The sequence below is a fragment of the Lipotes vexillifer genome, unplaced genomic scaffold (genome assembly GCF_000442215.2).
Source record: "Lipotes vexillifer unplaced genomic scaffold, Lipotes_vexillifer_v1.1 scaffold12, whole genome shotgun sequence".
NCBI classification, from domain to species: Eukaryota; Metazoa; Chordata; class Mammalia; order Artiodactyla; family Lipotidae; genus Lipotes; species Lipotes vexillifer.
This window is the reverse complement of record NW_006796716.1, coordinates 2104183-2159139: the sequence shown is the minus strand read 5'-3', so window position 1 is coordinate 2159139 and position 54957 is coordinate 2104183. Positions and strand designations below refer to the sequence as shown.

At 46.9% G+C, this 54957-nt stretch overlaps 3 protein-coding genes and 1 pseudogene across 4 annotated transcripts in view; 1 reads left to right on the top strand and 3 right to left on the bottom strand.

Annotated features, from left to right (window-relative positions):
* The window catches only part of BAZ1B (bromodomain adjacent to zinc finger domain 1B), a 71142-nt gene extending 64367 nt beyond the window's left edge, over window positions 1-6775 (bottom strand). The window contains exon 1 of the mRNA XM_007468887.1: window positions 6669-6775. Within this exon, the coding sequence (XP_007468949.1) occupies window positions 6669-6775 (107 nt within the window). The remainder of the gene's footprint in view (window positions 1-6668) is intronic.
* Window positions 6776-12859: 6084 nt separating this feature from the next.
* On the bottom strand, window positions 12860-32257 carry BCL7B (BAF chromatin remodeling complex subunit BCL7B). 2 transcript variants are annotated; one of them, XM_007468784.1, is made up of 6 exons: window positions 32019-32257; window positions 28672-28747; window positions 17201-17297; window positions 14854-15024; window positions 14185-14264; window positions 12860-13939 (listed from the first exon to the last, which is right to left on the bottom strand). In XM_007468784.1, the coding sequence occupies exons 1-6, from the start codon at window positions 32108-32110 to the stop codon at window positions 13847-13849; spliced, it is 609 nt and encodes a 202-aa protein (XP_007468846.1). In that variant the 5' UTR covers window positions 32111-32257; the 3' UTR covers window positions 12860-13846. The 2 variants fall into 2 exon arrangements, with proteins under 2 accessions (XP_007468846.1, XP_007468847.1); XM_007468785.1 differs by lacking the exon at window positions 14854-15024.
* Window positions 18760-19277, top strand: LOC103079651 (glycine cleavage system H protein, mitochondrial pseudogene; annotated as a pseudogene).
* Window positions 32258-46418: 14161 nt separating the features above from the next.
* TBL2 (transducin beta like 2) lies at window positions 46419-51201 on the bottom strand. The gene is made up of 7 exons (XM_007468783.1): window positions 51052-51201; window positions 49478-49608; window positions 49033-49217; window positions 48394-48545; window positions 47938-48064; window positions 47112-47264; window positions 46419-46881 (listed from the first exon to the last, which is right to left on the bottom strand). Exons 1-7 carry the CDS (start codon window positions 51179-51181, stop codon window positions 46419-46421), a joined length of 1341 nt encoding a protein of 446 aa, XP_007468845.1. The 5' UTR covers window positions 51182-51201.
* Between the last annotated feature and the right edge of the window lie 3756 nt (window positions 51202-54957).

Genomic DNA, 54957 nt, shown 5'->3' with positions numbered 1-54957 from the left:
TGGGGGGGGGGTGGGGGGCGAGGGAGTAGGAATAATGTGCCCAGTCCATTCTCCTTAGATCAAGACCCATATGGCCAATAACACACAAGACTGCTGTCACCTGGATGCCTCAGTAATCCCTCAAATCCAACTTCTTCTAAAACTAAACTCTTACTACTCCTCCACTCCCTCCCAAACTTGCTCTTTAACAGATACGCCCAATCTCACTGAATGGCCCTAGTGTCCAAGTCAGAAATCAGGGAATCATCCTAACCTCTTCAGTCCCTAACTGTAACCACTTACGTGTTTCTCAATTAAGTCCTTTCTCTCCAATAAAAGAAGCATTATCCAAATCCAGCTTTTGATCCTCATTTCTCATCCAGTCATAACATTTTAAAACACGTTAATTGGCCTGACTGGTAATCTTCTTCTCTGGTCCTTTGTGATTCTCACACTCACAACCTTTTTTCTCAGTCTTATTTTTAAACCCATTTCTTCTGATTTAAAAATCTCACTTGGCCTCAGGCCTCCTAAAATACAAATATGTTGTTGCAAAGGGAAAAATCCTCTGGCCCCCACAGTTCTGAAAATCACTCCACCAATCAAGATTTTATTGTTTTATTTTCTATGATTTTTATTATTTTAAGGGAAAAAAAGGAAGAAACTTTTTTTTCCACCTTTTTTCAAACAATATGTATTTAAATACCAAATACTGATTGATTGAGTGTGGTTTTTCAAATAATGACAGTCTCTTCTACCCTAATACAGATCTTTCGTACCCTCCTTTGAAAATCATCATCAGTATAGCATTCTCATTCTGGGTGACCTCATCCATGCCTGTAACTTCAACTACCATCTACATATGCTAATAACTTCTATCACCAGCTCAGTCTCCTCTCTCTGAACTCCAGGCCCTTATATATACTAGCAACATATACATCTCCATTTGGATATACTCAGCAATTCAATATAATAACCTCCGTAACTAAACACTTCACTTCCTATCCGTCCCCCACCACCCTTGACAGTCAAAACAAAAACTTGATCCTCTTCCATGAAACCCCACACCTCAGACTGGGACTCAAACCCAATCACATCTCAGATGGGGCTTGAACCCACAATCTCCCTGCTGAAACCACACACCTGGTCTCAGGACTAATGAAGCTCAGGTTCTTTATGCCTCAGTGCAGAAGGAATGCAGTGAGAGGCAAAGCCATAGGCAAGAAGTAGATTTATTAATGTAGGATGCTTGTGAAGGATGCAAGCAGTCAGGCAAGGGAGTTTTCCCCAAGACCTAAGTGGGAAAGCAGGTTTAGGGAGATACACACTCCACAGACAGAGTGTGGGCCCTCTCAGAAGGCAATAGGCCCTGGAATATGGGATGGTTAGTTTTTATGGGCTGGGTAATTTCATAGGCTAAGCAATAGGAAGATTACTCCAACTATTTTGGGGAAGAGGCAGGGATTTCCAAGAATTGGACCACTGCCCACTTTCTGGCCTTTTATGGTTGGCCTCAAACAGTCAGGGGGCCTGCAGGGCGTCATTTACAATATTCTAATGTATCGCAATGAGCGTATAATGAGGCTCAAGGTCTACTGGAAGTAGATTCTTCCGCCAACTTGGGCCTAACCACTTTATGTCCTCAGGGGCTGTCATTCTTTTAAGGTTGTGCCCTGCCCCCTTCCCTCCAGTCTCACAGGGTCCTCTATATCAGAGAAGAACACCACTAACCAAGTGATAACCAAAACATAACCCTTGATTCCTCCCCAATCAATCACCAAACCCTGTCAAATCTACTTAATTTCAGAAATCCATCAACTGTACTTCTCTCCACCTCAAGGGCTACTAAATTTATTTAGACCACCATTATCTACTGCCTAGATTAAATTATTTAAACACCATCTAGTTGCCACTAGTCTCAAGGCTGCAGATCCATTCTCAATGCTACAGCCACAGTGATCTTCCTAACCTAAAAGCCTGCTTCTTTCCTGTTCAAATTTTTCAACAGCCTCCACTAAATTTAAGGCAAACTCCAAACTCCTCAGCCTATCTCACAAGGACCTGTGATGCAGCCCTTTTCTGTATCTCTCAACACTGCATCTCCATTCCCACTTCTTCACTCCAGCCACATGAAACTTCTTTCAGGTTTTCAAAATCGGGAATTCCCTGGTGGTCCAGTGGTTAGGACTCAGCGCTCTCACTGCCAGGGGCCCGGGTTAGAGCCCTGGTCAGGGAACTAAGATCCCACAAGCTGCCGAGTGCAGCCAAAACAAACAAAAAAACAAAGACAGCTCACTGAGATATAACTGGCAAAATAAACTAAATTCTAACCATCCTTTGGACCTCAACTTAAAAGCAACCTTCCCCAGGAAACATTCCCTAAACCCTAAAATGTGGCAGACTGTACTCTTTTTTCCAAATACCCACCTCTCTTCCCTAAGAGGATTCTACACCTCCACCCACTGCCATGTGGCCTGCAATGCCTCCTGGGAAGCACATCCCCTCCCCACAAATGCTGGGCCCTGCCACATAACTTGCTTTGACCAATAGATGTGATAGACACCACTTCCAGGAAGAAGCTTAAAAAGCTGTCATGGTTTCCTCCTGATCTTTCTGCCACTAGAAAAGGTCGCTGCAGACAGGGACTGCTCCTTCAGCCTGAAACTTGGAATAAGAAAAATGTGCCTTTCCTTTTTTTTCACCTGTTTCCTTTTTTTCAAATGTGGCCCTAGAAAAATTTTAATTACATGTGGCTCATATCACATTTCTGTTGGATAGCACTATAAACCTAACGATTACGTCTAGGAATGAATGTCCTCTGACAGCACAATTTTTAACTGACTAGTCATTCAAATTAGATTAATTTCAAAAGTCTAAAACTGAAATTTCTACAACCACCCCTAACATTAGGTAGTTTTAAGTTTATGTAACTCTGTTCTGGTTATTACTTTGACTTATGCTAAGAGAAAAGTTAAAGAAAAAATAAAAATGAAAAGAGGGAAAAAAAAAAAAGCCCATGAGAAGGATATTCAGGGACTTCCCTGATGGCGCAGTGGTTAAGAATCCGCCTGCCAATGCAGGGGACATGGGACCGAGCCCTGGGCTGGGAAGATCCTACAGGCCATGGAGCAACTAAGCCCATGCGCCACAACTCCTGAGCCCGCGGCCTGCAACTACTGAAGCCCGCACACCTAGAGCCCGTGCTCCACAACAACAGAAGCCATTGTAATGAGAAGCCCATGCACCACAACGAAGACCAAACAGAGCCCCCCCAAAAATAATAATTAATTAATTTTTTAGAAAAAGAAGGATGTTGAGTCAGCTGGCTCTAAATCCTATTTCAGATTTTAGGTTACCAAAATAAGTCACTCACTCTCAAATAACCGCTCAAAGCAAATGCCAATTGTGGTTTTTATGTTCCAGCGACTGCTGCACTTATAATTGCAGACAAAATGTCAAAGCAATTCTCCAAAGGTTGTGTAAGCTATAAGTGATAAGTTCAAATCCTAGACTATCTCATTATGCATCTACTTTTTCAAGAGTTCAAGAGCTACTTCCTTACCACCATATGCTGTGCTTCTTTGTTCTCTTTAGCCTTGTAAGTATTGTTTCTTTCAATAAAGTACCTGATAGCCTGAAAGGAAGTGGCCCATAAAAGTATGGAGGTTAAATAAGCATAACTATAACGCTAAGACAAAGCACCAACTCAAGGTCTGCTTTTTACCCTATTTTCTCTCTTTGGACCAGTCTGTCATTAAGTTAAAAATAACTCTAATCTGATAATAACCTGTTACTTTAAAGAAATTAAATTATAAAAATCGACATAAGAGCTCAGTATTCCAACTGCCCAATAAAATCCTGTCTTGCAACTACAACTTAACCCCAGCTCTTAAAACACTCTAGGCAAATCAAGTTATTCTTGCCTAGAGCCAGAATAACTGTATATTCTAATACTCCCTCCTTATTACACCATCTAAAAGTTCTCATATTAATGCTACTAAGGTTATGAACTAGTTTCTAGGCTTTAGAAACTAGGATAAAGCAATACAAAAAACAAATTAATCTACAGCAGGCTACTTGTAGGTTCAGTTCCTCCTTAAAATCTATCTTGACTTAAACACAGTCAGTGTAGAATTCTATTGTCAAATAATCACATCAAGAAGTGATTCCAATAAAGTTAATTTTTCAAACCAAGATCTGCTGTCTTGCCAGCAGTAGTACTATCCTAGGAAGCAATGTACCATAGATTTAAAGCTACAGTACAATAAACATCAACATATAACCCAGTCATTAAATGTGTGCATCATTCACAACCACTGTAAATTTAATGAAGATGTACAATAATACCTTCAAAAACACAATGCTCACAGCTTTAAGTCAATAAAGCACCATACAAATTTGCCATAGAATATACATGCAACCAAAAGGTAGGTATTAGGAGAAAATTAAAGTATGAAGTCCTATTAAAACATAATTATAACTATAAATTAAGAACTGGAAATAACAATACTTCAAATGCAGCAGTTACCCAACCACATACTTGTTTCCCTCTATGAAATCACTAATAGCCTAATAAAGAAATATGCCAACCTGCCAACCACACAGTACAATTGTTTAAAATCCATCCTCAAAGTGCTTCCACTTGTAGAAATTACCAAGGGAGCAATTTTCCCCCAATATGTAACACAATTTAAGAACTCCTTTGTTAAAAGGGTTCTAAATACTGGTATGGGAAATTTTAAAGATGAAGAATTTTTATTAAATACGTAACAGTTAAAAAGTTCCACGTATTAGTTTTCAACTGTCATCATTAAAAGAAACTCCTCATATGTATCACTGTATTTCAGTGATTTCAGTAAATGATATGAAAAAGCCAGGGCTGCCAGTTCTAAATTAGCTATCTACAGCCATTTTTTACAGAGCTCAGTACCTAGTACAGACTTAGAATTTGTCTCCTCCCTATCGCAGTTTCTGATGCTCCATTAGAACCAGACCTGAAAAATCAACAACCAGTAATATTAGTGTGAATAACCATCAACTGCTCAAAAGATGACATCTGAAAGGGATATGGCAGATTCCCAAAAGTAATTTTTTACTTCACTGATGTTTTGGAATGTTATTAAAAAAAAAAAAAAATTGGGCACTTTTAGAATAAAGTATTTGGTAGAGCTAGAGCACTTCTCCAAAACAATCCAAAAGTCCTAACAGGACATGAAAAAGAACCAGATTACCACTCCGATCCCTCCCTTAAATGCACCTTATCATACCACCAACTGACACAAACAATGGACTAACATTATTAAAAGTGAAAGAATAGCATTCCATGTTCCTCTCTTGATTTACTTTCAGGGATGAGGTACGAGGAGTACTGAATTCTACTCCTGATTCTCATCATTTACGGTGTGACCTTTAGCAAGCCAGCCTCAACTGTGTGGGCCCACTTGGCATACCCAGGCAGGAGAACCCCACCATCTCCAAGATCCATTTCAGCTCTGAGATGCTCTAGCTGCATTTCTTCAAGAGCCCTCCTACAGCATGGACTCACTTGCCAAATCCCTTTGTATGTAAACACCTAACATCCACAAACTGCACTCAAACAAGAATGAGGTTATCCCATAAAGCATTACATTAAAGGGAGAATTAAAGAGAAATGAAATCAAATGATATAGCTCACACCGGCATTTCCGTCCACACTGAAGCAAGCAAACAGAAACTACTAAGAAATCAAGTCCTTGCAAAGGGAAAGGGGTGATAAAACTAAAGAATACATTACCCTTCACTCTTGAAGCTTTCTGTACACTAAAGAAAGCTTGATTCAGAAAACTTTTTTACACTTAAGCTTCAAAAAGGACGCATCTGGCATCCATAAAAAAAGTAAATAAGAGTCGTACAACTTTCAACTAAAAGACTAATAAGCTTGTGCAAGAAACCTTAAGCAATGATCAGAAGAAAGGGTGCTTCTCATCAGCCTCGTGTTTCTAAAATACAACACAAAAACTTTAAGCGTGTCTTTTTGAAACGTTGTTAAAAGACAAATACTGATCTTCTATACATCGTCAAAATTCCAAATCTGTGCACGCCCAGGGAAGGAAGGCATCCGCTCCTCCAAGGTAACTTTTTACTGCCTCTTCTCTAAGTCTGGACATTCATTCTTGGTTTTGTGCCTTACAATCCTGTCAGTTCATCCATCACCAGCCTAAAGTCCACTCGGGTGAAGCAAAACACAAATGTCCCCGCAGAGATCCGGGAAGACGCAGTCGCGACTTGTACAACCCAGATCACGAGGCCGCTCAAGTACAATTTCCAAAACTTAAGTGGAAGGCTTAATTTAAAAAGAAAAAAGCAGCAGCAAAGGAAACCCCGCTCAACCCTCAGTACTTAGGGCCTAAAGCCAACCCCCTGGGGCGGGGGGGGGGCGGGATAGAGGGTCGTTCATCTACAGCGAGGCCCGGTGACAAAGTGCGGGGCCGAGGAAAGGATGGAGGGCGCAGGGCTCCGGGGCGGCCTGAGCCGGGCCGGCCGGCCCGCCCGCCCAGCCCCCCGGAACGGCGGACCTGGGGCTCGGGCTCGGGGTGCTGGCCCGTCAACGCCGGGCGCGCTGACAGCTGCCACCGGCGCGGGGCTGCGCGGCCCACCCCGCCCCACCCCACCCCGCGGGCGGCCTGGCCGGCGCGACTGGAAAAGGATACTCCCGGGTGCGGAAGGCCTCCTGAGTGTGCGCGATGGTGAAGAGCGGCTCCTCGCCGGGAAGCGGCTTCACCAGCGGGAAGGGCTTGCGGCCCAGGAGCGGCGCCATCGCGGCGGCTGCAGCGACGGGGAAGGCAGCTGCTCCTCAGCGCGCCCGCGGCGTAACACTAGGCCCCGCGGCCCGGAGCGAGCGCCTGGCTCCCGGGGGTGGGGTGGGGGAGGGGAGGGGTGAGAGGGCGGCGCGAACTCGGCTCCTTCACTGCTGGCGCCGCCGCGCTAGGGCCATGGAAAGGGACGCAAGGGCACAGAATTCCCACGCACACTGCCGCGCCGCCCCGAAGCCTCCGGCCAACCTTCGCTACGGGTCCCCGCGTTCGGCAGTCACGACTCGTCCTCAGCTGCACCGGAGGAAATTATTGAAAAATGGCGGGAGATTCCCCTCCTCCCCCAGGTCTGGCCAGCGCACACACTAACATGCTCCCCTGTGGCGCCGGTGGCGAATGCTCCAATAGGCGGAGAGCTGGTCAGCACCCAGCGTTTATTGGCTCACAGGAGCTGCCGCTCTGCGACTGGGTCCCTCCCCCTTCCCGGGCCGCCTAGTTGGGTTGCAGCGCACTAGAGGGCAGTATGCAGAGGTGAAAGGTCACGTTATGTAAGCGCCAGTGACAGGAGCGGGCCTCCAGCGGCGGAGTTGAAAGTGGGGGACAGCGGGGGACCGAAAGGCCGTGAATTCAAAGAGGTCAGGCCAGAGAAGCCCTCTAACATATACAGACACTGCGCCATCTGTCACCGAAGGCGACACCGACATCCGGGCACCACTGTCCGTGTGGTGCGCCGGAGGGGGGAGGGGGAGCGCGCGGCCAGGGGCTTTGTCTTTTCACTTGGGCTCCGCCCCCTTCTTAAAGGCGCCGCTCTCGGCCACGCCCGGAGGTGCGCGGGTAGGGCGGATGGGAGGAGGGCTTGGCGGGAAGTAACCTCCAGACTTTACCTCAGCAAAGGTTCTACGAGGGGTAACTTGAGCCCCAGCCTTGCTCCCCCCCCAAAATTACCTGCTTCTAGACTAGAGTGTGGTTGAGATCTGGATATTAGTATAATGCTTGCTTCTAGGGGCTTGCTGGAAAGGATTCTTTGGAAAAATATATTCAACGACATGTCTATTAAAAATACATACCTTCATTCAAATAGTCTTTACTACAGCACCTACAATGTTCAGGGCCCTGCGTTGGGTGCCACAGGGGAAAATAATGAGACTTGAAAAAATGAGAGACAAATAATCACAGTTCTGTGTGATGAATGCCGTACAAAGTGCGCAGTAAGAAAACAGCGATAATTGTGCCTGAAGAGTGAGAACATTTGAGCTAGTTCTCCAAGCACACTACACCCCCAGAGTCCAAAATCTGCTTGGCTATCCAGTACAGTCAGAAACACACTTACTAATCATCCATCCCTGGTTAAATTGTGTCCCTTGGCTCAAAAATCTTCAGTGGGCTTCCCTGGTGGCGCAGTGGTTGAGAGTCCGCCTGCCGAGGCAGGGGACACAGGTTCGTGCCCTGGTCCGGGAAGATCCCACATGCCACGGAGCGGCTGGGCCCGTGAGCCATGGCCGCTGAGCCTCCGCGTCCGGAGCCTGTGCTCCGCAACGGGAGAGGCCACAAGAGTGAGAGGCCCGCGCACCGAAAAAAAAAAAAAATCTTCAGTGCCCAGAACATATCTTCCCAGCCTGGTCTTCGACAGGGCTAGACTGCTAGATGTCCCTGAATGGCAGCATGCCAATGCCAGACCTTTTTCTCCTTTTCTTCTCACCTTAAAGTGAGAAGAATACCCCCCCACCCCCGTAAAAGGTAAGTTCTAGGTGTCAACTGGAAAATAAAAAAAAAAAGCACAACCTAAAAGTTGAGAATTATGTTTTATTTGGCAGACAAAACCGAGGATTTAAGTCCAGGACACAACATCTCAGATAGCTCTGAGAGACTGCTTGGAAGAGGTAAGGGAGGAGCCAGGATACATAGGAGTTGTTGCAACAAAGACCAGGTAGTAGTCAGAACATCGAAAGATTACTGTTAAAGAAAACCAGATATCTCAAGTTAAGAAATTTATTGCTTTTCTATGTATGGGAAAATGCAAAAGTCAGGGCTCACTGAAATCATTCCTTTGATATACACCTCAGCTATCTGGGGCTTTCTCTTCCTGAGTTTGGGGGTCGGCGGGGGGCAGGGGGCACTGCTAGATGGCGGGCATCCTGTTTCTATCCTGAGTTCCCTCATGGCTCAGCTGTAAGGTGATGGCTTGTTGCCCGCAACATCCTTTGTTTACTGATATGGCAGGCAACATTTTTTTTTTCCATTGATATAGGTCAGACGCCATCTCTATGAAGCCCCTTCTGATCACCTAGCAGAGAAGGGAGCTCTTCCTTCAGTAGCAATTTCTTCTAAGAGGATTAGGAGAAACCTCAGAGGATGTGGCATCTGAGTTGATTGTGAAGAGGTAAGTAGCACACTCCATTAGGCAGAGGAAATGAGGGACGAACTTTCTAGGCAGAGGGAGCAGCAGAGCAGACTTGGTAAATTCAGGACAATGTGCCTAAAACATAGGGATTTTTCAGGTAGAAAGTATCAAGAGATGAGAGTGGCAGAGGAAGTCATCATCCTGGCCAAAGCGTGTGAGGGTTGAATTGAAGCGACCCTATAGAAGGGAACTGCAGTAGTTTGTGGCACTGGTGGCAAAGGCCTCAAATGTGTAGCAAGATCAGTGGAGACAGGTGGCCAGATTTGAGGCACAGACTAAGTGGCTAATGGGATGGACACTTGCAGAACTAGATATCTAATGGCAGACTACACACAGAATAAGAGCTCCAAAAACATCCAAAAAACAAATTTTGGAAACTTTTGATATTTAAAAAAATGTATCTAATTGCACATGAGAATGGTCACCGTAGTCATTTCAGTGCTTGGGGCTGCTATGGACTGGAATCCAGCCCTGGTGGTGATAAAGCAGAGATCTAAAATGGGAGACTCAGTGATGGGCTCAGTTTCAGCCATAAGAACCGGAGGTACCCTGGAGAGCCATCCAGAACACAGTAGGAAATCCTGCAGACCGAAGTGGAAGCTAGAAGTGGGGCTTTGTGAATACAGCCTATTAGCTGGAGTCCCAAGAAAAGGAGCTGAGGAGTGTCTCTCCAAACAAAGAATAGTGTTTACCTTGGAGAGATGGAGTTATGGTTGGTTTTATTTTCTTCGTTATCTTTTTGTATATTTTTCCATGTTTTTCTATAGAGATTATATTTTCGTTTTAAAATAGAAAAAAATAATAAACTTTAATGTGACTATTGCTTGGTGGTTGTCCTCCATTTCTTTCTATGGCTCCAATTTACAAACAATGGAGCTAATTGACACAAGATTTTTTAACACCCCTCTTTCACTGATGCAGACTGAAACCCTTGATTAGACAGTTTCAGCTTGTCATTTTTTTTTTTTTTTTGACTGCACCATGTGGCTAGCGGGGATCTTAGTTCCCTGACCAGGGATCTAACCCGTGCCCCCTGCAGTGGAAGCGTGGAGTCCTAACCGCTGGACCGCCAGGGAATTCCCTACAGTTTGTTTCTGGCTGGTATTTTCCGGCCTGTCCTGTTTGTTCCTAAACCTCAAAACATCCCATATCTGCAGTCTGTGATCTCTGTTCCCTCCATCACCTGCTCTGTGCGGGTGTTTTTTATTTCTATTAATGGCCCCACCTTCCTCACAACCTCACAGGCTCAGCCTTGACCTCTCTTGAGCTCCACAGCCATAGGGTCAATCAGATGACAGCAATTCTGCCTGCCTAAAATCGTGAACCATCCCCTTCCTGCCATCCCCACTGCATCCTACTTCAATTATTTCTGGCCAAAACTACTACTGTAATGACTTTCTTCTTTAAAAATGTTTTAAACTACATTAAAATTATGTAGTTTTTCATGGTAAAATGGACATGGTTCCAAAAAGGAAACATATAGATGGAGTTAAGAAAACAAATAGTTCTACAAAAAGCAGCCCTGCAGTGCTCTCCCCCATCCACTTCCTGCTTCCCCCAGGCACCCATTTTCAATACATTAAGCTGTTTCCTCTGGTATTTACCTCCCTATTTCTAAATAACATATATATTGCTGTTTTCTTTAGTTTTTCAGTTTTAATATTAGCTGTTGACTTTCGTCAGTGGAAGATGAGAACTTAGCCCTCTTATATCCCCCAGAAACACCGTACACGTATACAAGCATATATAATTATGTTGCAATAGTTCAATCAATAATCAGTGTATAACTTATGAATTATTCGCAAATGATCCACATGGTGAACTGATTGCATTTCCTTTCTTTTGTTTCGCCTGGTGTGCCTCATGTATTTTACTTTGTTTTCCATGTACCTATCGCTGTTCTATCCTCAAACTCACAGAACTGTGTCTCCTCTTGGTAAGTGCAAACATATCTGGATAAGGTTGGCAGGGTCCTTCCAACTTGTCCCCCTGCCTCCCTCTCTTTCCTCTCTATGGCATCTTGCTATGTCACTCCCCTGTTCTTGGCTTCTAATGGTTGGCTCCCTAAAGCCAACAGAGTAAAACCGAACTCTCTTGATGTGACCTTCAAGGCCCTCCACAATCTGTCCTGTGTTTCTGTTTCTTCCCTCAGACTCCTTCCTCTTCAGCAAAACTAGGTTTATCTAGGTTTCTAAATACTATTCCCCACTAAAAGGATCCTCTACTTGATTCTTTTTTTTTTTTTTTTAATTTCTATCTCCTTATTAATGTTCTCTATTTGGTAAGTCATTGTTTTCATACTTTCCTTTAGTTCTTTAGTCATGATTTCATATACTTCTTCGACCATATTTTAAAGCTCATTTAAAGCCTTTGTCTAGTAAGTCCAATTTTTTTTTGCGGTACGCGGGCCTCTCACTGCCGTGGCCTCTCCCGCTGCGGAGCACAGGCTCCGGACGCGCAGGCTCAGCGGCCGTGGCCCACGGGCCCAGCCGCTCCGCGGCATGTGGGATCCTCCCAGACCGGGGCATGAACCCGTGTCCCCTGCATCGGCAGACGGACTCTCAACCACTGCACCACCAGGGAAGCCCTACTTGATTCTTCTCCAAAATCTGCCTGGTCACTTTTTATGGTCTCTTGGTCATTATACTTTCAATAGCTTCCTTTGTTTAAACAAATTAAGACATACTTCATGTACCACATATGATTCTAGTATCTGTGACATTAAAGTTTTTTAGTACCTGTTAAATTTTTAAGAAAAAAACAACTAAAGATGACGAAGAAACCAACTAGAGATGACAAAAAAAAAAAGGCAACAGAATTAACTGGGATTCTAGTTTCATCCATGACACCTGGAGCCCCTAAGAGAAATGAGAGGAATCGCTTTAGGGAATACGGAAATGAAATTTTTAAAAAATATTTATTTAATTTGGTTGCTCCAACTCCTTAAGTGTGGCACGTGGGCTCCTTAGTATGTGGCATGTGAACTCTTAGCTGCGGCATGTGGGATCTAGTTCCCTGACCAAGGACCGAACCCGGGCCTTGCATTGGGAGCGTGGCGTCCTAACCACTGTGCCACCAGGGAAGTCAGGAAATGAAATTCTTGGAGATATAGAATGTAGAATTCTTTTCCACCATGACTCTACTGTTTTCCTTTGGAATCGGGAGCAAAAAGGAACCCATGGACAAAAAGCAGACTTGTGATAGCCAGGGCCTTCGGGGGAGGGGCAAATGGGGAGTGAGGGCTTAAAGGGCTTAAAGGGTATGGGTTTCTGTTTGAAGTGATGAAAATGTTTGGAGCTAGACAGTGGTGATGACTGCGCAATGCTGTGAATACACTTAGTGCCACTGAACTGTGCACTTTAAAATGGTTAAAAATGGTACGTTTTATGGCTGTATATTTTACCATAATAAAACAGAAGTTAAAGAACAAAAGTCAGCCTCCTAAGGGCCTGGAGCTGTACAGTGTACACAGGTTTTCATTTGGTGTAGGCAGGGACAGAAGTATAATTCCAAGTACATGACAACTTCAAATGGAGTCTCCAAATCATTTTCATCAGAAAGACACTCTGTGGGAGTGAAGACACCTGGCAGGGCCCAGCCCACAGTGACTTCGCTAGCACTCAGCCACCACGCCCCCCAGCCCCTGCCCTCCACAACCTTCAAGAATGAAGCACTCAGCTACCAACGAGACATATTTCAAATAGTTTAATTTTAAAAATATTCTATTCGGTGCTAAAATATGTCTTCACTCACTGTTGCCCATTTCCATTTTCTTAAACTTTTTTGAAACAAAAAATAAAATCACGAGGTTCAATTAAACATGCAGATTTCAAAGAAAAGGGAACTTTCTAGAAAGTCTGAGCTTAAGGAGTACTGTGGGAATGGGTGCTGTTGTCAGAACCTCAAATTCTCGCTGGGGCAGAGTTTGCGGCAGGAGTGCTGGGGACCGTGGCGGGAGGCAGGGGATGCTGGAATGAAATGTCCAGGTGGAAACGACAAAAGCTGCGCGTGCGTGTGTGTGTGTGCGCGCGCGTGTGTTGGGGGAAGGGGATGGTTACAGTGGGGGACAAAGGACTGTCAGCAGCCAGAGAGCCCATGAGAGGCAGGATAACCTCAGGAATGGGCAGAAATGCCAGGATAGCAAGAAATCTATATGGACTTTTCCACCCTCTCATGGAGCAAAGTCCTTCCCTTGCCTCCGGAGTCTACTCAGGCATTCTCCAACAGCAGCCTACAGGGCTCCTAGCCCTATGCGAAAGTCCATGAATCTACAGTCTCCATTCAATTCAAGTAAGCCCTAGTCACTCTCTTCTCTAGAGGATGCCTTCCACATCTCTTTCCTCTTGTAGAAGCACCAGCAGCACAGTCCAGAGGTTCCGGAGCAGAGACTGCTACCTGGAGGTGACAGATGAACCCTGGAGCGGCCGATGCTCCAGCCTACTTGGGGTGCAAAAAGGACAGGAGTGCTCCTCTTCTCAGGATCAAGCAGACACAGGTGCCAGGGATGGGAAGATGACGTTACGACCCCCAGTCCTATGTCAGCCTTCCAGCCCAGAAGGCTCCTATGTGCAGGCTCTGGAGCCCAGTGCTTGCCCTTAGCCCAGCAGCACAGCACAGCCAGAACCAGAATGCAAGAGAGGCCTGGGGCCAGGAGGCGAAGGGTGCCAGGGTGGTGCTAGCTTTCTGACGCTGTCTGCGGCACTGCGGGCTGGTCCACACAGAAGCGTTTCAGGGGAGGCGCACCTGAGTCTTCCTCTTCCTCAGCAATCTAGAAGCAGCCAGAGCATGGAATCACAGGGCCATCCCTCTGAGCCAGACCTCCCCTTCCACCCTAATTACAACCCAGAAGTCCACCCTCGAGATAACCAAACCTCCTCCCCTACCTTATAACCTGGAGCCCAGCGTCCGTGCTGCCTTCCCAACTACAGCACAGCCCGTGCTATAGAGCCAGTGCACATTAACAGAGCCCTTACTTTTTTCTTAGAAGCTGGGAAACCCAAAGCACCTCCTTACCTGTGTCTCTAATGGAACTGGTTCCTCCTTCGTGAGGGTGGGAGGTTCATCAGCAACTTCTGAGGCGGGCAGGGAGGGCTCTGCAAAAGCAAGGTCGGCGTAGCTGCAGGGCCTCCTGAGGCAGGAGACTCCTGTGGGATCTCTGCCCCAAGCTGGGGGAGTGCTCCTGCGAGCTATATGGAGACGTCTTGGTGAAGGGGCAACACAGGCCGCAGAATCAATATACATTATAAGAAGAAATTCGCAGCATCTAGTGCAAAGAGCACGAGCTCTGAAGTTAGAAGGCATGAAATGCGACACACAGCTCCACAAGTTCCTAGCTGTGTGCTCAGGCCAAGCACCTGAGCTTTTCTAAGACTACTTCCTCCTCTGTAAAATGGAGATAACAGCTGCTATTTCTGGGGTTTTTGAGAGAATCATACCAGGCATCAGATACGGAAAGTGCCTTCCTTACAGAGAGCCTGGCGCTCAGTTGTGTTGCTGTTTTCTTTCTTCATTCTGTGAAAGGGGAAAATAAAACCATTCCCAAAATAGCCTCAAACAATTGACAAACGGCTCGAAGCTGCCAGCTCTGGGGCAACTTCTCTAACCTGTGACTCTGAAGAAGAGAAACAGCAAGAGCAAGAGCAAAGGCCCCTCCAAGGCACTCATCGGGGCCAACAGACTCACCCTCAAGGATCTCCTGGCCCAGCGTGGGGGGCTGGGAGTCATCTGTGCGGAAGTCGGAGGTGTGCGCTGGGCTCAGGGACTCGCTCTGCTGGGGGCTGGGGCTCGAGTTGGTGCTGCTGTCCACCTTGAGCTGATAGACATCAGACACGGAACTCTGGTTGCTGTTTTCATCTGAAAACCAAACATGACAAAGGCAACAGCTGAGGGTGGTCACTTTTGAGAGTAATTCAGTACAGAGCCAAGGGCCTGGTATCTCTGCAGACAGCATGGACACAGCCAGGCACACAATGATCACGGCTGTAAACAGCCCCTGAATCAAAGGCAGACATTCTCAGGGCTTCTGTGCACTGCAAATTACCAACAAGAGTCTAAATTGATTAATTTAAGCATGTTCTATTTTATGACACATATTCTAAGCACCACAAGATGCAGCCAGAATCTTTAAGTTTATGCAACATTTACATTTCAGGAAGGTCAAGATATGCTTATTAATCCCTTCTTTATTATCCACCAGTTATAGCTGGGACCTGGTATTTTCCCACTGTCCAGTGAAAGGAGGAACACATCTGTGCCTCTCAACCTTTCTCACAATACAAGAGGTGTAGAAAATGAGAGTCTGTCTGCTATTCTCGGCTGTCTGAAGGAGGGTGATAGTGTCTGGAGGTGGTCAGCTCGGGCCCTTGCACCTGCCTAGGCTCCATCTCACCGCCTCAAGGACCGTGGGATCCCACCTGGGAAGCGCTGTCTGAAGGCTTAAAGTCACCACCTAAGTTAAAAATACAGAGTCAGCAGGGCCTTCCTTTCCCTGACCTCCACCAAATCTGCCCCACCCACTGCCCTGACTCGGCCCGTGCCCATTCCTTCCTCTCCCGTGGCCTCAGCTCAGCCCTCATGCCCTCTCGCCTGGCCTCCAGCCACAGCTACCCAACTGCCCTTCCCGCAGTCTCAGGCACCCCCACTGGACCTCATACCACTGCCAGAGCGATCTTTCTAAACCCTTGTCGGTTCCCCACTGCCCACGAGATGGCCCCATCCCAACCTACAAACTCCCTTCTGATCTCCAGGCTCACCGCCTGCTGTTCTTCCCCATGCACCCTGGCTCCTGCCAAACTGGACTCTAACCTAAGAGCAGCTTCAAGTACCAGTGTCTGCTATGACATGCTCTTTCCGGTCTTCCTGCGAAGCCCCTAGACATGCCAACATTCAGCTCAGGCATCACCTCCTCCACAGAGCCTCGTGTCCCAGGCTCCCTTGGGTGGAAATGACCACCCTCTCTTTTATGCTCCTGCTGTTTCCTGTGCACACCTGCATTTACTATATTACACACCAGTCTCCCTCCATTACACTCTGCGCAGGCAGGCTCTGTGGCTTCCTGGTCCTTGAATCTCCAGTGCAGTACACAGTACCTGGCACATAGTAGGAGTTCATTATATGTTCAGTGAACGAAAAGGATGAGATAGTGCCCAGACTGAGGAAATGGAGCCTCCCATTGTCTCCCAGAGCTTTATGATGGAACATCTCACACAGCTAGAGAACATTTGCCTTGTATTCTCTTCCTGTACCACACTGACCTTGCAGGGGTTGGGGGAGAAGTGAGGAGGGGATACCTGGTCGCTCCCAGTCTAGTTCCAAAGAGAAAATTGTAAGCCCTTTCTAGTCTTTATCCTACAATGACCACCACCTTCTATACTAAAATGCAAGTAGCATTTTATCACAAAAGGAATAAAGCTCTGTCACTCTTCTGCTTCGGCAAATACTTTTCTTCTCCAAGTATCAGTTTTCTGAAATAGGGATGACGGTAATTGCCTGGTTTATATCACAGGCTAATGTAAAGATAAAAATGAGAAACTGAAGTGAAAGTGCTTCATAAACAGTAGCTGCCACACAGGTATTAAAGGTAATGTTATGAGTGTAGTGCTGACTCAGGCAGGACGTCTACCGAAGACTGGTTTAGGAGGCAGAGCTTGGGCTAAGGGTGGATGGGTAGATGCCCCGGCATGGGGGGGTCTCCTCTGAGGCACTCTCATCAAATACACAGTCTAAAGAAAAGAGCTTCTGATCCAGAAAATCGGGACCCACTATGGGGTCTGCCACCTACAAGTGATGTGACTTTAGCTATGTAACCTCACCTCTCTGAGCCTCAGTTTCCGTAACTGGAAAGTGAGGAGACTGTGGTCTCTCTTGCAGGGTTATTGTGAGGTTTAAATGAAAAGCCTTCCATAAAGTGCCCAGGAAGATACCAGCAAAACAGTAGGCACTGAAATGACACACAGACTATTCTTCTGATTATTAATGGGTCATCTAAATTTTCATTTTCCTGCAAGGAAGACATATGGATGCAACTCACCCTGGAATTCAAGAAGGAGAGAGGAATTGGCTGAGGCATCAGAGGGAAAGCCATTAGGTTCCCGGGCTGCTGAACTGTTCGATTTTGACTTTTCTTTCTAGAAAAGGAAAAAAAGAGGAATATGACAGAGCCAAGCAGAAGACTCACAGAGAGAGAGAAGGTGCTAAGACACCAGAGAGGTCTGGATTAGGAACAGGAGAAACAACAGCGGTTTCAGAATCCAGGACGCGAGGAATAACAGGATCCTGGACAAGGTGTCCCCAGGCCTCAGTGTCTCTGTCAGTAAAATGGACCCTTCCAGTGCTAATATCATGAATCGCAAGTGAGAGGCAGATACATGTCTTCCACTAGAGCTCCCTGTAGGACTCTTCTGCTTTCTGCCCTGATGAGAATGCTCTATCCAGTCCTTCCCTACATGCATGGGTGAGAAACACAAAATACCCATTTGAGAAAGATCCCTGTTTTAGTAGCACAGCAGGGAAGGAAAAAAAAGTGAAAGAAGAAAGGACCTCTGACTGGACAAAGGAAGGAGTCACTTTATATGTAATGCAAGCAGTGACAGGACAAGGGGCCCCTGCTAGCTCTATTCCTCACCAATCCACCACATCCACTCAAAATGATCTCCCATGTCCACCTTTGCCTTCAAGCAGGATGCAGGTTACACATGTGGGGGAACCACAGTGGGAAGGTAAGCACTAGCTTGCAACAAACAAGGAAATAATCCACAGGACAGGAAATCATCAATCCAAGCATTTGCAAATGAGAGCATCCCAACAGCCAAAAGTTCAAATCTGAATAATCTCAAGTTTACTAATTCATACTTTTTATACTTGCCTATTTATTGTACGTGCATTGTACTAGTAATACAACTTAGTGTTTCTTAATACTCTCAATACTAGCTCGGCAATAAATCAACTGTACACATACATGCAGTCCTTCCCTTCATTTTTTCATAGACAGACATAATTTTAATGTAATTACACTTTACCATTTTACTGCAGAGGCTACATAAACATGATTTTTACTAGCTGCACAATATTCCAGATATCATAATCACTTAATCACTACTCAACTAGTGGACATTTAGCTTTACCTGATTTAAGATTGTTTTTATTGCTAGTAGGGATAAACCCACAATGCTCAACTTTCACTTTTTCCTGGATTATGTGACTAAATTCACAAAAAAAATTCCTTCTAGATCAAAAAGTATAAACTAAACATATTTTTCTTAAAACATACTGTGGCTCACTCACTACTCTCTACAAGGAGGTTGGCAATATATTTGGAGTACGAGCGTCACGGCACCCATGCCAACATTTGGCTTCATCATTATTTTTTTCTGATCTCTCATTTATCTTTATTTTAATGATTCTGTGCTCACATAAAATATGCACTCACTATAAGAAATTCTGAAAATACAGAAAAAGAAATGAAAATCACCTGTGCAACCAGAGACAACCTATACAACATACATCTGTATGAAAATGGCTCATGATTCAGCATTATAACTTGCTCCCCCTCCCCCATTCACCATATTAAAAACATTTTTCTCTGCGAACATGGCGCTGCGAGTGGTGCGGAGCGTGCGGGCCGTGGTCTGCAGCCTGCGCGCCACCTCTGTGCCCAACACGCCCTGCCCACTGCGGCCCTGGGGACTGCGGGCGGGCGCCAACCGGGTGCTGCACACCGGACCCGCTCTGCTCTCGGGTTGTAAATTCACAGACAAACATGAATGGGTAACAACAGAAAATGATGTTGGAACAGTGGGAATCAGCAATTTTGCACAGGAAGCTTTGGGAGATGTTGTTTACTGTAGTCTGCCTAAAGTTGGGACAAAATTGAACAAACGAAGAATTTGGTGCTTTGGAAAGTGTGAAAGCTGCGAGTGAACTCCATTCTCCTCTATCAGGAGACGTAACAGAAAAGAATGAAGCTCTAGCAGAAAATCCAGGACTTGTCAACAAATCTTGTTATGAAGATGGTTGGCTGGTCAAGATGACATTCAGTAAGCCTTCAGAACTAGCTTCTAATGAGTGAGGAAGCATATGAGAAATACATAAAATCGATTGAGGAGTGAAAATGGAACCCCTAAATAAACTAGTTTGAAACAACTTAATCTAGCATAGCTGTCTTAAATTAGTGGTGGATAGATTTTTAAAAAGCAGCTTTTAGGGCTTCCCTGGTGGCGCAGTGGTTGAGAGTCCGCCTGCCGATGCAGGGGACACGGGTTCATGCCCTGGTCCGGGAAGATCCCACATGCCGCGGAGCGGCTGGGCCCGTGAGCCATGGCCGCTGAGCCTGCGCGTCTGGAGCCTGTGCTCCGCAACGGGAGAGGCCACAACAGTGAGAGGCTGGGGGACCGCCAAAAAAAAAAAAAAAAAAAAAAGGCAACTTTTAGCAAAAGAAACGACTTTCAACAATGTTGCCTGAAGAAAATACCCCTTAAGTTCCTCATGATTTCTGATAAACACTCTGCATCTTTTTCACAACACCCTATGATTTTTAGGCTAGTCTCCAGTTATAATACTCAGAATTCCTGAAATTATCTGTGGTAAAACTAGTTATAAAAATTATGTAGGGCTTCCCTGGTGGCGCAGTGGTTGGGAGTCCACCTGCCAATGCAGGGGACGCGGGTTTGAGCCCTGGTCTGGGAGGATCCCACATGCTGCAGAGTGGCTGGGCCCATGCACCACAACTGCTGAGCCTGTGCTCTGGAGCCCGTGTGCCACAGCTACTGAAGTCCATGTGCCTAGAGCCCGTGCTCCGCAACAAGAGAGGCCATCGCGGTGAGAGGCCCGTGCACTGCAACAAAGAGTAGCCCCTGCTCACCGCAACTAGAGAAAGCCCGTGCACAGCAACAAAAGACCCAACACAGCCTAAATAAATAAATAATAAAATAAATAAATTTATTTTTTTAAAAAAATTATGTAATTCAAGGATAACATTGTTATCTTAAACTTATATATATATATATATATATATATATAGTAACTTGCTTACAGCCATCCCTGGATTTAGGTCAAAAAACTCAATGAACTTGCCACTGGAAATAAATGGCAGTGGAAAAAAGTTTGTTAGTTGTATAGTGTCCAATTAAGAACATTACTATCTTAATTTTGCAATATACTGTGTTTGCTTGTGCTATTTTTATACAGTGAAGCAACAGCCTTGCAGGAAAATAAGAAACAGTTTAATAATAAAATAGGCAACTTCCCCCCCCCAAAAAATTTTTTTTTCTATGCCATTGAATAATCTTCTATACCATCTTTTATAATGGTTACAAAGCTTTACAATATACAGGTGCACAATAACTTAAGGAATTCTCTACAATAAGATCTTCATTTTGCTTGCAATTTTTAAATACCACGAACAATAATATTGTGATGCTCAACACTATAGATGTACCTTGTACACATCATGATTATGTCCTGAGGATAAATTTCTAGAGATAAAACTTCTAGATCAAAGGCATAAATATTCTGAAAGCTTCTTCCCCCTCAGCTTTACTGAGGTATAACTGACAAATAAAATTGTAAGATAGTTAAAGCGTACCCTGGGTTAATTTGATATACATATACACTGTGAAAGGATTCCCACCATCTGGTTAATTAAGCTTTTAAGTATACATATATGATCAACTTCACCTGTAGAAAGTTTGTCCCAATTTACTCTCCCATCAGCAGTGCCCCACTCCCTTATATCCTTCACATTTTTTTCTTTACCAATTTGGTCATTTTCTATTTTTCCTAACCTAACTGGTCTATGCTAGTACCTTAGAAGATGGCATACTATCATGGACCACTGGAAGGTAGATAAACCGATGGACCTCAGGGCCCAGCTCAGAAACCAACACAAACACGGTAAGAAGCCCTTCGGAGAGACAAAAGGAACTGAGTCCTGGGCAGGAGAACTTGAAACAGGAAAGGGCCAGGGTCTTATATGTGAGAAATGGGAGGGGGTTGCTGGCAGTGTCCTTCCCCCACATGTACACACTACCCAAGAGATCTAGTGGCCTGACCTTTGGCCCTTATGGGTATTGGCATCACCAGAGCCAGGGTTAGATGAAAAACAAAGGGTGACTTCAGAGCCCCCCTAACTTTCACCCACCAGCTCCTTGGGCTGGACAAAGACGGCTGCTCCCAGATAAAGGCAGCACATGGAAGACTGGTACTAGGGAGTTCCCTGGGAGGCAGGGGAAGATGAGAGAGGGGGAAAGGGAAAGGCTGAACCCTGAGGCTAATCCCATCCCCTAAATCCATTTAGAGGAGGGAACACAAAGCCTTGGTTACACGGTTACACATTTCTAGCCAATGCAGCTCAGAGTCAAAAGGAATAAAAGATGAGTGCACAGAAAAAATAACCAGACACGGGAGGAAAGCAAGCACCATGAAAGACAATAAACAGAACAAGCTATACCAGAAGAAGCAGACTAGTGGGACAGAAGAATTGAAATAAAACATAGCAAATCTCCTCAGAAAGATAAGGATGACACTGGAAAGTTGTTTTGAACAACCAACAACAAAGGAAATTTGGTATGAATAATAAACTCGTTCAAAACAAAAATTAAGTGAATGAGGGAATTCCCTGGCAATCCAGTGGTTAGGACTCTGCGCTTCCACTGCCTGAGGCCCAGGTTTGATCCCTGGGAAGGGAATTAAGATCCCACAAGCCAGCTGCGCAGCTTGGAAAAAAAGAAAAAACAATTAAGTGAACGAGTTTATTAGCAGAAATAGAGCTGAAGAAAAGATTAATGAGCAAAAACTGGGTTGAGGGGCTTCCCTGGTGGCACAGGGGTTGAGAATCTCTGCCTGCCAATGCAGGGGACACGGGTTCAAGCCCTGGTCTGGGAAGATCCCACATGCCGCGGAGCAACTAGCCCCGAGAGCCACAATTACTGAGCCTGCGCATCTGGAGCCTGTGCTCCGCAACGAGAGGCCGCGATAGTGAGAGGCGCACGCACTGCAATGAGGAGTGGCTCCCCACTAGCCACAACAAGAGAAAGCCCTGGCACAGAAACGAAGAGCCAACACAGCCATAAATAAATACATAGATTAAAAAAAAAAAAAACAAAACTGGGTTGAGAAGTCAGAATATATGAGGACAAAATAAAGAGATGAAACAAACCAGAAGTTAATAAATGAAGCTAAATGTCCACATTATAGGATATTCTTACAGAAGTTCCAGGTCAAACAGAAGAAATTCTAAAAGTTTCCAGGAATATAAAAAAATCACCTACAAAGAAATCAAGAATTAGACTGACATCAGATTTCTCAACAGAAAACCAGAAGCACAACAATTGAGTAATAGTTTCAAAATGTTGAAAGAAAATAAATTTTTTTTTTTTTTTTTTGCAGTATGCGGGCCTGTCACTGCTGTGGCCTCTCCCGTTGTGGAGCACAGGCTCCGGACGCACAGGCTCAGCAGCCATGGCTCACGGGCCTAGCCGCTCCGCGGCATGTAGGATCTTCCTGGACCGGGGCACGAACCCGTGTCCCCTGCCCAGAAAATAATTTTTAACCTAGAATTTCATATACAGGTAAAATGATCAATTAAACATGAAAGTAAATCAAAGATATTTGCAGAAAGTTTTCTCCACACAAGCCCTCTTTGGCAAAACTCTTGAAGGGTGTATTCCAGCAAGAAAAGAAATGAATCTAAGAGAAAGCAATAATAAATAGGTACAAAGGGTTAGTAAATAATTAGTAATGTTTACTTTGTCTAATTAAGCAATGACTAAAACAACAAATGTCTGTAAAAACAGAAATATCTGAACAGAATATCTGACCTGAAATTCCACTGAAAACTAAGGAGAGGGCAGGAACGAAAGTGGGGGTAGAGACCAGGGGTGGTTAAAAATGTGTTCAGGGGCTTCCCTGGTGGCACAGTGGTTGAGAGTCCACCTGCTGATGCAGGGGACATGGGTTCGTGCCCTGGTCCGGGAAGATCCCACATGCCACAGAGCAGCTGGGCCCATGAGCCATGGCCGCTGAGCCTGCGTGTCCGGAGCCTGTGCTCCGCAACGGGAGAGGCCACAGCAGTGAGAGGCCTGCGTACCGCAAAAAAAAAAAAAGAAAAAATGTGTTCAGGCTCAGAGGGGAAACACAGATTTTGATAAGCTTTATATGCTGATACAGAAAAATAGTAAGTATAAGTCTTATTAGGTTAGAGACAGCCAATAAAAAAATTAAAAATAAAATGTGGAACTTTCAAATCAGAAGAAAATTTGTCTAGTCATCATGAGGTGAAGAGAAAAAACAAAGTGTATCATGGCAGAAATCCTTGTCCATATAAGTAGAGTGTTTAGATGGTGACAATTTCATGGCCTTTCCGGACCCTAAATGTGCCACGGCTACTTTGAACACACATAGTTAGTATACATGTCCTGAGGAGACTTCTAGGAAACTCCTTAAATTCATGAAAATACCATTTGCCCATCCTTCCACTCTCTTGCTGCCTTGAACTTGAATGTGTTGAATGATGGCTGGAGCTCAAATTTGGATACAAGGTCAAACATGAAGCAGAGGAAAATGGGCAACTGTTTAATGCGTATAGAGTTTACCTCTGCACGATGAAGAGTTCTGGAGATGGATTACACAACAAAGTGAATGCATTTGACACTACTGAACAGTACACTTAAAAAACGGTTAAGATGGTAAATTTTATGATATCTGTATTTTACCACAATAGAAATAAAGGAAAATGAATAGAACCATTACTCTCTTAAATATAAATTATTAAAAAAAAAAAAAAAGGTAGGACTTCCCTGGTGACGCAGTGGTTAAGAATCTACCTGCCAATGCAGGGGACACAGGTTCAAGCCCTGGTCTGGGAAAATCCCACATGCCGCGAAGCAACTAACCCCAAGCGCCGCAACTACTGAAGCCCGTGGGCCTAGAGCCCATGCTCTGCAACAAGAGAAGCCACCGCAGTGAGAAGCCCGACACCACAACGAAGAGTAGCCCCCTCTCTCCACAACTAGAGAAAGCCCACGCACAGCAATGAAGACCTAACGCAGCCAAAAATAAATAAATAAATTTATTAAAAAAAAAAAAGGAACAGGGGCTTCCCGGGTGGCGCAGTGGTTAAGAATCTGCCTGCTAATGCAGGGGACACGGGTTCAAGCCCTGGTCTGGGAAGACCCCACATGCCACGGAGCAGCTAAGCCCGTGCGCCACAACTACTGAGGCCCGCACGCCTAGAGCCCGTGCTCCGCAACAAGAGAAGACAGCATAATGGGAAGCCTGTGCACCAAAACGAAGAGTAGCCCCTGCTTACCACAACTAGAGAAAGCCTGTGTGCAGCAACAAAGACACAACACAGCCACAAACAAACAAACAAATAAATTAATTAATTAAAAAAAAAAGGAACAGAAAGGTTGCAAGAAACCTGGGTCCCTGGGGACTCTCAGAGTGGAAGTGCCACACCAGTCCTAGACTGCATATTTCTGTTCCTCTAAGAATAAAATAAAACTTTTTTAAACCATTACTACTCTGAGTTTTCTGTCACCCACAGCTAAACCTAATCCCAATATGCCCAATAAGCAGAAAAATGTAAAACGGGGAAAAACAGAATTACAAGACATACCAGGGAAATACAAATCAAAAGAAGACACGGTATCTTCTAGGATATCTAGAATATCAGTCAAAGAAGCCATGCAAATCAGAAAAGTAAAGAGGAAACCCAATACAAGAATAAGAAATCAGAGGGGAATTTCCTGGCAGTCCAATGGTTAGGACTCTGTGCTTTCACTGCCGAGGGTCTGGGTTAAATCTCTGGTTGGGGAACTAAGATCCCGCAAGCCTCAGGGCAAAAAAAAAAGAAATCAGAAATGCGGAAATCTAAACGAATAAAAAGTAAATCTGAAGAGATAAAATTGTCAACCTCCCTAGTGTTCAGAGAAATGCAAAATAAACAAAGAGATACCACTTTACCGTCTATCAGATTGGCAGGATTTAGGAATTAGGAGTTAGATAATACCAGATGTTGCTGTAGATGTGGGAAACAGGAGCCCTGCAGCACAACTGGGGAAGTGTACTAACTATCCGGGTGCAGCTATTCGGGAGAGAGATCTGACAGCCAGCATCTAGTAAAAACAATCATGTATGTACAGCCAGTAACAGAGAAATCTCACTCCTGGGCATCTAATCCAGAGAAAACCTCCCACAAGTCCTCAAGGACAATGGTTTAAGGGATGTCCACCAGAGTCATCTGTGCTACCAAAAACAGCTGGAGGCAACACACACAAACAGACCCATATTCGGACACTTGAAATATGACAAAGTTGGTTTTACAGAGCAGGAGGAAAACAGTCTTTTCAAGTGGTGGGACAAATGCATACCCACATGGAAAAAAATGAAATTGGGCCCCTACTTCAAAATACACGAAAATCAACTCCAGGTGTGTTATAAATGGGAACAGGGTAACAAGACTGTAGAAGATTATATGCAAGAATACCTTTGTGACCTCAAAGAAGGAACAGATTTAAGACATTTAAAAGCACTAATTATAGGGTTTCCCTGGTGGCGCAGTGGTTGAGCGTCCGCCTGCCGATGCCGGGGACACGGGTTCGTGCCCCAGTCTGGGAAGATCCCACAGGCCGCAGAGCGGCTGGGCCCGTGAGCCATGGCCGCTGAGCCTGCGCATCCGGAGCCTGTGCTCCACGTACAGCAAAAAAAAAAAAAAAAAAGTTTAAAAGCACTAATTATAAAGTAAAAGATTATTTTGTCTACATTAAAATTTAAAACTTCTGTTACTCAGGACTTCCCTGGTGGCACAGTGGTTAAGAATCCGCCTGCCATTGCAGGGGGCACAGGTTCGATCCCTGGTCAAGGCAGATCCCACATGCGGCGGAGCAACTAAGCCCATGCACCACAACTACTGGGCCTGCGCTCTAGAGCCTGCGAGCCACAAATACTGAGCCCATGCGCCTACAGCCCGCGCTCTGCAACAAGGGAAGCCACCACAAGGAGAAGCCCGCGCACCACAACAAAGAGTAGCCCCTGCTCACAGCAATGAAGACCCAAGGCAGCCAAAAATCAAATTAAAAAACAAAAACAAAAAACTTCAGTTACTCAAGCCTGCATAAACAGAGTGTAAAGACAAGCCATGGAATGGAAAAAGGTACAGATAGTATTTAATCAATAAAGAGTATGTGTCCACAACACAGAGAATCCCTACAAGTCCTAAGAAAAAGACCACAGCCAAACAGACTTAAATAGGAACTTCTTACAAGAGGAAATCCAAAAGGATGCTGAAAAGGTTCTCCATCTCATTAGTAATTACATCATTAATCACCGAATTAAAACCACAATGAGATATCTTAATACATTAAGTCTAACTATACCAACTGTTGATGAGGATTTGGAGCAGTGAGAACTCATATTGCTGTTAAGAATATATACTGGTACAATCACTTTGGAAACTAGTTTGGTATTCGCTAGTGTAGGTCAAAATACACATATCCTAAGACTTAGCTATTCTACTCCTAGGAATATATCCTAGGAAAACCCATGCACGTGTTGACCCATATACTGAATAAGAATGTCACAGGAACATTGTTCCTATTATCCCAAACGGGGAACAACCCAAATATTCATCTACAGGAGAATCAGAAAGATAAATTATGGTACAGTCCTATAATAAAACTCCATACAGGGACTTCCCTGGTGGTCCAGTGGCAAAGAATCCGCCTTACAATGCAGGGGACATGGGTTCGATCCCTGGTCAGGGAACTAAGATCCCACATACCACGGGGCAATTAAGCCCGCATGCCACAACTGCTGAGCTCACGCACCTCAACTAGAGCACGTGAGCCACAACAAGAGAAGAGAAAATCCACGGGCCACAACTAGAGAGAAGCCCGCACGCCGCAACGAAAGGTCCTGCATGCCTCAACGAACATCCCGCGTGCCGCAACTAAGACCCGATGTAGCCAAAAATAAAAATTAAATTAAATTTAAAAACAAAAACAAAAAAACCTCCATACAGCAATGAAAATGAACAAACAGCTCCAAATACAACATGGATGATTTTACAAACATAACACTAGGCAAAAAAAGCAAGACATACAAAAATAGATACTTCATGATGCTGCTTATATAAAGTAAAAAATGTTTACAAATGACTAAAGAAGTGATCGTAAAAGCAGAAGTAGGAGAGTGATCTCCTCTAGAGGGGAGGGAGGGGGATGCTGGGAAGAGTTACAGAGCCTTCTGGGGGAGCTGGCAATGTCTATTTTTTGACCTAGGTGGTTTTTACAAGGGTATTAGCTTTATATTTTTTCACTATATACTACATATGTTTTAGATACTTTTCTGTACATTTTATATTTCAGATCTTTTCAAAACAATCAGGAAAAAAAGAGTTGGAGAAATCTGGGTGTTTATCACTCAGGGAATGTATAGATAAATGTGGTCACTGCACGTAAGAGAATACAATGCAAGAGTAATGATAATAATTTTACTTATAATTACAGAAACATGCAGAGTCCTCAAAAACAAAAAGAGAATAGAGTTTTATAGCACAATGCTATATATAGATGGAAATTTTTTTAAAATACAAATATGAAACGCTATGTATTTTTCAAGAATATACAGGTGTCCAGAACTTCCCTGGTGGCGCAGTAGTTAAGAATACGCCTGCCAACACAGGCGACACGGGTTCCATCCCTGGTCTGGGAAGATCCCACATGCCACGGAGCAAATGGGCCTGTGTGCCACAACTACTGGGCCTGCGCTCTGGAGCCCACGAGCCACGGCTGTTGAACCCGCGCACCACAGCTACTAAAGCCCACTCACCCTAGAGCCCGCACACCACAACTACTGAAGCCTGCACACCTAGAGCCCATGCTCCACAACAGGAGAAGTCACCGCAGTGAGAAGCCCGCGCACCGCAACGAAGAGTAGCCCCCACTCACCACAACTAGAGAAAGCCCGTGCGTAGCAACGAAGACCCAATGCAGACAAAAATTTTAAAAAAAAGAATATACAGGTGTCCAAATAAACCCATGGAAGAGGAATTAGAAAGGCGTATATACATATTAAACACATGATGTAATAAACTACAGTGGGCAGCAGGAGTGCACAAACTTTTTCCTACAGGGCCAGATAATATCTTGGGCTTTGCAGGCCATTAGGTGTTATGGCAATTACTCAGCTCTGCCATTACAACTCAAAAGCAGCCACAAATAAGGAAACAAACAGGCATAGGTGTGTTCAAATAAACTATATTGAATCACAAGGAGCAGGCCTGGGCTGTAGTTTGTCAAGCCCTGGAAAAGAGGAATGGGTTAAGGAAAGGGAATAAAGGGGGGGAAATAATAAAATAAGAGGCTTTGCGTGGACCAATGACAGGATGCCTTGAAGTATTTTCAACTCAATTCTGGGAAGATACATTCCATTATAATTAAGAGGCAATCAAAGAAAGAAAGAAGACGTTACCTTTTTGTTGTTTCGATTTTCTTCCACACTTACCTCCTTGTTGTCTGTCACGGGAACCCACTTAAATATCCTAAGGGACGTGTCACCCACAGTCACCCACTTTTTCTCCCTAAAACAAAGACACTTCTTAGAACTGATAAACAATAAAATAGATTTTCTGATCATAACTGTGCTTTCCCACTTCTCAGCAGATCATTCCTTCAATCTTAAGTGCTTTCTAAACTTCCTCTCCATCAAATCATACCTTACCTTTCAGGACAAAATCATCCCTTCCAGAAACACTTTGCTATCAAATGCCTTTGGCTCTGAACCCTCTACTTGCCACCTTTGCTCAGGTACAGTGTACCAAAACCTTTTGTTCCTCACAGCCTGCAGCAGTACAGAGTATCAGCACATTTTCAAACTCAGGTATCTATCTGGCATAAACTTCTTTATTTCCCCAAAATTAATTCAATTCCACTGATATTTATAAAGTCCTAATATACAAGGCCCAATAGGAGATAAAGGATATATAAGATAGGGTCCCTCTCTTGGGAACTCATAGCAATGAAAAGATAAGTCAAGAAATCATTGTAACACGTGAAGGTGGCAAGGAAGGCTGAAAGAGTAAGACCAGGATATCCCACGGAAGGCAGAACTCCTATGACTCCTGTGGAACTCTGGATTGAAACACGATGCTATTTAAAAATAATCACAGGAGCAGGACAGGATGCTTCCAACTAACAGACCTGAGCCTCACACTGGCTTCTGGAAGAGGTGAAGGCCAAGCCGCCATGGAAAGACTGCTTTAAGGTTTCATTTTACAAGAGGTTACTTTTGAGATGAGCCTTAAAAAATGAGTAGTTGTTCTCCCCACCCCGCACATACCTGGGGAGGGAAAGGCAAGTGACATTGTTGAATAAGGGTGTAGATTATGAACGGCCAGAGTTGGGGAGTCTGGAGTATGACTTCTGCAAGTTTCGCATCCCAATTTGAGGACAAAAAAGCAAAAAAAGTAACTGCTGTTACTGCTGCTATTGATGATGCTATTCAGCAAATGGTAACATCACAGAAATGTAGAGACTATGATGTAACAGAAAGAAGAATGAACTAAAGACTTAGGAAACTGGAATTAATTCCTGGACAAGCCACTCATTTATTCCTCATTTACTCAAAAATATTTAATATTCAAGACCCTATGCTAAGTCTTGGGCACACAGGGAACAAGATGCACAGTCCTGACCCTCACAGACCCGAAATTCCAACTGGAAAAAGACATCACACAACTCATCTCACAGTTAGAAACCTAATCACTAGGTTTAACCATATCAAACTCCCGCTTCTGCTGGTTAAAAAGGCAAACACAGGCGATATCTTATGGTTCGACCTAATACAATTGTGGAAAGTTCCAGCAGGGGACCTGATTTAGACTGGGGATCTTGAAAGGTGTACTTGAGGAAGCAACTGGAGAGCAGAACTAGGAGTTAACTAGGCAAGGGGAAGGAGAGGGTAGAGGAAGGACACCAGGTAGCAGAAACAGAAGTGTGGCCCCAACTGAAAGATGGCCAGCATCCTGGGAAAGAGGGCAGTTTGAACCAGTCTGGTGGGGCAAGAAGGATCATCTTTGGTCTTTATCCTAAGAGCAAGAAGAGATCAATGAAGCATTATTTCCTAAGCAGAGGAGTGCTAGAAGATTCACCCTTGAGAAAAATACAGTGTGATGAATGGACTGCGGAATGAGCCAGTCCTGAAGCAGGCAGATCATAGGGAAGTTGGTACAAGAGTTCTGGGTGAGAGAATATGCTCATCTGCCCTAGGCTGCAGGTGGAGGACGGAGATGGCCCAAAGAGAAAGGTATGCCCATTTTTAGGTTTCCCAAAAAAACCTAGAAGGATGAGATTTGGAGGGGAAAAATCATTAATTTTTTTTTTTTTTTTTTTTTGCGGTACGCGGGCCTCTCACTGTTGTGGCCTCTCCCGCTGCGCACAGGCTCTGGATGCGCAGGCTCAGCGGCCATGGCTCACGGGCCCAGCCGCTCCGCGGCATGTGGGATCTTCCCGGACCGGGGCGCGAACCCGTGTCCCCTGCACCAGCAGGCGGACTCTCAACCACTGCGCCACCAGGGAAGCCCCAATCATTAATTATTTAACTAGTATTTATGAGTCCAACTATATATGAAGCCCTTATTGATAGTTAAGGAACTTGATCTTGTAGAGAAATGGACAAATAAACACGAAAATAAAGTCCAAGGTAATGACCCTAAAGGGAGTGGAGGGACTTCCCTGGTGGCGCAGTGGTTAAGAATCCGCCTGCCAATGCAGGGTACATGGGTTCAAGCCCTGGTGGGGGAAGATCCCACATGCCACGAGCAACTAAGCCCATGGGCCACAACTACTAAAGCCGGCGCGCCTAGAGCCCGTGAGCCACAAGAGAAGCCACCGCAATGAGAAGCCCACGCACCCCAATGAGAAGCCCACGCACCGCAAGGAAGAGTAGCCCCCGCTTGCTGCAACTAGAGAAAAGCCCCCGCGCAGCAACGAAGACCCAACACAGCCAAAAATAAATAAATTTAAAAAAAAATAATAAAGGGCGAAGGGCAGGAGAACTTGGAGAAGGCTTCCTGGAGGGAGCTAACACCTACCCGGACTTTAAAATTATTAGTAGTAATCAGCTAGAGAAAAGTACTCAAGAAGTTGGCGCGAACAGTTGGCTGTGAAAATTGAAGGTGATAACGCATCAGTTTCTGGTACAAAATAGGCGGTCAACCGGCGCCTGCAACGAACGCGACAGGAGCCGTTTCCAAACGGAGGGTAGATCCTGACTTCTCTACTAACAGCTCCCAGGCCATCAAGAGAAAATGCCTACCCAGCTCGCTCGTGTGGGTCCGTATTAGGCGAAACACAGGGCTTTTAATTCCAATAACCACTTGGTCCCGCGGCATGTAGGTTTGCCGAGAAGCTCTCACCTAACTTAGACGACTTCATACGTAGAGCGCTCAGTCTGGCCAACGGGAAATTCTCAGAGATTGTTAGCTATTATACGGGACAGGTCAGAACGCAAAAGGCTCCCGAGACAGGCGGGAGCGGGGACGAGGCCCGCGGGAGGACCGGCGTGCGAACCAGGCCCCATAGACCGAGGGCCGCCAAACGCCCGCAGCTCCCCCGGGCGCCGGGCTGCCCTAGGGCAGGTGGGCGGACCCGCGGGCCGGGCGACCCGCTGATTGGTTGCGGCTGGCGCGCCCTCTGACCTCACGCCGACGCGAGCGGCACCCTCCTCCCGCCTTCTCCGCTCCCCCTTCCCCCAAGCGCCCGCCGGTCGGCTCCCACCCCACCCGCCAGTTCTCCGCCGCTCTGGGCCTGGGCCGGCGTCCCCCTCCAGCACCCTCGGCCCTGGCCCCTCACCATTTCCGCACTTTCTCGATGGCCGCCATCACCTTCTTGATGTCATCCTTGGCCCGGCTGCGGGTCTCGGCCCGGACAGACCGGCCCGACATGGCGGCAGCGGGAGCGGCGGGGGCCAGGGCACTGCTCCCAAGGCACCGGGAATCGCGCGCCTCACGCGCCGCCGCCCGCCCAGCGCAAACAGCGTCACCGCGGCCGTCGCCCCCTCCGTGCGCGCGTGCGCGAGGAAGCGCGCGCACCCGCCCTCCCCATGGGGCTCGAGGCATCAGCGCGCCTGCGCGCCCAGTCTCAGGTGCCCCACCCCGGGTGTCCTACCCAGCGTGCCCCACCCTGGGCGTCCCCGAGTCCAGTGAGCTTCCAAGCAGGCCAGGGTAAGCGGGCGAGCTGGTGGCACGTGCTGTGTGCAGGGTGTGGTGGGAGGCTCTTTCCCAGGGGAGCATCTTAATCCTCTGGACAGGGCTGCCGCCATAACGTATGTTTTATGGACTTGACCCTAACGTTACTGAGGGTCTGCACCATCCTGTCCTGCTGCCGCTCCTGTCTGGGGCCCTAGCTCCCCAGATAACACCATTGTGCTCAAACTACAGAGAATTTCACACCTTTAGTATGCCTTCCAACGTTTGCACACATCTGTTCCCCACCTGGAATTCTGTCCCTTCACCTAATGACCACTTACTCTTCCAACATCCCGTTTGAACTACAAGTCTTACCCTGATATCCTGGGGTGCCACTTAGTGCATCCTTGACACTACATCAGCAGTCCCCAACCTTTTTGGCACCAGGGACTGGTTTCATAGAAGACAATTTTTCCGGGGCGGGGGCGGGGGTGGGGGTTGATGGTTCAGGCGGTAATGCGAGCGATGGGGAGCGGCAGATGAAGCTTCACCCACTCGCCCGCCCTGCTCACCTCCTGCTGTGCAGCACAGTTCCTAACAGGCAGAGGACCAGTACTGGTCCATGGCCCGGTGTTTGGGGACCCCTGCTCTACATTACTGTCTCATTTAATTCAGCAGTTGGTGATTATATTATGCCTGTGTTGTGCAAAACTCCATGCTCAGTGCTGAGGACAAAATCTGGGGTTTTGCTTTCAAAGAGCTTCCAGTTTAGTAGAACACGCAGACCAGAAAACAGGCATTTAAAATGTCATTTTAGGGGACTGCCCTGGTGGCGCAGTGGTTAAGAATCCGCCTGCCAACGCAGGGGACACGGGTTCCAGCCCTAGTCTGGGAAGATCCCACATGCCCTGGAGCAACTAAGCCCATGCGCCACAACTACTGAGCCCAGCCCGCGTGCCACAACTACTGAAGCCCGCGCGCCTAAAGCCCGTGCTCTGCAACAAGAGAAGCTACCACAATCAGAAGTCCATGCACCCAAACGAAGAGTAGCCCCTGCTCGCCGCGACTAGAGAAAGCCCACACTCAGCAACGAAGACCCAACGCAGCCAAAATAAATAAATAGAAATAAATTTTTAAAAATAATAATAAAAATAAAATGCCATTTTATAAACGCTAGGCTAAGAGAGGTATTGTACAAGGTGCTATGACAACCCTAATCTAGATGAGGGGTGACTAGAGGCATCTGGGGAAAAATGACCTTGAAGTTGAACTTTGAGAATACAGTAGGTGCAATTGCTCTAAGTCCTGTGTCCACAGACACTGTAGATGCTCAGTAGATGTTTGGGTAAATGTTCAATCTTCAGCGCAGCTCCCTAGTCTTCCCCCAGCAGCCTAGGCATTTATTGATTCTTGCAGTATGCAGAGAGGGTCCTGCAGCAACCGCCTCAGGAAACATAAAGGAAGCAGGTGACAGTTTGCATTGCTTGGTGGCAGCTACTTCTTTCAGCTCCAGAGGAGCTTCCTTCTTTGTGCCCAGAGAAATGTCTAGCTGACCCTGAACTTGACATAGCCTCTATAACTGTTCGCCCTTTCATAATCCACCAACTTCATGGCTCCATATGCATTTGAGGAGTGGAAGAGCTGAACTAGCACCTGGAGGGAAGGACGATTCTAGAAATAACGGGATCAAAGGTGGCATGTCTGTTTCTCAAAGCCACTGATCCAAAATAACTGAACCGAAGAACTATGTGAGCACCTGCTATATGCCCTGCAGCAGTGGACACTGGGTGACGCAAAGATGAGTAAGACACACTTCCTGCCCTTTGGGCAAGGATAAGGAAAGCAAGAGGAAAATAAAACTCGAGGCAGAGCATGCTAAGTGTTGTGAGAGAGGCCAGCTCTCTAGAATTCTCCAGTTCTGTTCATAGGGCCCCCTGGTCTAGGCACACATCACCAGACATTTATGTCTCACTTCTCTCTCACCCTTGTCCAAGTCCTGGCCAGCACCCCACTCCCACCCCAAGGTTTCTTGCCTATAGTTTCTCTGCTCCACAGCCCACTGCTCCTCCCAGCTGCTTTAGCCTCCTGCACCCATCTCTCCTCCAGCCCACCCTACCAGTCACCAGCTTCTTCGGGCCATCCCCTGAAGACCCAGTGATCCTCCTGTTTCCCGCTCATATTTGTCCAACTGGCCCTACATTCCCCACCTATCTCCCACTGAAGTTCTCTCTGTGTAAGAGACTGGTCAAAATGGGCACCTGCCAACTATTCCCCGAAGCCTGCACAAATGCCCTCTGTTGACATACTTCTCTTTAAAGAGATCTCACCTTGACATTTTCTAGGTGAAAGACCTGTGCTAGATGCAGAGCTGGGTGCTGAGATGAGCAGACCAGACCTCTGCCTTGGGCAACTTGCATTCAAAGCAGTGCATTCAAAGTAAAAGCTACAGGGGCTTCCCTGGTGGCGCAGTGGTTGAGAGTACGGCCGCCGATGCAGGGTACACGGGTTCGTGCCCCGGTCCGGGAAGATCCCACCTGCCGCGGAGCGGCTGGGCCCATGAGCCATGGCCGCTGAGCCTGCGCGTCCGGAGCCTGGGCTCCGCAACGGGAGAGGCCAGAACAGTGAGAGGCCTGTGTACCGCAAAAAAACCCAAAAAACAAAAAAAACAAAGTAAAAGCTACAGAGACCTGCAATGCCCCAACCGTCTGCCTCCTCCCATTAATTCTCTGACCTCAACACCAGCAATCTACCCTTTGCTGTCTCTGCTCCAACTACGCTGGCCTTGCTCATCTGAAAACACCCAGTAAAACTCTTTGCACTGTAGGTCCCTCTACCTGGATCATCCATTCTGCACACATGTATTTACATGGCTCACTCCCTCACCTCCTTCAGGTCTTTACTCAAATGTTATCTTCTCAATTCAGCCTTTCTTGGCCACCCTGAGACTGCAGTATGCAATCCCACACACACACTCTGTATCCCCCTCCCCCAATATATTTTTCTCCAGAGCATTCAGCACCGTCTGATATACTATTTTACCCTCTGTCTTGTTTACTGTCTATCTCCTTTCAGTAGCTCCATGAAGGTAGCAACATGGTCCCTTTTGTTTTGTTCACTGATTATCCCTAGCACCTAGAACAGAGCCTGGCACTCAGTGGGTGATCATTAAGTATCTGTTGAATGAATGAATTCCCAGCCATGATGCTTCCTCTTCCATGAAGCCTTCCCCAGATCACTTCAAGCAGGAGGAAGGAAGCCTCACTCCCCTGAACCACCACAGGCAGGTAGGAGAAGCCAGCCTGAAGGCCACATGACCTGGGTGGACGTCCTCGGATATTCCTGAAGATCATAAGTTTAATCACTATTAGAAGTTCTTTGACTTTTTCTTTGCTCTGTATTATCTGGCTATCCCCTGTAATGGCAGCTCTGTGATGGCAGGGACCCCATCGTCAAGTTCACCGGCACATCCCCGATGCCCAGCACAGCACCTGGCACAGATGAGGTGCTTAATAGAGTGTTATCGAATGAATGAATGAGAGAATGACCACCACACCTCCCCACAGGCTCTCTCTAGGGCCTGCCATCAGCTGTTTTCTCCCTTTCTGCCCCATCCACATTACCTGGAAATCATCCCACTTTCTTTGTCAGAGCGATTTAGCTCCTAGGTAGCACTCAATCCTCCCCCAACCAGGACGTGTGTTCAGGGCCAGTGTGCCTTTGATGACCAGGCCTCTTCCAAAATCCTTTCCATGCCTCCCCATTGCCCAAGTTCAACCTCATACCATAGTGTTAATCAGGGTCCCAAATATGATCTCAGTCACAGGGAAAAGAATGCTAGGAGGCAGAAACCCTGGGTCGGAATCCCAGCTCAGCCATGAACTTGTCTCGTGGCTTTGCGTAGGTCACTTAACCACTCTGAATCCTAGTTTTGTTCTGTGTTTTGTTTTCTGTGAAATGACTTAAATAACAATGGCTCTGTACTTTACAGGCTTGTACCAAGGACCTGGTGAGGTAGAGACCGGACAAGCTTTGTAAACCACAAAGTGCCTTGCAGGCAGAAATTCTCTTTTTGGCTTCCTGTGCCATTGCTCCTGCCATACTCTTAGCTCCAGCTGAATAAACCTGTTCCCTGTTCCCTGAACAGATCCTGCACATCACATCTGTGCTCTTACTCACACTGCTTCTCTCCTGAGGAATGCCACCCCCTCTCCTTCCCCAGTTGCCATCCTCCTTCTGAAATACCCATCTTTAAAGACTCAACCTCCTCCACAATTATTCCAAAAGCATGTAATCCCACCCTTGCTTAGGTCCCCCTAGAGCATTGCGTTCACCTCTCTTGGCCCTTTCCTTTTTTTTTTTTTTTTTTTTTGCGGTACACGGGCCTCTCACTTTTGTGGCCTCTCCCGTTGCGGAGCACAGGCTCCGGACGCGCAGGCTCAGCAGCTATGGCTCACGGGCCCAGCCGCTCCACGGCACGTGTGATCTTCCCGGACCGGGGCACGAACCCGTGTCCCCTGCATCGGCAGGCAGACTCTCAACCACTGCGCCACCAGGGAAGCCCCCTTTCCTTTTATTTTACCTCCCAAAAAGCTGAGATCCTCACCCAGGCTGCTTCAGTGGAAGACAGGGTCTGAGGAACCTGCTGAGTCTCGTGGTTCTAGCCTAGAACCTGTGTATTCATCTCTCGCACTGGTATCTATGAAAATCTGTTTGAGGAAAAGCCTTGAAGACTAAGAGCCTGAACTACGCTGACGTTCTCTCTTTTCTCCTTCTTGGGTTGTGTTAGAGCCCAGCTGAGAGAGAAGACAGAGGACCTGGATCAGGTCTTCTTCCTCTGAAAGCCACTTTGTAGGCTGTGCTCCTTTGTAAGGCCACCAAGGCCCACGCAACAGTCCTGCTGGGCTAAAAATGGAAACGGTTCAAAAACCCCTTCAAAACATTCACAGGCATGGGTCCTTGATGCCTTGCTAATGAGAAGTGCCAGAAAGAAACAAGAAAACAGCCAGTGATGGCCAGTCAGAGGCAGAGAGAGCCCAGTGCTGCCCCAACCATGAGTACCCCCAAGAAGCTTGTTAAAATGCAGCTTCCGGGGACTTCCCTTGCAGTCCAGTGGTTAAGACTCTGTGCTTCCACTGCAGGGGGCGCGGGTTTGTTCCCGTGTCCGGGAGCTAAGATCACGCAAACACCCAAGCCAAAAAAAAAAAAAAAACAAAAAAAAACGCAGGCTCCTGGGTCCTGTCCCCAAGGTTTTCTCTGTGGTACAGCTTTGGCACATGTATTTATTTTATTTTCATTTTATTTATTTATCTTGATATATAACATGCACATGCTAGAAAATTAAAAGGGTACAAAATGTTAGTAATTGTTGAAGCTGGGTGATGGAAACATAGGGGTTCGTTATACTATTCTATTTTTGTATACGCTGAAATTTTCCATGATAAAAAGTTTTTTTGGGGGGGCTTCCCTGGTGGCGCAGTGGTTGAGAGTCCGCCTGCTGATGCAGGGGACACGGGTTCGTGCCCCGGTCTGGGAAGATCCCACATGCCTCGGAGCGGCTGGGCCCATGAGCCATGGCCACTGAGCCTGCGCATCCGGAGCCTGTGCTCTGCAACGGGAGAGGCCACAACAGTAAGAGGCCCGCGTACCGCAAAAAAAAAAAAAGTTTTTTTTAAGGGGTACAATGAAGGGACTTCCCTGGTCGCGCAGTGGTTAAGACTCCATGGTCTTAATCGCGGGGGCCTGGGTTCGATCCCTGGTCAGGGAACTAGATCCCACATGCATGCCTCAACTAAGAGTTCAAATACCACAACTAAGGAGCTCGCCCGCCACAACTAAGACCCAGTGCAACCAAATAAATAATTTTTTAAAAAAAAGGTATACAGTGAAGTTCAAAACTAGTCTCTCTTTCCCTCCCTGGTCCCACAGTCACCCTGTTCCCCAATGCTTAACCTTCCAGAGATGAGACAGACAGTCTATACCAATGGCCTCAACCTGCTGGGAAGCTTCAAAAGATACTAATGCTTGGGTACTTCTGCCCCGTCCCCCCGCTCCTAGAGGTTCTGATCTACAGGATTGCAGCCTGGCCCTTGGGATTTGTTCTTAAGCTTTCCAGATCACCCTAATGTATAGCCAATGTCGAGACCCACTCGTCTTCTTTACAAACACATGTGCAAAAGTACATATTCACACAACTGGTTGCAGCACACTCTGTGCATTATTCTGTACTTTGATATTTTATGTAACACATCATTGTATTTGTTCTCTGTTGCTGCTGTGACAAATCACAACAAACTTAGTGGCTTAAAGAGCACAAGTGTGTTATTTTGTAGATTAGAAGTCTGATAGGGATCTCACTGGGCCAAGTTCAAGGTTCATTCCTTCCTAGAGGCTGTAGCGGAAAATCTGTTTCCTTTCCTTTTCCAGCTTCTAGGAGCTGCCCACTTTCCTTGGTTCATGGCTCCTTCCTCCATCTTCAAGGACAACAACATCAGGCTGAGTCCTCCTCCTGCTGCCATCTCTCTGACTTTCTCTTCTGCCAGCCTCTTCCACCTTTAAGGACATTGTGTCCTTGTGATTACATTGGGCCCACTCAGATAATACAGGATAATCTCTCTATTTTAAAGCCAGCTGATTAGTGACCTTAACTCCATCTGCTACCTTAATTCCCCCTTGGCATGTGCAGTGGACTGACTGTGACACCACAAAATTCATATTTTGAAATCTTAACCCCCAGTGTGATGATATTAAGAGGGGCCTTTGGGACTTCCCTGGTGGTCCAGTGGTTAAGACTCCGCACTTCCACCGCAGGGGGTGAGGGTTCCATCCCTGGTCAGGGAACTAAGATCCCGCATGTTGCGCGGCACGGCCAAAAAAATTTTTTTCAATTAAGAGGGGCCTTTGGGAGGAAATTCAGTCATGAGGGTAGAGCCCTCATGAATGATCGGTATTCATGCCCTTATAACCGGGACCCCAGAGAGCTCTCTTGCCCTTTTACTGCCATGTGAGGACACAACGAAAAGATGGTCATTTATGAACCAGCAAGCAGGCTCTCACCAGGCACCAAATCTGCCAGTAACTTGATCTTGGACTTGCCATCCTCCAGAACTGTGAGAAATAAATTTCTGTTGTTTAAGCCATCCAGTTTATGGTACTTTGTTACAGCAGCCCAAACTAAGACAGCATGCATCCTAACGAATTCACAGGTCCCAGGTATTGGGAAGTGGACATTTTTGTGGCGGCGGGGGCGGGGGTCATTGTTCTGCTGCCACATCACAGAAATTTGTCCAAACAAGAGGAAAGTACATTTAGTGTATTTTTAAAAAGATGATCTTATGTGTAGCCCAGTTTGGGAACCAATGCTGAGGCCCTGATCAGAAAGAATCTGCAAGGCAGACTAAGGAGCTCTGACCCGGTTTTACTATTTAAATATTCTCCTTAAATAAAAAACAAGCAAACAAAAATATTATTTATTTGAGACCTGTAACCTAGTCATGTACATCCAGGTCTTCCTCCTCCCCACAGCCACAGGGAGGAAACATCTTGTATACTCCAAATATAGCCCATGGAAGATGTTTAGCAACTATCCCTGGAAGGAAGGAAGGAAGGAAGGGAGGAAGGAAGGAAGGAAGGGAGGGAGGAAGGAAGGAAGGGAGGGAGGGAGGAAGGAAAAAAAGGAGAGGGGCGGGAGCTCTCCTTACCCATCCTCCTGACACTGGGTCTGGTTTCCCATCTGCCTCTCTGAATAAGCCAGTTTTTTCTTCCTCTCCAGCCTCTCTTGCTACTTCCAGACCCCTCTACACACGGGTTCTGTGATATTCAGTAATACCCTGGCTGTCCTCATCTTGTCATTTCTGAGTACCAGGCACTGCACTGGGCACAGGGCTGTGCCTCACTGATGGCAGGTAACCACATTCTGGCCTATGTTCTGGGTACAGGCATGGCTGGGAGGCTGCATAAGAGTGCATTGAGAACACAAGCGCTGGAGCCAAGTTCATATCCTAACTCTGTCACTTAGGGAAATCCCTTAACCTCTTCGTTTCTCAGTTTCACCATCTCTAAGATTGGAATAGCAATATCTACCCAGTAGGATGTGGTGAAGCTTAAATAGCCTAATGTGTACAAAGCACTTACAACCTTGCCTACCACCTAATCAGTATTTGCTGTTGTTACTATTATTGTATTTCCTGATACCAGATCAAGCGCCTTTTGGATGGAAGGTATGCCATCTATCCATCTTTGCTTCCCAGTGGCAAGCACTGAGTACTGGGTGCAGAAACTATGCAAAAGAGGGCTTTTGAATCAAAGGGTATAGGAATTCCCTGGCGGTCCAATGGTTAGGACTGTGATGAAGGATCAAGGTGTACATGGTTTCCATGTTGGTACCCTGGGTGCAGCTGGTCTCTGGGATGCTTGGAAGAATTTGAAGGTGAGAATGGAGAGTCAGTAATCAGACCACAGATACCAGTAAAGAAAATGCACAACACTGCTTTCACGTATCCAGAACTTTTGGAAAAACCCTGATACATACCTGGTCGAACCCCCAGGAACTCACAATAAAATGCTGTATTACATTTCTGACGTGTTGAGGAGAGCTTAGCATAGTGAACTTGGAATTGCAGGGAAAAGATGGAGTGTGGTCAACACAGTGTTAATAGTGTTAGATGTGGGCAAAGAGGACTCCTCTGGAGGGACCTGTCCTGGCCCTCCTCCTGCCATGCCTGTCCCCATGAGGCACAGTTGCAGGACCGGGGAAATGTGACCACCCAGAGCTTTTGCCCCCATCTCATCCACTAGACCCTGGACTCCCTGTACAAACAGACGCAAGCCTGCTTCAAGGGCTTGTACCAGCCTCTCGCCAGGTCCATTCTCCCAAAGGTGGGGCTGCCATGGTGCACACCCTAAGGCCCGAGCAGTTGGTGGCCAAGGGGCGGGTGGTGTCTTGCAGGGATATGATGGCATGTGAGGTGCGGTCTGGGGTATCTCTTGCAATGTGGGAAAGAATCAGGTGGGAAAAGGGGGACGGCCTTGATCATGGGATGGTTGGCTTTGACAACACTTTGTGGCACAGACCTGAGTCTAAGAATTCTAAATTTGAACTTGGCCTTCCAGGAAGTTATGAGTACAGAACATATTTGAGCTCGGCTTAATTTATAAGAAATATTAAGACATGGCATGGCATGTGGGCCTTCATTTGTATTCTTGCCTCTGGCTTTGCAAATGAAAGGAATTTAGTTTTTTAATTATCTTTTTGGCCGGGCCACACAGCTTGTAGGATCTTAGCTCCCCACCCAGGGACTGAACCCATGCCCTCGGCAGTGAAAGGGCAGAGTTGTAACCACTGGACCGCCAAGGAATTCCCTAAAGGAATGTACTTTAGTACTAGATAGGCCTAAACTTGAAGACGTGGGCAAGCCATTTATTGCTTATGTGCCTTTGGGCAATTTACTTGGACTCTCTAATAATACCGATGTCAAGGCTCTCTCAGTTGCAAGTAAGAGTATCCCAACTCAAACGGACAATCATAAACAGGAATTTATTGGCTCTTATAACTGAGAGTCCAGTGGTGGCAACCTCAGGTGTGTCTGGATCCACCTGTCTAAACAAGCAGCATCCTCAGCACAGCATCTCTCTACATCTTTGGCTGCTTTCCTGTGTTGGCTTCATTCTTGGACAGGACTACACATAGTTTCTTTACATTCAACTTACTAAGCAATCCCAGCAGAAAATTAAACATATTTTCACTTTTCTAAAGTTTAGGCAAAGTCCAGGAATATGCTGATTGGTTATAAGCCCACCATGGAGGGTCTGTGTCTATCCCCTATAAATTGTACAGATTAAGATTTGGGGAAGTGAGACTTCACCAAATAAAAACTAAGATGTTGTTGGTTACTGGGTTTTGCTGAGGCAAAAACAATAGTGAGTTGGTAGGGATTGAAGGCTTCGCACTCAACGTTAGCCACTATTAATGTGACCAAGAAAATGAAAATGGACTCAAACTGGGTATGTATACTGAATAGAAAGCAAGTGGAAACCACACTCATTTTCCAATTGCCCTGAACCCTGGGATCAGAGTTGGAAGCTTGAAGAAATGAAGACTTGGACATACAGTCACAATCTCAAGAAGACATTCCCAGGTTTGTGTATATGAATCATGCTTTCGGTTGCTGTGGCTGATTCTGCAGTGCCAACCTGTTCTATCAGTGGGCCTCAGCCTCAAGAGCTGTGTGCTCAAAACAAGCCAGGATCACCTGGAAGACTCATATTTCTGGAATTTTGTAGGGAACATGAATGCCAAATTATCGTTTCTAGATATGTGGCCAATTTGGGGCAATGTTGGGTTTCTGATATAACCTATAATCATTTTTTTAAATACTTATTTAGTTGGTTGTACCAGGTCTTAGTTGCGGCAGGCGGGCTCCTTAGCTGTGGCATACGAACTTTTAGTTGTGGCATGCATGCGGGATCTAGCTCCCTGACCAGGGATCAAACCCGGGCTCCCTGCATTGGGAGCACAGAGTCTTAACCACTGGGCCACCAGGGAAGTCCCAACCTATCATCATTGATAACTCATCACCAGAGTATGTGCTTCCTACTTACCTCCTATAATCTCTAACTGCAGAACATCTTTTTTGTTTTTGGCTGCACAGTGCAGTTTGCAGGATCTTAGTTCCCCGACCAGGGATCGAACCCGTGCCCCTTGCAGTGGAAGCACAGAGTCCTAACTACTGAACAGCCAGGGAATCCCCCAGAACATCTTTTAAATAAGAGTATTCTCATTACCTTAATTGAAATTGATTAAGACTATCAACAGGCCTTTAGATGTGCACTTTTGTGGTTTAAATATTTTTTTCTATTTTTGATGACTGATAAAAATAATCTATAAACCACCATTTTAAAATATTTCCCCAAATTTTTATTTTGAAAAATTTCAAACCCACACACATTGAAATAGTAATATTAAAGTATTAACACTGCCTTCACACGCAAGGATTTTTTACCATAAAAACACGGTGGCCTCTAGGCTACATGAATATTCAGGTAACTTCTCCATGCTTACAAGAGAAGCAGCCTCATCTTTAGTGAGAGGAGCTTTCTGTCCTCAGGAAGTCTCTGTAATGACTTTTTTGTAGTGCTTTCATTCATCTTATTAGAAATTCATAGCCCTGCAAAGCACGAAGGACAGGATTTATTCCCATTTTACAGATGAGGAAACAAACTCAGAGAGGTCAAGTGATCTGTCTGTTCAAGGTCTCAAGTCAGTAAGTGCCCCAGCTAAAATTGGAACTGAAGACTTCTGACTTCCTAACTCAACATTCTGTGGTCACTTCCTCTCCTGGATATAGAGAGTAAAGCCAGAGCCAAGCAGATATGCAAAGTGTTTTAGTCTCATTCTTCAAACAACCAGAAAGCAAGTACTCACCAGGACCCAGGTGCATAGTATTATCAATCAGAAGTCTATTCTTAGGAACATAAAACCACAATACACAGAGGGTACTGAAATTTCTGTCAACTGCCCTGGTTTGAGTTCAACATTTATTGAGTGCTTACTCTATCCCAGGTACTGTGTGGGATACAGAGCAAATCAGACAGACAAGGATTCTTATCACATTCCAGTGGGTTAATGAACAATCCAGAAGCTGCCAATGAGACTGCTGGTCTGCATCCTGCCCACAGTAGCATTCTGTTTGGTCCCCACAGTGCCTAAGTTTTTCTGTTTATAATGAATTGCCAACTTCTAGCTTCTCTGAAACAGGCAACTTCTGCTGGAATCCTGAATATTAAGTCGCAGTCACGCCTGCCCCTTACCCAGGACACATGCGCCCTAGAGATCACTTCAGTTCCCACCATTTCGTACCGTCTTACACCCAGACGACTGTGGCCCAAATCACCCACTTATATTACCCACTTGACATCCATAAGCATTTAAACTGAAAACCCCTGAAGCCAACAAATATCCAAACAAGGTAATTTCAGATAGCATTAAGTAATGTAAAATAAAATAAGCTAATGTGATGGATGTGATATGATTGGTAGAAAGGGCCACTTCAGATTGGGTGGTCAGGGAGGGTTTCTCTGAAGTATAATCGAAACTGAGAACTGAATTATGACAAGCATGACAAGACTACCAACAGAAGAAAAAAAAATGTTTCTAAGCAGAGGGAAAAGCATAGGCACAAGTCCCCCTTGAGGCTGGAAATAACTTGGCTTGGTGGAGGAAAGTGGTAACAAGGTCACGGAGGAAGGAAGAAGCCAGATTACACAGGACCTTGTAGGCCATGGTGAGAGTTTTGGATTTTATCCCAACTGTGATGGGGAGTCTTTTCAGGGTTTTAACTTGGGAACAATGTGATCTGGTTTACATTTTTAAAAGATCACCCTGCCACGTAGAAAAGTGACTTAATGAGGCAAGAGAGGAAGTAGGGAGGCCAATGAGGAAGCTATGTTATAGCAGTCCAGTAGGTGACAGTGGCTAGAACCAGGATGGTAACAGAAAAGATGGAGAGAGGTAGCAGATTCAGGATATAAACTGGAATGTAACCAAAAGAATTTTCTGATGGAGTGGACGGCAGTACTGCAGTAGGGCGGAGAGAGTACGAAAAGGGAGTAACTAAGAATAACTCCAAGGTTGTGACTTGTTCAAATATCTCTATGAGTTGGGGGTGACTAGCAGAGGTCCCAGTTTTAGGGAGAGGGAGGAAGAATTTATTCTGGATGAGTAAATTTTCCCTAGGCTCAAGTCTTCCTAAGATTCCTCATTTCCATCTCACATCCAAGCAGTCCTCAAAGTCCCAAAATTTGAACTTCTAAATACCTAATCTATCAAATCTACCCTCCAACTTCAACTCCATATTCATTGCCTCTGTCCTGATTCAATCCTCTCTCTTGCTTTGACTTTTACAACAGCCTTCTCCAGCTATGAATAAACTAACAAAAGCACTTCACAGACATGTGAACCTCTCTCCCACCAGCCACCTCTGATGGCAGAAACCATGTCTTATTCATACTTATCTCCAGGGTCCAGTGCTGCGAGCTAGGCACAGAGTAGGCACTCAAATGTTTGGTGAACTGAAAAGATGTTCTCCTCAAACAGGATATAACCTCCTGGACAAGAAGAGCCCTATCTTGGGATTCTGTGATTCTCCCACACAACTTAAAGCAGAACCAGATATGAAATGTACGATCAAGTCCCAGAAACTTGGCCTTCCCAAGGGATATGTTTCTTTCTAATTGAGTTTCAAACTGCCCTGTTTTAACCCAGTAGTTAATAACCGATATGGGACAACAGGTAACACATGTTATGACTCTTTTCTACTCTTCTTCCAAATCTAGGGGCTTCATACCCTCACATGCTCACAACATCTTTGTAATGAGGCAAAGAGATAATTATTCTCCACTTCACAAATAAGAAAACTGAGGCACAGAATGAATCCCTTAATCACTTTTTGATGAAGTTACGTGCTTTGCTGGATTAAGATCAGCCTTTCCCTGAGCCATACCACAGTTATGGAATTGGAAGATTTCCCAATCTCCCATCCCTGCAAGACTGCTGGTTAGTACTCAGGTGTTCCCTAGGTTTTGCCTCCACAGTTACAAGCTTCTTTGTCGTTTTTTTTTCTTAGTTCCCTGACCAGGGATCAAACCCAGGGCCCCTGCATTGGGAGCACAGAGTCTTAACCACTGGACCGTCAGGGAAGTCCCACAATTACACACTTCTTTGGATAGCAGGGTGTGTTGCCACAAGGTCAAAGACCATGTTCTCTCTTTCTCTTCTAATTACCACTCTCCTCAGTGCCTGGTGAAGACAGATTCCACCCCTTGGGCCCAGGAAAAAGAGAAGCACCTTGGTCATTGGCCTGGGAGGTCAAGTAAGGCCAGGAGTCACACCAGCAAGAAGAGAGAGAGATCTAAGTACGCAAGAACAGTTTCAATGGGAAAAAGGAGAGAGGAGTCACCATTAAGAAAATCAGCACACCCCTTTCAAAAGGCTTCCAGCTGGGGAGTACTCGGGAAGAGCCACGGCAGCGAAGGCAGAAGGCCAGATCCTTCCTGCTGTGCCCTCCCAGAGTCATTTCCTCAAGGCACCCAGGCTCTTCAGGGCCTCCTGGGCCTGCGTCAGCTGCTGCTGTAGCCTCTGGCGGGTGCTCTCATTGGAGGCCCGCTTGAGGAGACCCTGCATTTCTTCCATCACTGCCCGGTAGCCAGGGGTGTTGTGGAAGAGCCGCACTGCGCGGTCCCCACAGGAGGCCAGAAGCCGGCCAGTGACGTCAAAGGACAAGTCACTGATACACTCCCCATGGACATGTTCGAAGCACTCCTCCTTCTCACCCCGCCGGCTGTTATAGAGATGAATGCTGCTGCCACTGGCCAAAGCCAAAACCTGGGCGTCAGGCGAGAGTGCCAGGCGGCATGGCATGGTGCTTGCTTCTTCAAAACGGCCTGTCCTCAGCAAGTAGGGGTCCTGCTGCTTCTTGTATTCCACATCTGTGTCCCACAGTTTCCACGTACCATCCTTGGAGACAGAGGCCATCCTGCAGCAGGGAAGGTCACGGCTCTAGCCCCAACACACCCTGGAGGGGAGGGCACTGGGACAGCGCTACGGACGCCAGCTAGGAAGCCAAGTCCACTGCTACGTCTACTTCCTGCTGCGGGCCAGGCACCCCTCCCCCACTTCAGAGCCGCTGCAGAGAACGGCAGAAGGATCCTGGACGCCAAGAGGGGCTGCAAGTCATGGGTAAGAAATCAGAGAGGAGTCACTCACCTCCGGGAGTCATTGGAGAAAGCAAAGAAGTGGACGGCTGCAGAGTGGCCCTTCAGTTCAAAGGCTCGCACAACCTCCTGGAAGTCCCCTTTTTTCCCAAAGCAGACTTCCCAAACTTTTACATCTGGGGTGAAGCCACACGAGGCCACAAACCTGCCATACAACCCAGGTTGCATTAAAACTTAATTTTAAGGGAATCTTTTTCTGCAAATCCACCAAAACTTTTTCCTGAGAAAGTTAATTAATCTTGTACCTAAAACGCTACCTTTGAAAACTGTTTTTGTTTTTTTTTAATTTAATTTAATTTATTTATTTATTTATGGCTGTGTTGGGTCTTCGTTTCTGTGCGAGGGCTTTCTCTAGTTGCGGCAAGTGGGGGCCACTCCTCATCGCGGTGCGCGGGCCTCTCACTATCGCGGCCTCTCTTGTTGCGGAGCACAGGCTCCAGACGCGCAGGCTCAGTAACTGTGGCTCACGGGGCTAGTTGCTCCGCGGCATGTGGGATCTTCCCAGACCAGGGCTTGAACCCATGTCCCCTGCATTGGCAGGCAGATTCTCAACCACCGTGCCACCAGGGAAGCCCGAAAACTGCATTTATACATGACCTCAGTCCATCCTCACAGCCAGGCTGCAAGACACTTAGTACCCCCACCCCAACCGCTTAAAAACTATGGATGAAGAAATAGAGACTAAGGACTTGAATCTAGGTGTCCTGATTCCACACTGCCTGCCCCTTCTGCTCTCTGAAGCTGGCTCTCTGCTCTGTCCCCAGCCCCCCAGCCCCAACCTCTGCCCATGCCCGAGGCCAAAGTCCCTCCTTCCTCACCTGCTACAAGGGGATATAGCAGCAAATGTATTGTGCATCTGGTTGGTGTTGATAGTAGACAGTACCTGACCTTTCAGATTCCAGATGATGATAGTTGTGTCACTGGAAGCAGTCATGATGAACTTCCCTGAAGGGCGAGAGGAGTGCCATGAGCTGAGGTCCATGACCTGATCGACTGACTTATGAAGGCATCTGCTGCCCAATGTAATGTATCCATGCTTCCCTCCCAAGCCAAGGGTCACCACAGATAAGGATTTGGTTGAAGACTGTGGCTATTACCTGCCTCCCCCAGGGGACTTGCTGTGGCTCCCAGGACTCCAGGGGAGCCCAGAGCCAGGGCCCTTTTTGTCACACTGGGGCTAAGCATAACTCTCAGGCTGCATTCGCTCACTCAGTAAGTAAAACTGGGGCCATTCCCCCTTGCCTTGGGCAAGCTCCATCCTCTGAACGCCTCACCTGTGTCAGCAATGCCAATGTTGACGATGGCTGCCTTGTGCTTTTTAGGAAAGTCCTCTGGGGTGGCTGTGAAAGTATAGCCCCCATCCTCTCGCTTGGTCATCTTGAAGACACGGAGGGTATCTCCGTTAGCCAGCCAGACAATGAATGCTCTAGAGACAGAGAGCAGACAAGTCTCTCACTCCTTTGGGCACAGAGACCTGTGTGTGCCAGGTCCTATGCTAGGCAGGCTCTGAGGAAAATCAAGATCTCCCTTCAGGACTTATAGTCCAGCCTCACAACTTAAACCCTTAATTCAAAATCTCTTAAAACCCCTTACAAGGTAAGCCTCTCATAGCTCTGGCTGCTTTAGCTTCTCTCTAGGGTTTAGAAAACCACTAGAGCTTCCAAGACTGCTCTGGAAGGCAGGCTTCCGTACTTCCCAAGGAGGAAGAGACCTTCCCCTCTCTGCTTCCTTGCTATGTAGCTCCATAGCCCTCCAAGGAGCCTCAGGCGGTGTTCAAGCTGTCTGGATGCTCCCTTTCTGCCACCTCAAGGGAGACCCTGGGTCCCCCCTCACTACCCCAAACAAGGTATGGGAAGGACATAAGCCTGGGTCAGGGCTTCTGCAGGCAAACCTGGGGCTCCATCCTGTCCCACCTGCAGTCAGGGCTGAAGCGCACCAGGATGGCATGGTCCAGCTCCACATTTGCTCTCATGCTGCGGTGCTCCCGCTGCGGGAAGTCCTTGGTGCTCCAGATGCGGACAGTACGGTCATCTGCACAGGTGGCCAGGTACTTGCCATTGCTGCTAAAGTCCATGCAAGATATGTTCCCACTGTGGCTCTAGGGGAAGGGTTGCAGCAAGTATGAACAGGAACCCCTTGGGCAAATGGGGAAACCCATGCAGCCATGATTCTGGAGCCCTGTTGCTTAGATTAACAGCAAGCTGCTGATGGGATGTGATGAGAAGGGATAGGATGGGGCATCCCCACTGATTTTGGTCAGAGGCAGAGGGGTCTGTAACATGCACAGAATACTACAAAGGAAAAGTCTACGGGGGTGTGAGTCTTTGTATACATGTCCTGTGCATGGGCACCATGTACCTTCAATGTTGCAGCCAGGAGGCGGTGGGTGAAGTTGTGTTGCTGAGGCTTTTCCTTGTGAATCCGCTGATGTTGTTTCTGCTTCTTGGATCTCAAGGACTTGTCAGGTGGAAATCCATTTGCTCTTTGGCCTACAAGGAAGGCCCATGTCATTCGTCCATTCACTCACTCAATAAGCACTTACTGACCACCTACGATTGGCACTGAATGGAGGCACAAGAGATGACCAGATATGGCCCCTGTCCTCAAGAAGAGAGGGATATGGAAAAAACAGAGGCTTTGGAATCAGACCTGGGTTTGGATTGCATCTCTACCACTGAGTGATCTTGAGGAGGCTGCTTGCTGTTAGTGTATATAACATAACCATATAGCACCTCGTTGCACATCAGAAAAGGCGCCCTCTCTGGGCAGGCACAGCTCAGCAAGTACACAGAATGGCCAGTGGAATGCAGATTCTTGGCCAGACATCTCTAAGTGGGGGATAATGTGCACACCGGAATCTAGTGACCCTGATCTCAGGTAATTGCCCTGGGCCTTGGTTTTCTAAAAGAGAAGTTGAGAATTGGGTGAGATAATATATACAAAATGACAAGCACAGTACCCAACACAAGCATTAAAAGGCTCAAAGGAATCCCAGAGAGAACCCAGAGGTGAGAGGTAGTTGACGTGAGTTGAGTACATCCCATGTGCTGGAAATGGTGCCATTTTTGTATCAAATATCTAATTTAATTGAAAATCAGGCCAGGAGCAAAGCTGGCATATGTTAGATCGCTACAGATGCTCCTCAATTCCTACAGGAAGAAGGCTCCTGAGGCCACATACAAAGACAAATCTGCCTGCCCTCTGCTTGCCTCTCCAGCCTTGTCTAACAAGCCCTCCCCTCTCCCCTCACACTACAGTCAAACCAAATGCTGTTCCAGGACTCCTTGGCTTCACGCATGTTGCCATTGCCAGGAATATGCGCCCTCTCTTGGCCTCCTGGCAAACTCTTACACGTCTATCCCTCAAGACCCCACGTCAAGTGTTCCCTACTTGACAACACCCTCCCCCACGCCCACCGACAAAAGCAGGGCTGACCACTCCCACCTTTGGGTTTCCTGTGTCTAGTACTGACCTTCCTATGAAACCTACTACACTATATTTTTCACTTACATTTTCACCTGTTCTTTTTTACCCGACATTGGACTCCCTAAAGGAAAAGACCCCAAAGCCTACGGGAGGTAGCAGGTACTCAATAAATGCTGCATGTCGGGGAACCAGAGCGTTCACAAATGAATGTCCGTCCCCTCCTCCCCGTTTTCAGAAAATAACGAACAAGGAGCGCGCTGGAGAGTTTCCCAGCGTCCCCGCAGCAGCCCCGGGGAGAAGCTCGGCCACGGAGAGCTCGGCAGCGCGGGGCCTAGGTTCTAACAGGTCGTCCCGAAGTGAAACTGATGTCTCAAGAGGAGAAACTAAGGCCGGAGGGAGGGCGGGATATCTGGCACCCCCGCAGGCCCAAACGGTCGGTCGGACCCCGGGGAGGCCGGGAGCGACAGGTCCGGCGGGTCGCCCCCACGCGCCCCCGCCCCACTAACCTGCCGACCGGCCGCACGTCTCCTGCTCCGCGCGCAGCCACCCCCGCGCTACCGCCGCCGTCGCCATCAGGGCCAGCAGCCCGAGCAACAGCGACAGCCCCATCAACTCCGGCATCTGTAGCAGCTCCATGTCGGCAGAGTCACTGCCACCTCAGCCTCTGGCCTCGCGAGGGCCTGCACGTCTCCGCAGGGCGGTGCACGCACGCGGGGTGGGGCCTGGCCGTTAGTGCGTCCCGAGGGGCGCGGCCTGGTCTTTGGCCCGTCTCGGGGGCGGGGCCTGTTGTTGGAGCGTCCCGAGGGGCGGGGCCTGACCGTCGGGCATCCGGAAGGACGCGGCCTGTCTATTTAAGGGGGTTTGGCCCTTGAGGCAGTGTGGCCTCACAGGGTAGGGGGCCGGTAACACAGTCTCTGCTCAGGCCTCCCCTTGAAGAATTTACTGATAATCGTTATTAAAGGCGTTATTCCAGTCGTCATCACATTGGATCCTTTCAAGGAGCCATGGGACCTATTATTACTCCCATTCAACTGCTGGGAAAGTCTTCTTAGTATCAGGGGAAATTCAGATGGGCTTTTACTGTTAATGGAGAAGGGACAGGGTATTTCTGGAATTAGGAGGTAGGACAGCCTCATCCTCCTGAGCAGGAGGATGCTGTGTGGAGGCAGGGCATGAGCAAAATAAAAAGTAGCAGGTAAGATTGGAAAGGTCTGGAGGGCCTTGAGTGCCAGCTCAATCCAGCAAACAGAGAGTAGATTCTGGTGGTTATTTCAGGGTGAGATAGCTCAAAATCGGGGTCTTGGAGATTCTTCGGATGGACTAGTGTGTGCCAAGACCGAAGACAGAAGGAAAACCAAGAGGTGGTTGCAAGGGTCCAAGAGGGAGGTGATAAGAGCCTGGACTCAGGGTGGCCTGGGGATAGAAAGGAAGTTGAAAAGGTGATTTTAAACAAGACACTTTTAATTTTGAAATAATTATAGATTCACAGGTAGTTGGGGAAAAAAATGAAGAGGAAGGTTCCATGTATCCTTTACCCAGGTTCCCCCAATGGTAACATCTTGCATAACTATAGTGCAATATCAAAACCAGGAAATTGGCATTAATACAATCTACAGAGTTTATTCACCAAAAAAAAGAGATATTCTGAAAGACTAGTGATAGAATTTGGAGCAGACTAGCTGGAGAGGGAATATTCCCAGAACAAGCATGCTCCATGGGCCTCCCAGGCCCACAACCCAGAGTGAGTCGAAATGCCAGGGTCAGGGATGCCAGATTCAAACGTTTCCATGGCCACCAGGGAGCCCTTCCTGGCAGTGCAGGTCCTCTGGCTTTTAGAAGGATCCTATGAGCACAGAGGCTGCTGCAGAGACTAGATGACAGACAGACTCACCCACAACCTCGGGTGAGGAGACAGATCCAGTCAGAGAGCAAGTGAAGTGGCCTCATTTCCTTCCCTTTTGTCCTTGGTGAGGGGAGAAGGGGAGACTGGCATTGACTCAGCTGTGGGCAGTGGGGTGGAGAGGGCTAGGAGGGGGTGTCCAGAGCATTCTGGAGCTTTTCCTCCTTAATTTGCTATTTAGAACCGAAGGCCCAGCCATGAACCACTTTCTCCTAGAGACAAAGCGGTACGTTTCAGAATTTCATTCACCAAGCATTTTGCAGGTGACATTTATTGATCCAGGAGCTTTGCATTTCATTTAATCTTCTCACGTTCCCACCCCACAGATTAGGGGACTGATGCTCTAGGAGATGCTCATTAAGTGATTTTCCAGAGGTGACACAGATAAAGAGTGAACCTGGGAACACGTGCAGGTCTGTGACTCCAGTCTATCGATGTGGGGGACAAGCAAGAGTAGGGCTACGGCTCACCTGAGACTACCAGATTCTTTTACATTGTAAGTTCAGTTGATCTTTATAGTGGTCTTTAAGACAAGTGAGGCCATGAAATAACTTTAACCAAACCAAAAAAACCCACACAACTAGGCTCAAGTAACTTACCCAAGGTCAACAAGGAAGCCAGGGATAGAACCAGAGTCAAACTGGGGTCTGCTACACTCCATGATCCTTATCCTTCCCACCTTGCCACTGGGCTGTAGTAAGGGCCTTGCTCTTATCCTCAAGTTCCTACAGCCCAGCTGGAATCCAAGGCTAACACTCAGAAGGATGTTAGTAATGACAGAAGAGGGGAAAACTGGGCAGGTCAGGGAGGGAGATCTGCCGATGGATTTTGAGGGGCAGTGAGGTTCAGCTGTACCTTCAGGGGTGGGCATTTAGACAGGGGAGACAGAGGGTAAAAGGGAATTCTAGGATGGAAAGGAAAGCATGAGCAAAGGTGTGGCTGGAGGGATAGCAGGGCTCAGTCGCAAAGCACCTTGACCATCTGCTAGAAACCTGGCCTCATCAGAGGCAAGCAAGAGCCAGAGAAGCAATGGAAGCACAACTTCAATTTGCAATGGAAGCTTCACCTTGCATTGATTGGAGCCTCTCTGGACTTCCCTGGTGGCATGGTGGTTAAGAATCCACCTGCCAATGTAGGGGACATGGGTTCGAGCCCTAGTCTGGGAAGATCCCACATGCTGCAGAGCAACTAAGCCCATGTGCTACAACTACTGAGCCCGCATGCTGCAACTACTGAAGCCCGCGCACCTAGAGCCTGTGCTCTGCAACAAGAGAAGCCACCAGAATGAGAAGCCCGCACACCGCAACGAAGAGTAGCCCCCACTCACCGCAACTAGAGAAAGCCCGCACGCAGCAATGAAGACCCAATGTAACCAAAAAAAACAAACAAAAACAAAAAACAAACAGAAAACCAGAACAAAAAAAAGTGATATTCTATCAGACCAGGGCGGTGGCCATGTGTATGGATGCTTATGAGGTCAACTTGAGACAAGAGGGAAGGGAGCAGGGCACAACCATTAAAAGGATGACATAGCCATTGAGGATACAACAAAAACTGCTTAGAACCAACTAGACCCAAGATGGCGGAAGATTTAACTTCCAGTAGACCTTGAGCCTCACTATATGCTCATTTTAACACGTTAGCATATACTAAATGACACACTCCCAGGCACCGTGACAGTTCCAAGGCCAACCATAAAAGACCAAACAGTGGGCAGTGGTCCAATTCCTGGAAATCTCTGCCCCTTTCCCAAAATAGTTGGAATAAACCTCCCACTCGTTAGCCTATAAAGTTACCCAGCCCACAAAAACTAACCACCCCATATTTCGGGGTGCTCTCATTTTCTGAGATGACCCCATGCCCTGGGGCTGCTCTTGCCTTCTGATATGGACCACACTCTGCCTATGGAATGTGTATCTCTCTCAATAAACCTGTTTTCACTTTACTATGGCTCGCTCTTGAATTCTTTCCCGTGCGAAGCCAAGGACCCTCACTTGGTGACCCATCCCAGGGACTCACCTGTGACCTGGGACATGAGCATTCTCTCCTGCAACAAACTGGCCAGGCCTCGGTAACACACCACAGGGCAGTGGGATATAGGGAAGAGCCCAAGTTGACTGTTTCCTGTTGGCACAAGTGTCTGCATGGTGGTACCCTTCTTGGGCATGGGGAACATGGAAAGGTTCAGGTTGGAGGGGGAAGAATGTGAGCTACAGTCTTGGAAATGATGAGTTCTATTTTGGCTCCTTCAGGGTTAAGGGAGCTGTGGAACATTCAGAGGGGGAGGTCAGGGTGGAAGTCAGATACGTGGTTGTGTCCCTCTGGGGAGAGGGCAGCACAGATACAGAATAGGGAGACCTCAGCAGAGAGGCTGAAGGGGATGGCAGTGTCCAGGGCTTGCCATAGAGTGAGAAGGGCAGTGGGCCAAGAAAGAGGCTCCCACAGCAGGCACTGGGGAGGCACTGCCAGGGAGGGGGAGAGCCTGGCGAGAATTCTGGATCTGCAGGGAAAG

Bases quoted from the DNA above. Each gene is read 5' to 3' on its own strand.
- BCL7B (XM_007468784.1), bottom strand. From the start codon at position 32,110: ATGTCGGGCCGGTCTGTCCGGGCCGAGACCCGCAGCCGGGCCAAGGAT. The intron at 17,298-28,671 runs GTAAGTGTGGAA...TTCCTTTTCTAG, and splicing joins CCGTGACAGACAACAAGGAG to AAAGAAAAGTCAAAATCGAA. The intron at 13,940-14,184 runs GTAAGGAGGTGC...GGCTGCTTCTAG, and splicing joins CAGTTCCATTAGAGACACAG to ATTGCTGAGGAAGAGGAAGA.
- TBL2 (XM_007468783.1), bottom strand. From the start codon at position 51,181: ATGGAGCTGCTACAGATGCCGGAGTTGATGGGGCTGTCGCTGTTGCTC. The intron at 49,609-51,051 runs GTTAGTGGGGCG...CCTTCCTTGTAG, and splicing joins GACGTGCGGCCGGTCGGCAG to GCCAAAGAGCAAATGGATTT. The intron at 47,265-47,937 runs GTGAGGAAGGAG...GTTGTATGGCAG, and splicing joins GCTATATCCCCTTGTAGCAG to GTTTGTGGCCTCGTGTGGCT.